This window comes from Hibiscus syriacus, unplaced genomic scaffold (genome assembly GCF_006381635.1).
Source record: "Hibiscus syriacus cultivar Baekdansim isolate YM2019G1 unplaced genomic scaffold, ASM638163v2 tig00111409_pilon, whole genome shotgun sequence".
Lineage (NCBI taxonomy): Eukaryota > Viridiplantae > Streptophyta > Magnoliopsida > Malvales > Malvaceae > Hibiscus > Hibiscus syriacus.
This window is the reverse complement of record NW_024063086.1, coordinates 1,315,924-1,388,012: the sequence shown is the minus strand read 5'-3', so window position 1 is coordinate 1,388,012 and position 72,089 is coordinate 1,315,924. Positions and strand designations below refer to the sequence as shown.

The 72,089-nt window shown below is 35.3% G+C and overlaps 2 protein-coding genes across 2 annotated transcripts; both read right to left on the bottom strand.

Moving 5' to 3' along the window:
• Positions 1–47,814: 47,814 nt before the first annotated feature.
• Positions 47,815–48,603, bottom strand: LOC120162837. The gene is made up of 3 exons (XM_039172909.1): positions 48,189–48,603; positions 48,037–48,133; positions 47,815–47,938 (listed from the first exon to the last, which is right to left on the bottom strand). Exons 1-3 carry the CDS (start codon positions 48,601–48,603, stop codon positions 47,815–47,817), a joined length of 636 nt encoding a protein of 211 aa, XP_039028840.1.
• Positions 48,604–52,938: 4,335 nt separating this feature from the next.
• LOC120162902 (ATP-dependent zinc metalloprotease FTSH 6, chloroplastic) lies at positions 52,939–55,414 on the bottom strand. The gene is made up of 4 exons (XM_039172964.1): positions 54,734–55,414; positions 53,775–54,629; positions 53,448–53,688; positions 52,939–53,343 (listed from the first exon to the last, which is right to left on the bottom strand). The coding sequence occupies exons 1-3, from the start codon at positions 55,312–55,314 to the stop codon at positions 53,658–53,660; spliced, it is 1,467 nt and encodes a 488-aa protein (XP_039028895.1). The 5' UTR covers positions 55,315–55,414; the 3' UTR covers positions 52,939–53,343; positions 53,448–53,657.
• Positions 55,415–72,089: the final 16,675 nt, after the last annotated feature.

The following is a 72,089-nucleotide window of genomic DNA, read 5'->3' as shown; positions in this document are numbered from 1 at the left end:
TAAGTGTGAGCAGTGAAAAGTTTAATCCTTTAGCAAATGTAATATCAGTGATGTCTGCCAAGAAATTATTGCTACAAGGATGTCAGGGTTTCCTTGCAAATGTGATTGATTCAAGAGCTCAAGAGAAAAGGTTAGAGGAAATTCCAAGAGTTCGAGAGTTCCCTGATGTTTTTCCTGCTGAATTGCCAGGATTACCTCCGGATAGAGAGGTAGAATTCCAAATTGAAATAATGCCGGGAATAGCTCCAATTGCAATGGCACCTTATCGAATGGCTCCGAAAGAATTGCAAGAGTTAAAGAATCAATTACAAGAATTGCTAGAGAAGGGATTTATCCAACCAAGTGTATCGCCTTGGGGAGCTCCGGTGTTATTTGTTAAAAAGAAGGATGGATCAATGCGCCTTTGCATTGACTATCGACAGCTCAATAAGGTGACCATCAAGAACAAGTATCCTCTTCCGCGCATTGATGATTTGTTTGATCAACTAAAAGGAGCTTCGGTATTTTTGAAGATCGATCTACGTTCGGGTTATCATCAATTGAAGATCCAGGAGAAAGATATTCCGAAGACAGCTTTCAGAACGAGATATGGTCATTATGAATTCATAGTAATGCCATTCGGAGTAACGAATGCACCTGCTGCTTTTATGGATCTCATGAACAGGATTTTTCAGCCCTATCTAGACCAGTTTGTTGTTGTCTTTATTGATGACATACTGGTGTACTTGAAATCCCATGAAGAGCATAGCACACATTTGAGGATCGTCTTGCAAATTTTAAGAGATAAAAAGTTGTATGCCAAATTGTCCAAATGTGAGTTCTGGTTAAAGGAAGTAATTTTCCTGGGGCATGTGATCTCGGCAGTTGGGATTAGAGTAGACCCTCAGAAAGTTAAAGCTATAATGGATTGGGAAGTTCCTAAGAATGTGTCTGAAGTTCGAAGTTTTCTTGGACTTGCCGGTTACTATCGAAGATTCGTTAAGAATTTTTCGATGATTGTGCTGCCTCTAACAAAGCTAATGAGAAAGAATGTACCATTTGTTTGGACTTCTGAATGTCAAGAAAGTTTCGAAGATTTAAAGAGAATTCTGACGGAAACTCCGATATTGGTTCAACCGGAATCTGGCAAGAATTTTGTAGTATACAGTGACGCATCCCATAACGGGTTGGGGTGTGTATTAATGCAAGAAGGAAAAGTGGTAGCGTACGCATCGAGACAGTTGAAACCACATGAAAGGAATTACCCCACTCATGATCTAGAAATGGTTGCTGTAGTATTCGCTCTCAGGATTTGGCGTCATTATCTTTATGGGGAGCGTTGTTACTTATATACTGATCATAAGAGCCTGAAGTACCTGATGACTCAAAAAGAATTAAATTTGAGGCAACGTAGATGGGTAGAGTTCTTAAAGGATTATGATGTGATAATTGACTATCATCCCGGAAAGGCTAATGTGGTAGCAGATGCTCTGAGTAGAAAGACGTTTGCAGCTTTACGAGCTATGGATGCAAGATTATCTTTAACGGGAGATGGTGGTCTTTGTGCAGAATTAACCCTTAGACCAGCATGGTTGGAACGAATAGGAGAATTGCAATGTAAAGATGAAGTGTGTTTGAAAAGAATTGAGCAAGTAAAGAACAAAGAGATTAAAGACTTTGAGATTAAGTCAGATGGAAATCTATATTGTAAAGGAAGAATTGTAATATCCGACAATGACGACTTGAAGAAGGAGATATTAACAGAGGCTCATTGCAGTCCGTTAACGATGCACCCGGGTGGAACCAAGATGTATATGGATTTGAAGGATCGATTTTGGTGGTCAGGGATGAAGCGAAGCATCACAGAATTTGTGTCTAAGTGTTTGATATGTCAACAAGTCAAAGCCGAGCATCAAGTTCCATCAGGATTATTGCAACCGCTTTTCATTCCTCAATGGAAGTGGGAAAATGTTACGATGGATTTTGTTTCGGGGTTACCCTTGACCCCGAACAAAAGAGAATCAATCTGGGTAATTGTTGATCGATTAACTAAGTCAGCGCATTTCCTCCCGGTTAGAACATATTTCTCTATGGAAAAGTATGCAGAGCTGTATATTAGAGAAGTTATTAGATTGCATGGAGTACCTGTTTCCATAGTCTCTGATCGGGACCCTCGATTCACTTCTAGATTCTGGAAATCTTTGCATGGAGCGTTGGGGACTCGTTTAAACTTTAGTACGGCTTTTCATCCTCAGACTGATGGGCAATCAGAGAGAACTATTCAGATATTGGAAGATATGCTGAGAGCATGCGTAATGGAATTTAAAGGATCATGGGAAAAGTATTTACCGCTGGCAGAGTTCGCTTACAACAATAGTTATCAGTCTAGTATAAAGATGGCCCCCTATGAAGCATTATATGGAAGAAAATGTCGTACTCCATTAAATTGGTATGAACTCAAAGACCGAAGTGTTCTTGGTCCGGATTTAATTCAAGATGTAGAACAGAAAGTTCGAGAAATTCAGTATAACCTCAAAGTGGCCTCTGATCGGCAAAAGTCCTATTCTGATCTTAAAAGGAAAGAAATTGAATTTCAAGTTGGAGATAAAGTGTTTTTAAAAGTGTCTCCATGGAAGAAGGTGTTGAGATTTGGTCGGAAAGGAAAATTGAGTCCTCGGTTTATTGGACCATATGAGATTGTAAAGAGAGTAGGACCTATAGCATATCAGCTAACTTTACCACCTGAGATGGAAAAGATACATGATGTTTTTCACGTTTCAATGCTTCGAAGATATAGATCTGACCCTTCTCATATCGTGACACCAGAAGAGATTGAGGTTCGTCCTGACTTGACTTATGAGGAAGAACCGATTCAAATTTTAGCACATGAAGTTAAGCAATTGAGGAACAAGATTATTCCTTTGGTCAAAGTATTGTGGAGAAATCACAAAGTAGAAGAAGCAACATGGGAGCGTGAAGAAGATATGCGACATCAATACCCACATTTGTTTGTGCAATGAAAATTCGAGGACGAATTTTCTTAAGGGGGAGAGATTTGTAACATCCTCCATGTCGGGTGAGTGATTAATTTGCAAAGTTTCAACATTTGGTGATTAAAGTAGAATAATTATATAGTTTAAAATGTATGGTTAGTAAATATGAGATGGAAGTAAGGACCAAATGGTCATTTGTAAGTAATTTTTAATTAAAAATAAAATGTTATGGGGTTATATGAGACCCACGTGTGACATTAGGTTCCAGAACCCTCCCATTTCTTCTCCCTTCTTCCTTATTTTCTTCTCTTCCTTCTCTCAACGTGGAGCTTGCAAGTAAAGGTAAGAATCTGAACCTTGGTAGTTTCTTTGATTTTTAAGATTGGAAATGAAAGCTTGGATGTTATATAAGCTAAAGGAAAGCTTATATGACATTAAAACAACAAGATAAGTGTTTTAGAGAATGATTTGGAAAATGAATTTTTAGATGAAATTTTGATAGGAATGAGTTTTTGAAGTTTGAATAAGATTTTTGACTTATCAAGAAGCTAACTAAGAAGTATGAGGTGTTAGAATTCAAATTAGAACATATTGGAATTTGGGTTGGATTCTTAAATTCTACATGGAGAATTAGATTTCTAAGTTTTAGAGGTATTTAATGGATAATAATTAGTTAAAGTAAGTGTATGAAAGCTAAGAGTAGTAAAGAGAGTGAAATATGTATGTTTGAGCTGAAATGGGATGATTTCCGAGCTCAAATTAGGATTTTCAGGCTAGGGGAATCGGTACCCATTCAAGGGGAACCGATACCCCTTCAACGAATATGATTTCCAGAATGCTAGAGGGGAATCGATACCCCCAGGGGGGAACCGATACCCCCTCATCGTATATGAAATTCCAGAATGCTTGAGGGGAATCGATACCCCCAGAGGGGGAACCGATTCCCCCATGAGAAAAAAGAAAGAAAGAAAAGAAAGCAAGACTAAGCTATAAATTCTTTAAATTAGTAAGCTATTAAAGCTTAATTTCAAGACATAGACATCTGATGATCATCTTGAAAATTATGTTTATGTAGATACCGAGCCTACTCGAGTTCGGGAACAATCTACAAGTAGAATCGATCGAGGAAAAGGCAAAGAAGTATAGGTGAGTGCATATGCATAGCATGAATATAGTATTATATTCAGTTCTAGACTTGTGATAAGTATAGATTCCATATTTTGACATATGATCACATTCCATATTATGATACATGACATGAATTTATATTAAATGTATTACATGACATGAATTCATATGATATGTATTGCATGACATGAATATGCAGAAAAGTTATATGAGCTATGTGATAAAGGTATGTAAATGATATGACTATGTGATAAAGGTATGGAAATAATATGACTACGTGATATGAACTACGGGAAATGTATAAGCCCATGTTATGCAGATGAGAACTATAGGTATAGTTGGCATGCCAAGGGTAGAGGGTATACTCGGTTCTTTAGGACATATGTATATCCTTTGGAACCTGTGTGAAGTCTTGAAAGACACATACTTGATCCATAGTATATGTATATGATTCTTAAGGAATTCTATGTGGTCCTTATGGACATCATTATATGGCACTACGGTGCAATTCTACGGGCACTTCGGTGCAATTCTACGGGCACTTCGGTGCAATTCTACGGGGCACTTCGGTGCATTTATACGAGCTGTGGTGACAGCATAGTGCACAACCTCACATTACTCAAATACCTTAGGTTCTCAATATGCTATCATGGGCCAATAAACTTATTAATACAGATTCATGAATGTTACAGTCATACGCTTACAGGTATGGGTATTGATGATGTATACTACATTGATTAAGTACATGTTTGCATTTCATCTCATATGATCATAACATTTTCATTATAATTGCCTTGTTATTATTATTGCCTCACTAAGTCAATGACTTAGCGTGTGAGTGTTTCACACGTAGGATCCGAGGAATTAGACGATACAGGTGAAGCAGCTTGACAGTATTACTCCTGCAACCATCAGATCAGAAGCAACTTAATCAGTAGGTCATTTTGTGATGTAAATAGCAGTTGGCATGTAATTAAAGGGTTAAGTTGTGTATGCTCTGAATATTTTGGTAAACTTATATTACAGTATGTATATTATTGTATTTTCTTCATACAAGTACAAATATTTTACTATTATTTATTAAGAGTTGCTTATTAAAGTTAATGTAGTATCTCTGACTCATATCCGGGTCGGGTATGGGTTGGGGGTGTTACAAAGCGGTAATCAGAGCATAGTTAGATTGACAACAAAAGTGTCATTGGCATGCAAAGCAAAAGAAAAAGACTCCTACATCAAAATTGGAAGTACAAAAACAAAGAAAAGACAAAAAAAAGAAGAAAATTCAGAAAAACAAAAGAAGAAAAGAAAAAGAAATTCAAAAAGAAAGCAAGCCAAGGAAAGTGCTCTACCATTGCAAAGTACATCAAAAAGGCCATCTACACTAAGAGAAGATAACCTTATTGTTTCTTGAGAAAGGTTGCAGTAAGTGTTGTTTCTTGAATTATAAGTCACCTCTTTCTTTTACATAATTTCATTTTCCTTGTCTTCAACCATTTCTTTCTTTTAATACCTTAAAACCTTTCTTCTACCTTTCCATTTCTTCTATTCTTCTACCCTAACCTATTTGCAGCCGGCGCACACAAGGAAGGAATTAACTTGTTATAATCTTGAGTAAGTTCCTCAAAGGACTTAGCAAGAGAAATTGAGTGGAAAAAGGCTATTGAGAGAGTGAGATCAGAAGGGGAATTATTAAAAAGACAAGATATATTCCCGAGAGTAAACACGAGTGTTGAGTGGAGTGATCTTACCATTTCTTTAGGAGTGAACTTGTGAGACTTTGTGAGTGTGCTGGTAAGGTTTTAATTTTATTTAATTTTTTTTACTAACAAATGTCTTGTGATTTTTCATCTTTCCAAACCTTAGAGGACGAACAGCAAAGAACAAATACATTTCACACTCGATGTCATGTAAATGGTAAAGTGTGTCTTGTAGCTATTGATGGAGGGAATTGTACAAACATTGCAAGCACATACATGGTGAACAAATTGGGGCTTATGACAATTAAACATTCCAGTCCATATGACTTGCAATGGTTGGACGACGAGGAAGAGTTAAGAGTCACTAAACAAGTACTTGTGCCATTCTCACTTGGAAGTTACAAAGATGAGATTCTATGTGACGTGGTGCCTATGAATACGAGTCATTTAATCTTAGGGAGGCCATGGCAATTTCACAAGCGGGTTATCCATGATGGATTCACAATTCAGTATTCATTCATCCACAATGAACGAAAAAGTCATATGGACTCCATTATCTCCTAGCCGAGTGAATGAAGATCAAAACACCTTGAGGAAAAACATTGAAGCAATGAAAGAGCAAATTAAAGACAAGCAACTTGAAGAAGACGTTGGAGTTCAAAATGAGAGGAGTGAAATTGGATCCAAAGAGGAGAGTAAAGAACATATTTTATCTAACATTACTTTTTCTCCTATTCTTCCCTTTGTTTTGCAGGACAATTCAAGAGACATATCTTTTCAAGGAGATGATTCAAGAATCATGTCTTTTGGAGGACTAAAAGATGTGACTTTTGAAGAACATATAGTTGCTACTTTTGATCCATAAAACATGTCTCTTGATGTTTCAAAGATGATGCCATTTGAAGTTCCAAAAGAAACATCATTTGAAGTGCCAAGAGTTGTGTTCGTTGACATTCCAAGTACATTGCCAATCGTTAAAAGAATTCAGCAACCAACTCCTATTAAACATCGACCTTGGTTTGATGTTTCCATTCATCTTGTAAATAATTTCTTATATTTTAACTTTGATTTACTTTGCAGGAATTTGAGTTATGTACATGGTATTATCCTACCAACCAATAATGGCAAGATCCTTTGTGGTTATAAGCTTGATTGGTGCATTGAACTCAAGTATTTCAAGAAGTTTCAAAGGTTAAGACTCTCCACAAACCATCATGATGATTCAAAGAGTGGAGTTGAAGATATACATATTCTTTTTAACGAATATGATGTGTCGGATCAAGGAGATATTCCAAATGATTCAATTTGTCAAATGGAGGAACCAAAAGGCGTGATCCTTGGAAGCTTAAGAGAATTATCTTCTCAAGTACTAGAAGATATGACTTTTCATTTAAAGGACGTGATCTTTGGGAAACCAAAGAATATGTCTTTTAGAGTGTGAAAAGAAGTGATCATTCAAAACAACATGTCTTGTGATTCAAATGACATAACTTTTGGCTATTTAAAACATGAGAATAGGGAGTACAATTTTCACTTGTTCATAATTAACAATTCTCTTACTTATGAAAGTTTCTTATCTTTTCAGGTCATGGACATTCAAGGAACCTATTCAAGGGATATGACTCTTGATAAGAATCCTTTCATAAAGATGATCTATGGAAGCAAACCTGTTGAGTTAATCGAATGACGAAATTGGCCAAGAGGGGGGTGAATTGGCAATAAAAATTTTGTGGAAGCTTTTGCAGAAAATTGAAAATAATTGCACAGCGATTTACAGTGGTTCGACTTTCTCAAACAAAGTCTACGTCCACTACCTTAGCTATCCGCACTAAGGATTTTCCAACAAATTCACTAATTTGTTCTTTCTTTTGAGGCCAAAGAGATAACCTTACAATTCCCTCAAGAGTATACCCCAACTCTTGAGAACACTCTTTTCTCAAAGAGAAGATTACAAATTTGCAAACTTACAAGAAAACCTCACAAGGTAAGATGTTTGCACAATTCTAGAACAAAGAAAAGAACACTCAAAGATGAATACAACTGAGCACAAAAAGTGTTCTTGAAAGCAAAATGAATATTGAATGAAAATGGGCTTGAAATGCTCAAACTTGAGGTTTGATGCTTTCTCTTTGATTCTCTCTTGATTCTAGTTGCTTGATATTTCTTGTTGTTGATCAATGGCTTCTAAGCTTGCTTAAATACACCTTGGATCACTTCTGAACGTTGGGGATAATTAGAGAAGATATTATAGCCGTTTTAGTGTGAAAACATTTAATAAAACAGCTTGGACAGTGGGGGGAATCGGTTCCCTCTCATAGGGAATCGGTTCCCTAAGTGTAAAATTCAAATATTTCGACCGTTGAACAGGGGGGAATCGGTACCCCCTTGGGGGGAATCAGTTCCCTCCGAGCATTCTGGAAATCTCGGAGCCAAACCATTCAGGGGGAATCGGTTCCTCCTATGGGGGGAATCGGTTCCCTCTGAGTAATCTGGAATTTTTGACTTTGAATTGGTTCGAAATACTTTATAAAATATTTTGAAATTGTTTTATGATTAAAACTTAATTTTACACTTAAGTAAGGATCAAAAATGATTTTTGAAATATTTGGAGTAATGTTTTGATATTCGAATAGTTATATCGAATATACTTAGAAAATCATTTGGAAAATCTTAAAATCCATTTAACTTAATTTGTTATATCGAAATATTAAAATGTTTCAACAATCTCCCCCTTTTTTATATAACAAAACATTTTAGTAATTTTAAGATTTTTGAAATCAAGTTTTGAAATTAGAAATTACTCCCCCTTACTTTAACACTTATTCTTCTCCCCCTTTTTGTTAAATCAAAAAGACATTGTAAAACAAGGTTTTGAAAATCATTTAGCCAATTGATTTATTAATTATAAGATTAAGCTGCTAAGATCACAATCAAAAGAGAGGTTAGCCATTAGTTTCATAAATCAATATTCATAAATAATGTGATATGGCAAAATTGGTCATATTGATAATGTAAATGATGCAAAAATAAATAAAACACTCCAAACATATAAGTTCACACCATTCATATATCCAAAATCCAACAATCCACAAAATCAAACAAATCAAAATGTTGAAACAATATTCATTTTGTTCAAAGTTTTAAAGCTAAACATAAAATCAAGCATCTGGATCGGTAGGAGGAAAACGGGCTCGCATAGCGGCCATCTCGTGTGTGAGTTCATTGATACGAGCGTTGGTTGATTCATTGTTTGCACGCATCTCCCGAAGAATCTCTAATTGTTGAGCTCCCATTGTGGATAAATGAGACTCTATAGAGGAAAAGCGCGAGTCCATGGTAGCGTATCGGAAATCGAATGTCTCCATAAAGGATTGAAAATATGGAGGCATTTGATGTGTTTGTTGTGCGTGCTCCTCGGGCTGCTCTTCGGGCTGATCAGGCTCATCTTCGGCTTCATCGATATCTTGCATTAATTGCTCGAGCTCGGGATCTTCGTCAGCTTCGGGTGGAGCTAGTGAAGAACTAGCTCCCGGAGTAGAAGATCGAACCCATTCACCGGTTTCTTTGTCCTTTACCCATCCCGCTCTCGTTAAGGAAAGAAGATTTATTTGTTTCTTAAGAGGAAAAACGGCATCTAGACCGACTCTAAGCCCAGCTTTGGAAAACAGATTACTCAAAAAGCAACCGTAAACTAGAGATGAACAGTGTTTCTTGTTAGGAACAAGATTTACGGTTTCAACAATTTCAGCAAAAATAATCTGAGGTAGGTTAATTTTAATACGGTTTTCGAAACAATGTAACCACCAAAGATCCAAAGCTCTAAGAGTAGAATAACGACCTCCGGATGGTCGAAACCACCAAGAAATCATTAGATGAAGAAAACGCTCATGTAGGTCTAAGACACTCGCACTATCTCTTCTTTTGTAACGAGAACCTAAAATTTGTTTTTCATTCGAGATACCATCATTATCTAATCCAAATGTATTGGCTATATATGCCGGGTCAATATATAAGAATTGTCCTAGGAGGTAGGAACGAATTCCTATGGTTTCGGTTTCAGCTTGGTTTTTAACACATACGGCATTAGAGTAGAATATACGAACAAGTTGATGGTAAACGATGGGTTCAAGATCAAATAGTTTATCAAATTTCCATTCTTGTAAAATGGGAAGATATTTAAAATCGATAGCTAACATAGCTTGACGAGAAGGAATACGTTCTTCCCGGATTTTGTAAGAATCGAATATTGATAATACCAATATCGGTGATTTCTAGACCCAGGATGATTGAAACACGAATTTTGGATAGTCAAGTTAGGATCAGTGGGATTGGGATTAGAAATTGGAATAGAATGAGGATTTGGAGGTGGATTTGGTTGACGACTAGAACGACTAGATGAAGACCTAGGACGTTTAGGATTTGACATGGTGAAGGAAATCGGAATAGATATAATAACCTGCAATTTTAAAACAAGTGTATGCAATTCAATTAATCCCAAAACTCAAATGAGTCCTCAATATTTCAAGATTCTCTAAATCAATCCTAATGGGCAAAGTTTTTGAAAAACTTTTGAAAAATATGGTTTTGAGAAACAATATATGTATAGTTTTTCATAACAACAATATAATTTGATCAAAACACAATAATTTGAAAAATAACATTTTTTTTTATATTATTTCGAAAATTTTAAAAAATTTGAAAAATTCTTGTGTTTTTGATGAAATTAGTTGTAACATCTAGTTTCTAATCACTAAATAATCAATGTCCGATTACTATTTCAACCTAGAACTAATTGAAACTAATCCTATGTTCAAAAAATAATGAAATAAAGAGTTTAGAAAAATTTACCTTGAAATATGAAGATTGAGGGGATTTAGATGTTGTTTGCACGATTTTAATGATTCCAACAGGTTTGGAAGATGATTTATGAAGCAAATTCCGATTAATATCGTTGATTTGAGGCAAAAATGGAGATTTGAGGGGTTTAGAGGGTGAGAACGGCGGAAGATATAATAAAATGAGGGTTTGGGATTTTGGGGTGTTCTGTTCGATTTTAACAGAACCCCAGGGGGGGTATCGATTCCCCTGTGGGGGGAATCGGTTCCCCTTCAAAGGGGGAATCGGTTCCCTCAGGGGGGGATCGATTCCCTCTGCACCAAAATGCTAAAATCCGAATTTTTAAGCACAAAATGCTAAATTAATCTTTTCTAGTGGTATTGGCAACTCATATATCAAACATTAATTATGTTCAAATAATTAAATTAATCTTTAATTGATTTTTGAACATAAAATTAATTTTCATTAAGAATCACAAACTCCCCCTAACTAATAGCAAGAATGCAATCAAAAATTATTATTATAAGCATTTTTCAAGCTTTATTAAAAGTGCTAAAATTATTTTAAACACTAAGTGAAGATAGGTTGGTCAAACCTAATTCTCTCCTAAGTGTCCAAAATCTTTCCTTGTCTAAGGGTTTTGTAAAGATATCCGCTAATTGGTGCAAAGTATCAACAAATTCTAGAACTACATCTTCCTTAGTGACATGGTCTCTAATGAAGTGATGTCTTATTTCAATGTGCTTAGTTCTAGAGTGTTGGATGGGATTTTTAGTGAGACAAATAGCACTAGTATTGTCACACTTGATAGGAATAGTACCTACTTCAATTCCATAATCAAAAAGTTGTTGTTTCATCCATAAAACTTGTGCACAGCAACTACCGGCTGAAATGTATTCAGCTTCAGTGGTAGATAATGCAACACAATTTTGTTTCTTTGAAAACCAAGAAATCAACATATTTTCAAGGAATTGGCAAGTACCGGAGGTGCTTTTCCTATCTAATTTGCATCCTCCATAATCCGCATCAGAAAAAGCATGCAAGCTAAAACTAGAGTCTCTAGGATACCAAAGTCCTAAACTAGGAGTGTCCTTAAGGTATCTAAAGATTCTCTTAACAGCTAGTAAATGTGATTCCTTAGGACATGATTGAAATCTAGCACATAAGCAAACACTAAACATAATGTCCGGTCTACTTGCAGTTAGATAAAGCAAAGATCCAATCATTGACCTATATAATTTAACATCTACACATTTACCTCCTTCATCTAAGTCAAGCTTTGTTGAAGAGCTCATTGGAGTGTTATGAGGTTTTCCATTTTCCAGTCCAAACTTCTTGAGCATATCTTTGACGTACTTAGCTTGATTAATGAAGATGCCATCTTTTCTTTGCTTGATTTGGAGTCCCAAGAAAAATGAGAGCTCCCCCATCATGCTCATCTCAAACTCACTTTGCATTAGCTTAGAAAATTCTTGGCAAAGAACATCATTAGTAGAACCAAATATTATATCATCAACATAAATTTGAACTACTAATAAATCTTTACCTTTTCTCTTTAAAAACAATGTAGTGTCAACCTTTCCTTTTAAAAAATCTTTTTCAATTAAAAAATTTGACAATCTTTCATACCAAGCTCTAGGAGCTTGTTTTAAACCATAAAGAGCTTTAGTCAATTTTAAAACATGATCCGGAAAATTTGAATCTTCAAAACCTGGAGGTTGTTCCACGTACACTTCTTCTTTTATAAAACCATTTAAAAATGCACTTTTAACATCCATTTGATATAATTTAAATTCATTGAAACATGCAAATGCTAATAACATTCTAATTGCTTCCATCCTAGCTACGGGATCGTATGTTTCATCATAGTCTATGCCTTCTTCTTGAGTATAGCCTTGAGTAACAAGTCTAGCCTTGTTCCTCACTATATTACCACTTTCATCAAGTTTATTTCTAAAAACCCATCTAGTACCTACAGTAGATTTATTACTAGGCCTTTCAACTAATGTCCATACTTTACTTCTCTCAAATTGATTTAATTCTTCTTGCATAGCCATAATCCAATGTTCATCTTTTAATGCTTCTTTGATGTTCTTAGGCTCTATGCATGAAATAGATGCAACATAATTACAGATATTTCTAAGAGAAGATCGAGTAGTTACCCCTTTTGATGGATCACCTATAATTTCACCATCTTTGACATAGTTGTACTCTCTTGGAAAAGATACTTCCCTTTCTTCAATGGTTGGATTCTCGAGGGGATCATGAGTTTCCTCATCTTTTGTTTCTTCCTTTGATGATGATTCTCCAACGTCATATCTAACGTCATTTGCTTATACAATACCTACATCATCATTAACAGAAGAATCCTTCCTCGGAAGGGGATTATCATCGAAAACAACATGTATAGACTCTTCTACAACTAAAGTTCTTTTATTAAATACACGATAAGCTTTAGAGTTTAAGGAATAACCCAGAAAAATTCCTTCATCACTTTTAGCATCAAATTTACCAAGATTTTCTTTACCGTTGTTTAAAACAAAACATTTACATCCAAAAGGATGAAAATAGCTAATGTTAGGCTTTTTATTTTTGAGAATTTCATATGGAGTTTTCTTTAAAATTGGCCTAATCATTACTCGATTTATAACATAACAAGCGGTATTTGTGGCTTCCGCCCAAAAATATTTTGGCAAATTATTTTCACAAAGCATGGTTCTAGTCATTTCTTCTAAAGTTCGATTTTTCCTCTCAACAACTCCATTTTGTTGAGGGGTTCTAGGTGCTGAAAAATTGTGGCTAATACCATTAGAATTACAAAACTCAATAAATCCAAGATTTTCAAATTCAGTTCCATGATCACTTCTAACACTAGTGATAGAGTATCCTTTTTCATTTTGGATTATTTTTGAAAATGTGATGAAATTTTCTAATGCTTCATCTTTAGTACTTAAGAATAGAACCCAAGTGTATCTAGAATAGTCATCTACCAAGACAAATGCATATTGTTTTCCTCCCAAGCTAGTAGTTCTAGTTGGCCCAAAATGATCTAAATGGATCAATTGTAATACTCTACTAGTTGATACATCATTAATAGATTTAAAAGAAACTCGTCTTTGTTTTCCTTTAGCACAAGCATCACAGATTTTATCATTATCAAATTTAAGCTTAGGCAACCCTCGAACTAAATCACCTTGAATTAGCCGTTGCAAAACACTCATACTAGCATGACCTAGTCTCCTATGCCATAACCAACTATCATGCTCATCCTTAGCAACTAGGCATAAATTAGTCATATCAATAGAATCTAAATGCACCATGTAAATGTTTCCTATTCTTTGACCAACAAGCATAATCCGATTAGATACAATGTCAATGACTTTACAACCATTAATTTCAAATAAGACATTGAATCCTTTATCGCATAATTGACTAATACTCAATAGATTATGCTTTAATCCATTCACATATAAAACATTCTTAATTTGTATGGAAGAGGTATTACCTATTGTACCAATACCTTCAATGTGACCTTTTGAATTGTCTCCAAAAGTCACTTCTCCTCCATTTTTGGCGTTAAGCTCAATGAACCGGCTTTTGTCTCCGGTCATATGTCTTGAGCATCCACTATCAAGGTACCATGAGTTTGAATTTGTTTCCCGTGCCTTGTAGCAATGCTCCTTTCCCTACAAACATAGATTAATTTTTGATTTTTGGTACCCAAATTCTTTTGGGTCCATATTCATTAGTTTCCAAAATCCTAGTCCCTTTAGGTATCCATTTGTGTAGGATATTTTTATCTTTAGTAGTAATGAGTTCTTTAGGAACCCACACACTTCTAATGATTTTTCCATTAGAGGTTCTTTGGGGACCTCTATGATTGTAGTTTCTAAAACTTTTTCTAACAAAGTTGGATTTTGAATTTTCACCTTTTTCAAAATGTTTTGTTCCAACTTTATCAAAAGAAGTTTTAAGATCATCAATTTTCTTTTGATGATCATCATTGATCTTTGAAAGTAAATTTTGCAAATCTAAATTTTTCTTTTCAAACTCTTCTAGTTTGATTTGCAAATTTTTGATTTTACTTTCAAGATCGTTGTTGGTTTTGGATATGAGTTTGTTTTCATTTTTCAATTTTGAAACATCATTTTTATATTTTAAAAACAATTTCTCATAATCCGAAGCCAACCCATTGTACTCCTCAAATAACTCATCATAAGATAAATCATCAAAATCGGATGAGTTAGAGGTTACCTTAGAATCTTCCCTGAATGCCATCAAGCACAAGTTTGCTACTTCTTGTTCCTCTTCATCGGAACCTTCTTCATCGCTCCATGTAGCCACATGAGCCTTGTGATTATTCTTTGATTGACCCTTTTTCTTCAATTGTGGGCAATCATATTTGACATGCCCCGACTTTTTGCATTCATAGCAAATGATTGGGTCCTTCTCTTTTGGTTCATTTTTGAGGCCTTCGTTTCGTTTGAATTTTCTTCCTTGGTAAGGTCTCATCATTTTTCTGAACCGTTTGGCAAACAAAGCCATTTCCTCGTCATCATCATCATTAGAATCACTCTCATCTTTTGTGGATTTGAGAGCAACTCCAATGTTTTTCTTCTTCTCCTTCTCCTTTGGCGTCTCTTCAACTTTATCAAGGTCCACCTCATCTTCAAGCATCATCTCATGAGTGAGGAGTGAACCGATAAGTTCTTCAAGAGTTAAGGACGATAGGTCCTTAGACTCGATGATTGCCGTCTTCTTTGATTGCCATGATTTTGGGAGGGAGTAGACTAACTTCCTCACAAGCTTTTCATTTGAGATGATCTCTCCATATGATTTGAGACCATTGACAATCGTTGAAAATCTATCCGTCATAGCTTTGATGTCTTCATTTGGTTTCATCCTGAAATTTTCATAGCTATGCGTTAGAATACTAATTTTTGATTTCTTTACCTCATCTGTACCTTCATGTGTGACTTGAAGTTTGTCCCATATTTCTTTGGCGGTTATACACGATGAAACTCTTCCGTATTCATCTGGTCCAAGAGCACAAAAAATAATATGGATGGCTTTGGAGTTGAGCTAGAACATTTTTGTCTCTCCTTCACTCCACAACCTTGGATGAGTGAGAGGTTTGATGTATCCTTCTTCTACAGCATTCCATGCTCCCATGTCACTTGCTTGAATGAAGTACATCATTCTATTCTTCCAATAGGCATAGTTAGCTCCATTGAAGAAAGGAGGCTTGTTGACGGGCATCGAATCGAGACCGGAATCGAAGTTTGAAGTGGAGGCCATTGATGACTTTGTAATCGATGTAACTCTTCCCGGATCGACTCAAGAGGCGATTAAACCTTCAAATGAGTTAGGCTCTGATGCCAATTGTTGAGTTAATCGAATGACGAAATTGGCCAAGAGGGGGTGAATTGGCAATAAAAATTTTGTGGAAGCTTTTGCAGAAAATTGAAAATAATTGCACAGCGATTTACAGTGGTTCGACTTTCTCAAACAAAGTCTACGTCCACTACCTTAGCTATCCACACTAAGGATTTTCCAACAAATTCACTAATTTGTTCTTTCTTTTGAGGCCAAAGAGATAACCTTACAATTCCCTCAAGAGTATACCCCAACTCTTGAGAACACTCTTTTCTCAAAGAGAAGATTACAAATTTGCAAACTTACAAGAAAACCTCACAAGGTAAGATGTTTGCACAATTCTAGAACAAAGAAAAGAACACTCAAAGATGAATACAACTGAGCACAAAAAGTGTTCTTGAAAGCAAAATGAATATTGAATGAAAATGGGCTTGAAATGCTCAAACTTGAGGTTTGATGCTTTCTCTTTGATTCTCTCTTGATTCTAGTTGCTTGATATTTCTTGTTGTTGATCAATGGCTTCTAAGCTTGCTTAAATACACCTTGGATCACTTCTGAACGTTGGGGATAATTAGAGAAGATATTATAGCCGTTTTAGTGTGAAAACATTTAATAAAACAGCTTGGACAGTGGGGGGAATCGGTTCCCTCTCATAGGGAATCGGTTCCCTAAGTGTAAAATTCAAATATTTCGACCGTTGAACAGGGGGGAATCGGTACCCCCTTGGGGGGAATCGGTTCCCTCCGAGCATTCTGGAAATCTCGGAGCCAAACCATTCAGGGGGGAATCGGTTCCTCCTATGGGGGGAATCGGTTCCCTCTGAGTAATCTGGAATTTTTGACTTTGAATTGGTTCGAAATACTTTATAAAATATTTTGAAATTGTTTTATGATTAAAACTTAATTTTACACTTAAGTAATGATCAAAAATGATTTTTGAAATATTTGGAGTAATGTTTTGATATTCGAATAGTTATATCGAATATACTTAGAAAATCATTTGGAAAATCTTAAAATCCATTTAACTTAATTTGTTATATCGAAATATTAAAATGTTTCAACAAAACCAGCTACGATTGAATGGGCGTACAATTTGGAGAAGTCATCTTTCGATTTGAGGACAAATCGCCCAAAAGAAGGGGAGGATGATGTGATCCTGTTTAGCACCAACTTTCTGCATGACATACTCATATCATTGAAGAACCATCAAACTAAATATAAGGGAGTTCTATCATACTTTATATTATATTTACTTATTTATGCACTATATATATTATTATGAGCATACATTTGCATATTAGACTATACTTGAATTATCATAGTATGTGCATTCATTCATTATATCCTATGGTTTGTATCATTGATTGATATCCATGTATATAATCTATAGTTATAATATTAATATTCATTCATTATCATATGATGCATGAGTTATTATTATAACATGTAGTTCACATCTTTATAATATGCACATCATTATATTATATGCATTATATAGTTTATATACTTAGTTTATTTCTTTATGTTATGCATATAGGAATATTCGGCCAACACTTGGGAGCTATATTTGAGCTTAACTAAGGATAAGGAGCTAGGAAAACTTACATAGGATGACTCGGGAGATCATGAAGAACAAATGGTGAAAAGTTATCAGCTGACCCCCGAGCTCATAGCTCACTTGAGCTGGACCTTTGAGCTAGCTAGAGACCTCATTTCAGCTGGAGAGTTGCACTATCATCACAACCACACAGATTACTTCAAATATGATTTAAGTCAATTTTTGTGGATTCGTACCTTTTCGCGAAGAGTTGCCATTCCAAGAGGTGCCTTTTCACAAGGAGCTGGCCAAAGACTCATCTTCATGTAATTCACCTATGACCAGCTCATTTTCAGCTCATACACATGGGAAGTAGCTCAAATGATGAAAGGTTACCTTCCACAAATGTGACCTTTCATGACAAGTTACTGCCCATTGAAGACCATGACACCTAGATGCATGTTGGAAGCCAAGTCACGCCAAGTTGCTGCCATCTTCATTCCATGGACTTCAAGACATTATCCTATGGTTGCAACCTCACCAAAGCCTTGCAAGAAGACCCATGTGCGTTCAAGTAGGCTGCCATGTGCATCATTCAAGCATGTGCACTCCATGTGACATCAAATAGGAGCCAAAACACCAAGGGATGCTTCCTATTCAGCCAAAGACTTATTCCTCTCCATTTTGGCGCCCAAATGACTTCCAAAAGCATTCAAAACATCCTTGGGCCGAACCAACACATAACCATTCGGCCAAGAGCATGTATCTTCATTAAAATCATGTATTTTCATCAAAAATCATGTATTTTCAAAGGGGTTTCAACCTTGGCCGAACCATCATGTGTCTATTCGGCCTAAACCCTTTGAAAAACTATAAATAGGCTAGTGCATTTCATTTGTAACCATCTCATCTCTTATATAAAACATACTCTTGTGAGTTAATTTCTCTTCAAAGTTCTTTGTGAACTTTATCGATTAAGAAAGTATAATTCATATACTTGTGGCGTCATTCCTTCCATTTTGATTCCAAAATTCCTAGATTGTTATCTAGTGGGTTGAAGACACTATCACCACCCCTCAAGCAAGTTTGTGAAGACCGGGATTGTGCTTCATAGCATAGTTTCCTCTTTGGCGTGTTTGATATACAACATCACCACCATTTTTAATTTCATCATCAACATCATCCATCGCTTCCATCAATTCCGCAGCCATCTCTATCTTTTCTTTATTTCATTTCATTCTTATTATTTCTTTTCATTACTTATATTATTATTCACTTATTAAGTCCATTATTAATCATATTTCATATCTTATTTTGCAGCACAAACTTATAAATTCAAGGACATCAGTACTTGTCAATCCTAGATCGGGACACAATAAGGCTATCTACTCTTTTCACCAAAGCGTGTAGATTCGCCTTACATCAAAGGTAGCATTAAAATCAAAGGTCATGGATCCTATGAGTAATGGGGCATTCCCGGGTGTACAAATGAGGTCTTTGTCCACCCATCTTGGGGTATAGTTGCACTTGCGTGAAAATATCTTGTTTTGTTTAAATTTGTTTTTCGCCTTCCTTTATTTTTCAGATTGTTTTAAAATTATTTAGTTGAATAAACATTATTTTTTCAGACTATGAGCAATTAAAAAAATCTTTTTGAAGCTCAATAAATAATAAAATGTTCTTATAGCTTTGACAATTGACAAGATTGAACCCATTATAAAAAATTAATCTTGATAATGCTTCAGAGGTTTCACCTGAATGGCACACCATTTTTCTTGCAAGATTGAAGATAACATTATCCTTCCACGACAAATAATACAAAGGTAAGACATTGAGGTATGTAAATGAGTAGACAAAATGAAGCAACTTTTGTGTATGAAGTTGCAAAACTAATTAGATCACACTACTATTGAGGAAGTTTAATGATGATCATAATCTTCACAAATGGAATGGTGGAGTAGATGAATTTAGTTTTCGTTAGTTGTTTGGAAATTGAATTCTAAAGATATAATTTTTTTAGTTTCAACGACACCCAAACTATAACATGTTCTTCTTGACAAGCTTAAGATATCTTGAAGCTGAATACTAAAAATATTAAGGTAAATTTAACATATTCTATACTCGAAGTATGAAAAAAATAGAAAAAATATGAAAAAAAAAAAGCAAACACATCAGAGTAAATGAAATAAAGGCATTAAAGTTTAAGGTTTAGGTTAAAATTGAGTTTAGGTGGAATATGGACTAAGAGAGTTGAGAAACACATGTTATAGTCAACTTAACACAAGCACTCAAGAGTTCTATCTTTAGACCGATATTTCTGCACTACCTCCGCTAAAGAGTCTATAAAGCTTGAACAAATGGAAGATTTCGGAGAGTCTAAATAGAAGTACTCTAAAACGTCTAGCAATTGATTATGCTATTTGCGTCATTTTATCTGCATCTAATTAAAATGCCAAGCGGAGATAGAGGGGCATGTGACATTATTTGTAAGGATTGAGAAATGAAGAACAATTCGATGATCGAAACCTTAGAAAAATAAGAAGCTAACCTAAAGTCAATCCATTTATCTCGAAATTTGTCAAAGAACTATATTTTTTTTTCAAAAAATGAAAAATGTTTGATTGATTTGATATATTTTGAATTGATGATTTGTTTCAATTGTGAGCCTGAAGTAAGGAGGCACCATTTTGTTTTACAAAATTTTTCGTTCTTTTGAATTCAAAAAAATAATAGAAATGAGAAAAACATTTTTAAATAGGACAACCTCTTGAGAATGAAGAAGATCCTTGAAGTTGGTGAGGCTTATTCTGCCTCAAATAAATAAGTGAGACAGAAAATAAGAGCCAAAGCAAGAACAATGAGTGATGCAAGGTAATGAAGACATTCCCCGATTTTTTAAACAATAAAGTCCGAAAGATCAAAAGATTCCAGAATATAATTCCTCACAATTCCTTGTGACACCATCAATAGTCGACCAAGAAGCAGACAACCACCTTAATAAGAAGAGGCATGGTTTGTTTTAAGATTTTCTGGTTGTCGTAACGGTCCCTAAGCTTGGAGCGAGTCTCGACTATTTGTAAAAAATGGTTTTTGTTAAAAAATGTTTTGGAGTCGCCATCAACCTTTTGAGTTAGGTAGATCGAATATTGAAGATCACCTTTTAAAAGAGGTTTTAAGAAAATATCTTTTTTAAAAGATAACACCAGTCTACATGTAACCAGAAACTCATTTTTGTAAAAAATAGGGTTCATGAGTCGGTTACGCTTGGGAAAGAGTGAGTACCCCTATAGCATCCAAAATTGGTACCTCATCGATTATATGTTGTCTCTAATAACAAAAGTATAAGAATTAAAATATAAATTTAAATTATGAACCTCTTGTTCCAAACACATTCACACAACTTCTTTAGCGAAAGATTCTAAGGAGAAAGAGAAGATATTTCATTATTTCCAATCTAAGAGAAAATAATCCCTAAAATACATTAAGATGAGTATTTCTCTTTCCAATTGAAATAAAAGGAATATAGTAATTCCTCCTAAGAACTCGATATCGAGCAATTGATCAAGCCAAAAATCAAATGAGAATTTAAGCCAATTAATCACAATCACCAATCCAATTAGAAGAGATGGAGAATGTTCAATTATTTAAAAAGATCAAGATCAGATCCTTAATATGAATTAAACGAATTGTCTCAATAAGTTTAAACAAAAGAATATTCTTTCTCTTTTATTATTGATTAATTTTAGGGTTAATTAATTTGTAGGTTTCACTAGTATGATTGTTTATTTATTTTAAAATATCGAAATATGACATCTAGTTACCTTAAGACAACATTTTCTCAATATTTTAAAATAAATAAATATTACCTTTTAATTCAATTATGGAGTTGGTCAAAGTTATGCTTATGAGGATTATATACTCACCTAATCTAATGTTGTCGTACATAAATCTACATGTACAAACAAACATATTTTACAAAATATTTAAAAGCACATTAAAGTATTTAATGGATAGTAATAATAATAAAAGTATTTAATGAACAAATATCACATATATACATATATACTATTTAAAAACGAGTATTTAATTTTAGAAAATAATAAATTTGGGCAAGTATTTGGGAGTCCCTCTGTTACATTCTCGGATTACGAAATCTTTGTATAGTTATATTGTTTCAAGAGTCCGTGACAAGCTCACAGGGTGGAAGAAAAAATCTTTGTCCTTGGCTGGGAGAAACACTTTGGCGAAAGTAGTACTTTCAACAATTCCTTCTTATTCAATGCAATCAACGATGCTTCCAAAAGGGATATGTGAAGAGATAGAATGGTTAATTCGGGGTTTTATTTGGGGTTATGCCGACAATAGAGGTGGAGTACCTCTTGTTCGTTAGGAAAACATTTGCAAACCAACAATTAATGGTGGTCTGGGTCTGCAGAAATTAAGCGTTCAGAATGAAGCTTTTCTCATGAAATTAGCTTAAAAATTGGTGGTTAATTCTGATAAATTATGGGCTAGAGTGTTACGCTCTAAATATAAATGGGTGGAATTGATCCCCAAATCCATTAGTTGCACGAGAAGCTCGCATGTTTGGAAGGGTATTTCTCAAGTATGGAATGAGGTGCGGCAAAGTTTTGTTTGGAATATTGGTAATGGTTGTAATGTAGATTTTTGGAGGGAGGAGTGGCTTAGCGACGTGGGACCTTTGGTGAGCTTTGTTGTTAATATAGTAGAGCGAGAAAATCTTCCACGACAGTCGGTTTCTTCTATGGTGGATCATAATGGTCAATGGCGTTGGGAATTCTTCATTGATAAACAACCGAACACCATTCTTCAACGTCTGGCATTAACAATTCCCCCACGACAAAGCTGTCGGATGGATGCACTGGGTTGGAAATAGAGTGTTGATCGGAATTTCTCTGTCAAATCAGCTTATGAGTTGAGGAGGGGAATTTTAAATGACGATACGCATAAAGTGTGGGAGGTGATACCAAAGTATCGTGGACTACAGCGGATCAAAATTTTCTTATGGTTGCTAGCGAATGATCGGCTTCTTACTAATTCAGAGCGAGTACGACGACATATGGCCACAACTAGCAACTGTGGAATTTGTGGACAAACGGGTAAAACACCAAACCATCTTTTTCACCAATATCACATGGCTATGGCTATTTGGTCATCATTAGTTAAAACTGAAAAGTTAGAGGATTTTTATACAATGGATATCAAAAGCTGGATGCAAATCAATATCGCTTTCCCGGGGTTTTATGCACGTGAGGAGAATGATTGGGACTTACGGTTTGGTTCAATCCTTTGGTTAATCTGGAAGCATCAGAATGGTAGAATCTTTGATCCGGATTACTTTGAGCATGAGTCCATATTAGAGAAGAGCATGCGCCTCACTCTTGAAGCTAACCGTGCAATGGAATCATCTTTACCAACGATTCAGCTTTCTCACCATCCATGTACTATCCATGATGCTTGGCAACCGCCTCATCACAGTTGGTGTAAGATTAACACTGATGAGTCCCGTAATATAGGAAGTAGATTTGCGTCATGTGGAGGTGTTTTTCGATCTTCAAATGGTGGTTGGATGTTTGGATTCTCAAAAGTGATCGGAATATGTTCTATAGTTGAAAAGGAGTTATGGGGTATCCATGAAGGTCTTTCTCATGCTTGGAATCTAGGAGAGCGGGTAATCACGGTGGAAACGGATAGTTTGGAGGTTGTCCAGATATTAAAGGTGAACAATAAGAGAGGCTCGATTTTTACTCTTATTGGCCGTGTGAATGAGTTGGTTAACAGAGATTGGAACGTTGTTTTAAAGCACATAAGCCAGAATGCAAACAAGGTGACGGATAGACTAGCTAAGATTGTTGCGACTAGAGGAGAAGTTCATATGGTTTTCTCCACCCCACCACTGGAAGTGATTGATCTTGTCCAACAGGAAGCTGAAGATTACACGTTGACAACAGGGGCTTAATCCTCTGTAATTTTATCCTTTTGTTCACCAAAAAAACATATATAATCAAGTACATCAAAATAATATATATATATCCTAAATTTATATATACAACCATATTTATAATATCTATAAGAGTATTAAAATATTTAATAGATATTAAATTTTGGCCCACATAAAAAATATGTACTAGGAAAACTACTTAACTTAGGTAAATATTTAATACAAATATAAAACATATATGTATATATACATTACCACACTTAATATTATATAATAATATAATAATGAGCATATGCACGTAATCATAAGAAAAAAAAATAATCCTTAGAAATAAATGAGCAGAGAATAAAGGGAATCAATATTTAATAAATAAATGTATAATAGAATAAGTTAATGCAAATGCATATTATGATGGAAAATAAATTTAAAGTAACTGCATGCAAAATAAAAGGAAAACTAAAATGAAGGTAAAGATTGAGTGACATTTTGAATATAGGAACTAAAAAATAGTAACTTTGACTAATTAATAAGGGAATAACTACTCGTAGTTAATAAGTAAACAAAAATAAAGATTAGAATCAAATTGCAAGAGATTAAAAGGCTGGAACAATAAATATTAAAAAAGTAAAGTGCTGTAATTAAATAAACCTGAATAAAGGGACTAAAATGTAAATTGTAGTAATTTAAAGAACATACATTTAAATGTTGAAAATTTAAATTGCATCAAATAAAAAGCAACTAAAATGTAAATAGATTAAAATTAAAGTGCTTTAATCAAAGGAACGAAAAGGATAAAATTGCAAGAAAGTAAAATGTTAGGGGTTAATATTAATATTTTATCCGGACCATAAATAATGCGATTCATACCCGGGGCGGTTCATCGTTTAGTCATACAATTAATTCGAACACAAAAATTAAAAGTCAGTTGTTAGTGGTTAGAAATTAGAAAAGTCACTTGTTAGCGGTTAATAAAATCCGAATCATAATAATGTGAGTCGTACCCCGGATCAAGTCACCACAAGATCGAATCGAGTGTTAATGCGAATATATTAAAAAGTTGGTGACTAAAATAAAAATTTTAAAAAACAATGTGTCAAATTTGAATCCATAAAAAAAAGGAACATGTGACTGAAACATAAATATGTGGGAAACCTAGGGGGACTAAGGGGTGATTTTACTTAAGATTCCATGTATATATTCTACACTTCAGCCATATTTGGCAAGTTTTTAACCTACACTATAGAAACGGCCGCCCCTCCCCTCTTTTGAGAAATCTCTCAAAGCTTCACCCTTTTCTTTCTCAAGTGAGAGCCCCAAGACCACACCGGCCACCGTACCTGGGTGCCTAATGATACCTCCGATAACCACCTATGACGACTGGGGAGGCCAAATGACACCTAAAACAGTCCTAAATGCTTCGTTTTCGCATCCAAACAAAGAAACCGAAGCCCTAAGACCCAAAATCAGTCCCTATCTCCTCTATTTTCCTTCGACCGGATCTCTCGAAGACTCAACGTCGCCGTAAATCGACGCTGTTACGAACCCCGACCACCTCATACGAACCCCGAATGGCCAAAGGGCCTCCGATCTCTCTACTCTCGATCGAAGATTACCTTCCCATGATCTTAACTCCGGTGATATCTACCCAACACTAAAGTAAATGGCTAACTTATCTCCTGTTTTGTCTCAAATAAAAGAAAAAAAAACGCTGTAGATTCAAAAAAGTGGAAATACCTTTGAGAAAGTTATTGTTTTTTTTGTATTGCTTTCTTTTTCTGATTCCAAAATGTTTTAATCCCCCCGGTTAAAATCATTACTTCGGGTTTTATATCCCATTTTTGAGGTTACAAGTAAAATGAAAGCAAAAAAAGCTTACTTTTTTGCATATTTTTTTCTTTCATGGCTGCTGATTTGGTGTTGATTTGGTGCTGTCATGGGACCGGCCGATCAGATGCCTGGTGTAAGAGCAGTATATGGCAGGTGGTAGCAGCATATAGTAAGGGATTATTTTCCTTTTTACTTTGTCTTTCTTTTTTTATTTTCTTGTGAAAAATTGGTGATTACATTGGTATTCCAAGTCATAACAAATATTCAAGGTATTCATGTTAAGGTATGTTAATCAATCTTCTGAATAGTCTTGAAAATAAGAAATCTTTTTCACAATTGAAGTTGACATTGATGTTCAAAAGCTTTGAAAGTAATCAAGGCAAGTGTTTATCTGCCTAATAGGATGTAATTTTTATTGAATGATAAAAGAGTGAGACCATTCAAAGCACTCAAATAAGAATGGGTCGTGAAAGTACCATTGAAGCATGACCAAAAACTTAAATCATCTTGAGATAACAAGATTCAGATCAAAAATGTGTTGAGAAAAAGTATATTCACTCAAAAAGCCATTGGCAAAATATGAAGATACGAAGAGCTTACCTTGTAAAGCAAATCATTCAAGCATCAATTGACCGTAGGGTGCTGAAAAAATAACTTTGTTAGAGCAATTGAGTCAGAGATAGAAATGGGCATCAAGATCATACATTTGGATGCAACAAGAATTTAAGAGAGAAAACACTATTATGATTTTAATGAATAAATAAAAACAGATGACAAAAAGGACATGACGACAAAAGATGATCAGATTGTTCTTTAAAAAAATGCAAGCTTGAAATGACAAGTTGTTATGCTGATATTAGAATAAACTCTAGACAAGAGTGATAAGTGAAAGAAAATCAAGTTCTCCATTTTGAAGTCAAAATAAAATTGAATCAACATTCTATACCTAGAGATGCACATAGCCGGATTTAAATCCGATTTGGATCGGATAAAAATCGATCCGGTTTTTTCACTAAGCCAAAAAATCGGTTTATAAAAAAATCGGCTCGGATCATAACCGGTTTGGAGGGCCGGATGATGTAACCGGTTTCGGTTTGAAAAAAAACCAGTTTTTTAAAAAAACCGGTTTTTAATCCGGTAAAAAATCCGGTCATCCAATTTTTTAAACCCCAGACCGGATTTTTTTTGGATAAAAAACCAGTTTTTTATCCGGGTTTTTTTCAAACCGGTTTTTAATTCGGTAAAAAATCCGGTCATCCAATTTTTTCTCAAACTGGTTATATTATCCGGTTTTAAAATATCCGATCCGGTTTTAAAAAAAACGATTTTCCCAAATCCGGTTTCGGATATTTTTTATACAAAATCGGATATTCGGATTTTTTGTGCACCTCTATCTGTACCCAGGAGAACATCATTTGTATAAGAAAATGCATTCCATTTAGATACATTTAAATGCATTCACATCTTCATAAATAGATACATAATTTTTACAGATCTTCTAAGGAAATAAGAAGATTTGTGATGTCAATATCTCGAGAAGAGAGAAATCAAAATTCAAACCTCAAATAAAGGAAATCATGTTTGGAGTGGTAGAACCTCAAGAATATATGAGCTCGATCCACAGAAGAATCATTACTTTGAAGTGTGGCATGTTATTCGACCACAAGATGTTTTCATATGATTTGTGAAAAAATGAGAAAGCGGTTTACAAAGTTTCTCATTTAAGTTTTCTAGAAAATAAAATTTTTTAAAAGTAAGAAAATGTTTTTCAAAGTTTCTAACCCAGTAAACTATTTCCAAAATTAGTAAGTCATTCGGGCAATTAGTTAGTCTTTCGAACATGATAATTAAATCCTTCGGGTCATCTGTAAGTCTTTCGAGCAAGATTATAAGTTCTTCGGGCCTTCTATAAGACCTCTGGGCATGATGCTTTCATATGATTTGAGAAAAAGAGAAAGTGGTTTTCAAAGTTTCACATTTAAGATTTTTAGAAAATAAAATTTTTGAAAAGTAAAAAAGCGTTTTCGAAATTTTTTTACATGGTAGACTATTTCCAAAATTAATAAGTCCTTCGAGCCATCAATAAGTCTTTCGAGCCATCAGTAATGTAACACCCCCAACCCGTACCCGACCCGGATACGAGTCCGAGATGTCACATTAACTTTTAAAACAAATTTTTTACAAAATAACATAACATTTGGACTTATATTAAGGAAATACGATAATATTCTGTTGAATTATTTTTCGTTATAAAAATTTTAAGATAAAAATATTTTATGAACAGTATTATACTGTATGAATAGTGCCATGAACAGTAATGAACAGTGTATCGATGCACTACTACAATGTAACGATGCACAAAAACTTCGAACATAAATTGTGTACCGATGCACTGCTACAGTGTACCGATACACTGCTATAGTGTACCGATGCACTGCTATAGTAATTTCAGTAAAACATATATAAAACTCATAAAAACTTAAATTTTCACCACTATAAAGTTACCGTTTACATAAATACATTTAAAACATTACAAAACTCGACAGAGCATACCTACTTAATTTACCGACTTTGTTTACATGCCAACCTATTTATAACATAACAAAACATATTGTATAATTTACTTCTGGTCTAATATTTGAGCGGAGATATGTTGTTCCTTTGAACTTAACTTTGATCTTCCTACTTCTCAGTACCTACGTATAAATCACTTACACGCTAAGTTATAGACTTAGTGAGGCATATAAATATAATAATGATGCATTCCTTATTAATATGAACATGCAATCTATCCATTCAATCATTTCACATGTAATTCAATGTAAACGATAATAACATGGTAACATATAATAATAATAATGCAATTACCCTTGATAACATTTTATAGGCTCATGTACATTACTGAGAACTCAAGGTATTCGAGTATATTGAGGTTGTGCACTATTGTTGTCACCACAACTCGTATAGGGTCCTACTAGGGGCATGTGAAATTTATCCCGAAGGACATCTGTACTTGTCTCGAAAGACCACGTAGAACTCTCGACTCTTGGCATGTCAACTATACATATAGCTTTCATATCATATAACATGGGCATTATTCTTATGTTTCATATGTTCATATACTCATGTCATTTCTATTGTAATCACATAGTTCATATCGCTTATATCATGTCATATTCTCATATCACATATTATATCACATGTGCATTTGAATCTATTCACATATATCGTTTATCAAATCATATGAACATATATATCTTATGTATGTATAATAATAATTGTCATGTATGCATATTCATAACCATTGTACTATACTTATAGTATGCACTCACCTTATCCTCACTTAATTATTAAATCCACCTCTATGGTTTTCTCTCTCTTTGAATCAATCCTAACTTTGCGATTGTTCCTAAACTTGCTTGTGCTTGATATCTATACAGTCATACATATAATATCAATATCAGTATTCCAATTATTATGATTCGATCCTTCATTTCTTAGACTAAAACAAGACTATTTTCATTTATTATTTAGGGTATGTATCGATACACTCCATAGTGTATCGGTACATTCCTTAACGTGTGTATCGATGCACTACCTATGCATCGATACACAAATTACATTTGATGTTTCTTCTTTTAGGAGTGCATTGGTACATATTAAATGTGTATCGATACACTTTGCCCAGAACTCACTTTTTGAGCCCGAAAATCCACTCAATTCAACTCAAATGCTTCATATTTCATCCCCTTTTCATATTCCTAACTTACATATACATGCTTAAACTCATTTATATCCATTTATCTCATTTTTAACCTTAATATCCTCTCCTCTTTATGAACTTCAAGAATCATACCCAATTTTTAACATGTTTTAAATCCAATTCTAATACTTCATATTCCTTAATTAGGTTGATGACAAGTCAAATCCAACTTTTAATTCTTATTATCAACTCTATCTCAAGATTTCACTCAAGAACTCCAAATCTTTAATCTTTCCTAACTCCTCTATCTTTTGATTTTAAGATAACTTAAGCTTTCCTTAAGTTTAGTTATCATCTAATAATCAAAACCCGACTTAAATTTTAACTAATAATTAACGAAAATGAAATCTTACCTTTGCGTTGAGCTTTCACGGGGGAGAGAAGAGAAAGAAGAAGGAAGAGATTTCTAGAGAAATCTCTCAAGTTTATCCCATATATATCCTTATCTTATCCATTTATAAGGCAAATAACCATTTTGCCTTTTAATTCCTTTGATAATTACTAACAACTTTCAGGAAATATTTTCATATAAATCATTGAACTATTCAATTATTCTACTTTAATCACCAAATTCTGAAGTTTTACAATTTAGTCACTAACCGTTGTTTAGGATGTTACAAATCTCTCCCTCTTAAGAAAATTCGTCCTCTAATTTTCATTGCACGAAAAGATGAAGATACTATCTACACATCTACTATTCATTTTCACATATTACCTCTTTAATAAATCTTTCGTATTATCACAAACTTCAATACTTTACTTCTTCCATTACCTTTTTCCCTTATGCTCTCACATTCCTTTCATATCACTTGTACTTATTTTTCTTTATAAATTTTTTTAAAACTTTTATATAAATCCTTTACTTACGTCAAACATACAAATCCTTTAACTTTAATACATTCACTGTCACATTACTTTGTTATTCAACTCATTTATTTCAATAAAAAACGTAAACCTTTAGCAAACCATACGTATATATCTTTTCCCTGTCACAATAACTCATCCTTCATTTTCTTAACTTATCAAACCTTCATTCTTATTTATCCATAATACAATTTCCTTAGTTTAAATTCAAACATTTCATTTTTCTTTGTCTTATAAATTGATCACTGATGTAAAAATTCTTAAACTCTTTTGAAATAATATTCTTCTTTCCTTGGTCTTTTAATATTCTCCTAATAACATCCATCTCTTCTATTTTATCTTGTCAGTGCAGCAAAGAAACTACTCTATTTCCGAACGATAGAGATCTTCTAACACTATAATTTCCAATCCATTTGAACTGGTTAACTTTACTCTTTTCAATTTACAATTGACATTTGTATGCTAGCTATATAACTAGTTCGGTCCCAATTATTACTTCAAATCCCTCGAATAGTAATTCCGTCAAATTAGCAGGGAATTCAATTCTCTGAATTCTAATAGAACACCCTCAACACTTCTTATTTACCCGAACACTGTGCTTTATCAGATTTGTCACTACCATATCGCTATAAATAATTTCTAATTGAATTCTCAATTCTCTCACCAATTTACTACTAATGTATGAATATGCAAACCCAGATCAAACAATTTCATTACGCATTTATTATACATTAGAAAGGTACCTGTTATTATCTTTGGATCATCAAAATCTTCATTGGTATTGATATTATACACTCGAGCAGTGGAGCGTATTTCCTGTTGAGTAGAGGATTTAGGTTGACTTCCGCCTCTTCCTCTACCCCTTACTCTCTGAGACATCGAAGCAGATCGCTTCGACTATACTAGTTCTCTTGTCCCCAATGGACAATATCTCATGAAATGTCCCACTTTACCACATCATAAACGCGCCAAAATAGCGTCCAACGTCCTGAGTAGAGGATGTAGGAGGCTGGAAACGCGTCAAAATAACGTCCTGAAGAAAACATCTTGATCTTGTACAGGCACTCCAGAGGGTGTCTGTTCTTCACCTTGCTTGGCCAGGGCAGGTGAATTACTACTCTCAGCGGGCCGATCATTTCCCGCTTCACTTCGAGAACTATCATGTTCGGACATCTAATAAGAGTAAACATATCATTTTATTAACAAAACAACATACTCCATACTACACCAGATCAGAAGTTTTCACATTTATGTTGGCATGTACATCTATAAAGACACTCTAGACTCTGGTTTATGCCTAGAATCGGCTAAACCGTAGCTCTGATACCACTAAATGTAACACCCCAACCCGTACCCGACCCGGATACGAGTCTGATATGTCACATTGACTTTTAAAACAATATTTTTACAAAATATCAGAACATTTAGACTTATATTAAGGAAATATGATATTATACTGTTGAATTATTTTTTGTTATAAAATTTTAAGATAAAAATATTTTATGAACAATATTATACTATATAAATAGTACCATGAACAGTAATGAACAGTGTATCGATGCGCTACTACAGTGTACTGATGCACAAAAACTTCGAACATAAATTGTGTATCAATGCACTGCTACAGTGTATCGATGCACTACTACAGTAATTTCGGTAAAACATATAAAACCCATAAAAACTTAAACTTTCACCACTATAAAGTTACCGTTTACATAAATACGTTTAAAACATTACAAAACTCGACAGAGCATACCTTCTTAATTTACCGACTTTGTTTACATGTCAACCTATTTATAACATAACAAAACATACTGTATAATTTACTTCTGATCTAATCTTTGAGCGGAGATATGTTGTTCCTTTGAACTTAACTTTGATCCTCTTACTTCTCAGTACCTACGTGTAAATCACTTACACGCTAAGTCATAGACTTAGTGAGGCATATAAATATAATAATGATGCATTCCTTATGAATATGAACATGCAATCTATCCATTCAATCATTTCACATGTAATTCAATGTAAACGATAATAACATGGTAACATATAACAATAATAATGCAATTACCTTAGATAACATTTTATAGGCCCATGTACATTACTAAGAATTCAAGGTATTCGAGTACATTGAGGTTGTGCACTATTGTTGTCACCACAACTCGTATGGGGTCCCACTAGGGGCATGTGAAATTTGTCCCGAAAGACCTCTATATTTGTCTCGAAGGACCACGTAAAACCCTCGACTCTTGGCATGTAAATTATACCTATAGCTCTAATATCATATACCATGGCCATTGTTCTTATGTTTCATATGTTCATGTACTCATGTCATTTCTCTTGTAATCACAGCTCATATCGCTTATCTCATGTCATATTCTCATATCACATATTATATCATATGTGCATTTGAATCTATTCACATATATCGTTTATCAAATCATATGAAATATATATCTTTAATCATGTATCATAATAATTATCATGTATGCATGTTCATAACTATTGTACTATGAAAATCAACATAGGAATTAGACTTATCACAAGTCTTATTCCATTGTACTATACTTATAGTATGCACTCACCTTAGTCTCACTTAATTACTAAATCCACCTCTATGGTTTTCTCTCTTTGAATCGATCCTAACTTTGCGGTTGTTCCTAAATTTTCTTGTGCTTGATATTTATACAATCATAAATATAATATCCATATCAGTATTTCAATTATTATGATTCGATCCTTCATTTTTTAGACTAAAAGAAGACTATTTTCATTTATATAGGGTATGTATCGATACACTCCATAGTGTATCGGTACATTCCTTAACGTGTGTATCGATGCACTACCTATGCATCGATACACAAATTACATTCGATGTTTCTTCTTTTAGGAGTGCATCGATACATATTGAATGTGTACCGATACACTTTGCCTAGAACTCACTTTTTGAGCCCCGAAAATCCACTCAATTCAACTCAAATGCTTCATATTTCATCCCCTTTTCATATTCTTAACTTACATATACATGTTTAAACTCATTTATATCCATTTATCTCATTTTTAACCTTAATATCCTCTCCTCTTTATGAACTTCAAGAATCATACCCAATTTTTAACATGTTTTAAATCCAATTCTAATACTTCATATTCCTTAATTAGGTTGATGACAAGTCAAATCCAACTTTTAATTCTTATTATCAACTTTATTGCAAGATTTCACTCAAGAACTCTAAATCTTTAATCTTTCATAACTCTTTTAACTTTTGATTTTAAGATAACTTAATCTTTCCTCAAGCTTAGTTATCATCTAATGATCAAAACTCAACTTAAATTTCAGCTAATAATCAACAACAAAGAAATCTTACATTTGCCTTGAGCTTTCACGGGGGAGAGAAGAGAAAGAAGAAAGAAGAGATTTCTGGAGAAATCTCTCAACCTTATCCCATATATATCCTTATCTTATCCATTTATAAGGCAAATGTCCATTTTGCCCTTTAATTCCTTTGATAATTACTAACAACTTTCAGGAAATATTTCCACATAAATCATTGAACTATCCAATTATTCTACTTTAATCTCCAAATTCTGAAGTTTTACAATTTAGTTTCTAACCCGTAGTTTGGGATGTTACAAATAAGTCTTTCGAGCGTGATGATTAAATCCTTCGGGTCATTAGTAAGTCTTTCGAGCAAGATGATAAGTCCTTCGGGCATTTTATAAGTCCACCGGGCAAGATGCTTTCAAGTGACTTGTGAAAAAACTGAGAAAGAGATTTTCAAAGTTTCTCGTTTTATCTTTTCTGAAAATGAAATTTTTGAAAAAAGAGGTGGATCAACTTTCCTTTTTTTTCTAGTTTCCATCACATAAGGAGTTGGATCAACATCACACTTTTACTCAATTCTATCACAGAAAGAGGTAGATCAACATCAAATTTTTTTTTGATTCCATCACAGAAAGAGGTGAATCAACATTGTCATTTTGCTTGATTCCATCACAGAATGAGTTGGATCAGCACCGTTGCCACTTTACTTGATTCCATCACAAAATGAGGTGGATTAACATTCTCATAGGAAGAAGAAGTTCATATAAGAGAGCTTGTTCGACCTTAACATGGCCTTTAAGGAAGAATAAGGAGCTTATATAGGAGAGCTCACTTAATCTTTTCAGAGAGGAGAAAACGATCATGAAATAAGAATGAGTTTATATATGAGAACTCGTTCTAAATTTAAATTTACCTTTTATGAAAGAATGTGCAGTTAATATAGGAAAACTCGCATAATCTCGAGAAGAGAAATGAAACCTTTTGAATTCCTCATAAAGAGGAATCAATCACCAGAGATTATTTTTTAGTTGATAAAAATGATGAAAAAATGAAAGAGAGAGAAGATAGAAAAATAGAAATAAAATAAAATAAAATATGAAGAAAAATTAGGAGAAAAGAAAAAATGAAAAATAAATAAATGAAAGAAACAAATTTTCAAATGTTCTAATTAATGATGATTGTCTTTTGCAGGTTCATCACTTTTGAGATTGGGGCAAACCAAATGAGAAGATTTTAGATTCAAAGGGGCATATCATTCGATTGCAAGTGGAGGTACATATAGAAGATCGAAGAAGGGGAAATGGTGCGAGAAGGTAGAGTAGTCATGTGTCCAGACAAAAATCACGCCATTATTTGTCTTTACTACATTCTTATATTCACAACGAGTAAAGAGGGACAGCTGTAATACTATAATTTTGCCCGAACACCTCAAATTGAATTGTAGGGCGATCAAGGACCAATTTGAATTTGTCTACATCAACGAAAAATCAATAGAAGTGATAATTGATCGTTTGCATTCGATTAGCGAAACCATGGAGAAAAGCTGGCAATAAATGACGGGATTCTAATTTTTGCTTAAATGGGTTGCAATCATACATATTTATCTTGGGGATTTAAGGTCCAAATTAAAAAAAATTGGGACACTAAAATATCCAAATCCATTTAGAAATTCAAACCCTTCATCAAATGTCCATTTACATTTTTCTTAAAACCATAGCCCAATCCTAATTACATCAAACTCTTATAACCCATTATAAACCCATTTATACAATTAAATCCAACATATCAGCCCACCAACCAAATCCCAACAACACCATCACATTTTTGGTCGAAACCCTAGGATCCCTAAAACCCAACGTCGCCGCCAACTGTTGTCTTCTCACCTTCCACGTCAGTTGTGGCCTTCTATATTCCAACAGTGATCTCGTGGTCCCCCATCCACGATGAAGCCATAACAGCCTCCCAGCAGCTCCTTTCTTCCACGATGGCAAGCAAATATCACCCAACAGTGGTCCCAAGTCCCTTCCACGCCGCTGCCACCTCTTCATCTCTTCGTCAGCTTCCATTCACACGTGACCAGTGGTCCCAAGAGCCCCAACAGCCCCATACATCTCCAAGGTCCACGCGAGCTGAACACAAACGTCCATGACAGCCCCACGAACGCAAGCAAGCTTCCACAGTGATCCCCGAAATGCCTCATCAGCAGTGTTTTGAAAACCGGACCGGCCGGTTCAACCGGGAACTGTTGCCTGGTCTGGTTCATTTTATACCGGTTAAACCGCTACTAGTGAACCGGAAAGAACCGATGAACCAATTGTGAACCGTTCGAACCGGACCGAACCGTGAACCGGTTGAAATTTTTTTTTTTCTAAAAAAAAAATTAAATCAAACGACGTCGTTTGTTAAACGAGCCGAGTCGAACTCGAGTATTGCTGAGCTCGACTCGAACTCGAAAACTTTAAAAGTAAGCTCAACTCGACTCAAAAACTCACGAGCTAAAAATTATCAAGTTCAACTCGAACTCGAAATATAATATTGAAATTTGAACTCGAAAAGGCTCGAACTCAAAAAAAAATTTAGAAACTCGATTAAAGCCTCAAATTCGAGCTCGATTGAAGCGAAAGAATAGTTCGCTCTGTGCTCACCAAAAGGCTCAAATTATCTCTATTATTTATAGAAGTCAGTTAGGATGCTCTTCTATGTTTCTTAGCCATGTGAGATTGTTTTGTTTTCATATTTTTACTCTTTAGACTTTTGTGATGCTCTTCTATGTTTCTTAGCCATGTGAGATTTTTTTTTTAAATATTAAACCAAACGACATCGTTTGTTATGATTTTTTAGCCCCAAATTTATTTTTTGATTATAGTTATATAATTATATTTATTATTTAATATGTTTTACCTTAAATATTATGTTGTAGTTGATTTGAATCATTTTGTTTCACTTGATTTTATGGTTTTTAACTTATATATGTTTTGAATCTGACATGTGATATAAAAAACTGTTTTTATTAAATGTTTTTGGTATTTTTGTTTAATTTTTTAAATAATTAATTAATTATGATGTCGTTCGGTTCTTCTGATCGGTCTGACCGGTTCAACCGGTTGAACCACTGAACCGGTAACACAGCCGATTCACTGACCGGTCCGATTCTGAAAATCATGCTCCTCAGCAAGTCACATGTAAAGAAACAAAATGAAAATGAATGTTTTTTTCTTTTTTGTAAACGGGTTCATATAAACCCAAGAAAAAACATTTAGTTAAGGAGGGGCTTTTCCATATTTGAAACAAAGAGAAGCAACGTTAAAAAGGCGGCTCTCATTTTTTTTCTTGTCTTAAAAGAAAAGTGTAACAGTGGGGGTTCCCCATCCATCTTTCATATTGTCGAAAACACAGAAAATCAATACAAAAGGATTTTCATTTCTTTCTTTTCAGAAAACAATACAACAAAGTGTTTGAAGGTATTTTTGCCTTCATTTTCGTATTTCTTTTTTCTTTTAGAAGAGTAAAGAGTAAAAAAGGAAGAGAGGAGGTTAGAGTTTTACCTTAGTGATTTGAGCTTCCCATCGGAGCAAAGATATTCGCCGGAGTAGAGATTCGCGGGTAGAGAGTTGAACAGTCGGTTCTTTTTAGTGAGTGGGGGTCTTGCATGTTGGTTTTAGCCTCGTTTTAGGGTTAGACTAGGAAAGAAAAGGCTTGGGTTTAGTCTAGATCTAGGTTTTGGTTCAACCGACCACCATTGGTGGTGATCGGAGAGGTGAAGGACGTCGATTTATGGTGGGTTCATCTTTTAGGGGTTTGATCAAAGAGGAGAGAAAGGCTAGAGGAGAAGTTTTAGGTCGTTTTGGTCGTCTTTTGGGTTCCTCGGTCATAGTCCATTGATGGTCGGAGTAGGAAGCTATGTCGACGAATGGCGTGTGATTGTTGGCTTGGGGCTTTTGGTAGGCTGACTGCACGGGTGAGAGAGGGAGAGGTGAGTTGAGAGCATTTGGCTAAAAAATATTTATTTTAGGGTGCGTTTGGTTTACAGAATGTAAGATTACTAGTGAGAGTAAAAGATTACCGGGGAATAGTATTACTAGGAATGTTGTATTTTGTGTTTGGTTCAGTTTCCTTTCGTCTTTAGATTATCTTTCTAGTATTCACAAGATATTCGACTTTCACAAGATATTCGTCTATACATTTTACCGAATCTCTGTTTACCTTGCAACCAAAGACTTAGATCCGCTCGGATTTCGTTGTCCAGGTTGCCATTTCTACTCTTTTTATTTCTTTAATCTTCCGTTTCTGTTCAGAGATTTCGCTTTTCTGTTTGGCCGAAATTCCTGCAGATCTGTTCTGTTTCATGGTTGTTTTCGAGTTTTAAGGCTTAGCACACTCGACTTTGAAATATTTTTGAAGATCTGAGATCTAAATATGAACCATATAATAAAATTTTAAAACATAAATATTCATTTTGTTTTGGAGTTACACTTTGAGTTGAACATAGAAGCAATTCTCTTTCTACTGGTGTTTTCTGAGTGTTCACGCCAACTTTGGGTTACTTCATTGTTTTAAAGTTGTTAACTTTCTTGTATTCTGTTTGGTCTCTGAGAAACCTAAGAGAACGAGAGAGGAACTTGTTCGAAAGCAAAGAAAAAAGACAACCCTCTATCCAGCTTATTACTTTATTGCTCCCCTTTTTGCTCTCTTGTTCTTTTAGTTGTTTAAGGAAATAAAATACTCAGAAACAAGAAAAAAGGAAAAGAAAAGTGCGATTCATTTGAAAAAAAAACTTCCTGTCCTTCAAAGCACACGGTTGTTGGCTTCATCAGAGCAAGAGGAAACCATCATTGGGACCGGCAAAACCTGTGGCGTAACGAGGGTAAGCCTTCGCCTTTCTCGTTCAGAGTTTAGATCTGATTATTTGGGATCAAAATAGGGAAAAGCTAGATCTAGGTTTTAACAGTTCTACAGATCTGGGTTTCGATTATTGTTTGAGGATAGATATTTTGAATTTGACGTTGGTTTGGTTGATATATCCGTTGATCATCAACTCTGCAAATTCTTTTGTAGTGGGATTTGTTTTTTCATATAGATTTGGTAAAATCTGTTTTTAAGACCCTAATTGATTACTTGATTTCACTACTGGGATCAAAGAATTAGAAAATATCTTTTACGATCTGTCAGAAATCGGAAAGTTTTAGGTTTCATCATAGTTTGAGGACATGTTTTAATATTTTATTTTCCCTAAAGTTAAGTAAGATTAGTGTTAATTTGACTTAAAATCCTATTTAGTAACCAACTAGGTTCTTAGTACCCCTCATTTTTCCAGAGCTTTATTGGTGCATATTTTGTCTTCTTTTATTTCCTTTTTTATAGTTCCTCATAGCGTCGGCTCTAGATGATCACTTGAGGTCATGTCCTTCTTTTAGACTCCATAGGGCTATAGGGGGAGGGCTCGACAGAGTGGTGTTAAGGAGACTAGACTTAGAGTTTGTTCGTTGAATGTAGGCACATTAAATGCTAGGCTGCTGGAGCTGACCGATGTACTTAGTAATAGGAAAATAGATTTGGCATGTATTCAGGAGACTAGGTGGAAAGGGGCTCGCGCCAGAGAGTGTAATTGGTACAAGTTGTGGTATTCAGGCGTAGATAACTCTAGAAATGGGGTGGGTATCTTGGTATCCTCTAGGCTCAAGGAAAATGTAGTTGAAGTTTGTAGATATCGGGATAGGATTATGATGATTAAGGTTATTATAGAAGCGGAAGTGGTGAATGTCCTTTCAGTGTATGCCCCACTAGTTGGCCTGGGGGAGGGGGAGAAACGTTGCTTCTGGGATCAGTTAGATGATGTACTTAGGAGCATTCCGGAGGACCAAAGAGTTTTCATAGGGGGAGACTTCAATGGCCATGTAGGCAGGGCAACCGACGAGTATGACGGTGTTCATGGGGGTTTCGAGTTTGGTAGTAGGAACGAGGAGGGGCGTACGTTGCTTGATTTTGCAACTGCACACGATATGGTGGTCACAAACTCCTTCTTTAACAAGAGAGATGTGAACTTGATTACGTTCCATAGCGGTGGACATTGTACTCAAATCGACTATATCCTGGTTCGAAATCGGGATCGATGGGCTTGCACTGACTGTAAGGTGTTCCCTGAAGAGGCATGTGCATCACAACACAGATTGTTGGTTTTGGTGTTCTGCGTACGTCACGGTCAGAGAACGCATAGGAGGGCTAAGCTTGGTAAACCTAGGATCCTTTGGAAGAACTTACATGGAGTGACAACTGATGACTTTAGGAGTAAGGTTTTGTCTAATACAGGTTTTGGAACTTCAAACTCAAAAAATACAGATATGTTATGGAAAAATATGGCAGATTCCATCAGAGAGGTAGGCAAAAACACCCTTGGGTTGTCGACATGGAAGGGCAAGGAACATAAAGAATCGTGGTGGTGGAACGACGAAGTCCAAACTAAGTTAAAGACAAAGCAAACTTGCTTCAAGGAGTTGTTACAATGCACTGGCGACGAAGAAATATCGAAAGCTAAACAAAGATACAAGGAGGCAAAGTGAGAAGCCAAGAAAACGGTGGCTAAAGCAAAGGATAAGGCTTACGAGGAAATGTACAAGAAATTAGACACTAAGGAATGACAAAACGGCATCTTCAGGCTTGCAAAATCCAGGGAGAATAGGAAAAAGGATCTAGCTAGCATTAGGTTTATTAAGGACAACAATGGTGTCCTCTTAGTGAAAGATCATGATATTAAGAGGGTGTGGGGTAGTTACTTCATTGGCTTATTTAATGACGGTGCCTCCCCCTGTAGAGATAGTATCGTTGATGGGTCAGCCTACCATCATACAACGGTCATTGACTGCCCTACAAGTAAGATTGGGTTTGAGGAAGTCAAAATGGCTCCTAGAAAGATGGGAAGGGACAAAGCTGTCGGTCCAGATCAAATTCCTATCACTGTGTGGTTGGCCCTAGCAGAAGAGAGAGTTAAGTGGTTGACTAGCATCTTTAATATTATTCTAGAGACTGCCAAGATGCCAGAGGAGTGGAGAGAGTTTACGGTGATACCAATCTATAAGAATAAAGGAGATCCTCAACGTTGTGGCAACTACATAGGTATTAAACTACTCAGCCATACCATGAAGCTATGGGAACGGGTGATAGAGGCTAGGTTGAGACGGGTTACTAGGGTTTCGAAAAACCAATTTGGCTTTATGCCAGGCAGGTCTACTACGGAGGCGATTCATCTACTTCGAAGGCTTATGGAGAAATATAGGGAAAAAAATAGAGATCTTCATATGGCGTTCATTGACCTTGAGAAGGCGTATGATAGCGTTCCCCGCGATACGATCTAGAAGACATTGGAAACGAGACGGATCCCTACTGCTTATATCCGTGCGATTCGTGATATGTACTGTCGATCTACTATATACGTCAGGATTACAGTTGGCGACACCGAGGCATTCCCGGTGGAAATCGGACTCCACCAAGGGTCAGCTCTTAGCCCTTACATCTTCGCTTTGATTATGGACGACATCTATTGTGCGACACCAGACAGTGTTCCATGGTGTATGCTTTTCGCTGACGACATTGTCTTAGTGGCTGAAACAAAAACAGAGCTAAATAGTAGACTGTCTACCTGGAAAATAGCTTTGGAAGAAAAAGGTCTAAGGATCAATATTGAAAAGACAGAATATTTATGTTCAAACTTCAGTGGGAACCAAAACGATGAAGATGTAGAAATATGCATAGAAGGACAAGTTCTCCCCTCAAAGGATTGTTTCAAGTACCTAGGGTCTATGATACGTAAAGATGGGGGTGTAGATGAAGACGTTTCACACCGTAAAGGCGGGATGGCTAAAGTGGAGGGCTGCTACTGGAGTTTTGTGTGACAAGAAGGTACCTCTAAAACTTAAGGGAAAATTTTTATAGAATGGCAATAAGACCAGCGCTGTTGTATGGATCAGAATGTTGGGCTATCAAGAAGGATCACGTAAGGAAGATGGAGGCCGCAGAAATGAGAATGCTTCGATGGGTATGTGGTAGGACTTTATGGGACATGATACCAAACTATGCTATTAGGATATCCTTGGGGGTGGTGCATGTATCCGAAAAATTGATGAAGGGAAGACTACGATGGTTTGGGCATGTCCAAAGACGACAACCATCGGATGCGGTTAGGAGGGTAGAGTCGATTTCAGTCGACGGTACCAGAAGGAGAGGTCGACCAAGGCGGAAATGGGAAGACTGCTTGAGATCTGATTTGAATGATTTAGCCCTTACTGAGGACATGATCTCTGATAGGAAATTATGGCGACTTAAGACCAGGGTAGCCGAGTAGGGCGAGTCACATCAATTGGATGTATCATCTTTGTCTTCTTTTAATGCCTTTGTAGTAATTTCATCACTTATACTTTTTATACGTTTCTATCATTGGAATTAATGAAGGACTAGAACTAAGGTAGCGGAGTAGTGTTGCCTTAGTTTTAGGTTTTAACCCATTTGACTTTATCCCTTCTCGAAGCCTGCTATCGTTGAATTCTGTGTATACTGCTCTTCATGTTTCCTCTTTATAATTTTGGTCGGGTCTTACGTTTCTGTCTATATGCAGATATTTTTACGCAGGGGTTTATTTGTAGGGATTACTTCCCATTACAGACATGCATATGAGGACTGCATATGAAGATTGTTCACATACGTATTTTATTTATTTATTTAAACATGCATTGTATTTTATCTTTATTTTTAATTTTTTTTACTGCCGGAGGTCTTCCACGGAAGCTGCTCTCAACCTGGCGTTGGGGGACAGCCTACTACCCTACCTCCCCCTTACCCCATTGCATATGGGAATAGGGTTTTGTTGTTGTTGTTGTTGTTGTAAGATTAAAGTGTTTGGTTAAAAGAATAAAAGATTATTAGAATGTATATTTTACCAAATTGTTCTTATTATATATTTATTTTTTTTAACAAGTTGAATTGTACTATAATATTCATAGTTTTCAGAACCAGACCAGTCAGCTAACCGACCGTGCTACCGGTTCACTGGTTCAACCGGTCGAACCGGTCAAACCGGTCGGAAGAACCGGACGATGTCATAATTAATTAATTATTTAAAAAATTAAATAAAAATACCAAAAATATTTAATAAAAAATAGTTTTTTATATCACAAGTCATATTCAAAACAAGTCATAACATATATAAGTTAAAAACCATAAAATCAAGTGAAACAAAATTATTCAAATCAACTATAACATAATATTTAAGGTAAAACATATTAAATAATAAATATAATTATATAACTATAATCGAAAAAATAAATTTGGGGCTAAAAAAATCATAACAAACAATGTTGTTTGGTTTAATTTTTTTTAAAAAAAAATCTCACATGGCTAAGAAACATAGAAGAGCATTACAAAAGTATAAAGAGTAAAAATATGAAAACAAAACAATCCCACATGGCTAAGAAACATAGAAGAGCATCCCAACTAACTTCTATAAATAATAGAGGTAATTTGGCATTCAAAATCATGGAGCCTTTTGGTGAGCACAGAGCAAACTATTCTTTCGCTTCAATCGAGTTTCTAAATTTTTTTTAAGTTCGAGCCTTTTTGAGTTCAAGTTTCAATATTATATTTCGAGTTCGAGTTGAACTTGATAATTTTTAGCTCGTGAGTTTTTGAGTCAAGTTGAGCTTACTTTTAAAGTTTTCGAGTTCGAGTTCGAGTCGAGCTCAGCAATACTTGAGTTTGACTCGGCTCGTTTAACAAACAACGTCGTTTGATTTAAAATTTTTTTAGAAAAAAACAGAATACTGGTTTTCAACGGTCCGGTCCGATTCAAACGGTTCACAGCCGGTTCAGCAGTTCCTTCCGGTTCACTAGTAGCGGTTTAACCAGTGTAGAATGAATCGGACCAGGCAGCGGTTCCCGGTTGAACCGACCGGTCCGATTTTCAAAACACTGATAATATTACTATAATTAATTTAAACATTTTCTTTAAAAAATTTAAATTCATAAAATTTATATAATTTTTTTTTACAAAATTGAAAAGATAAATAGGTTTAATAAAAGGGTAAAATTTTATTTTAACCCCTGAACTTCATATAAAATTTTAATTATTGATTTTTTTGTAAATCTAAAATAGTTTAAGGATAAATTTGTAATTTAACATTCGTAGAAATTTTATTATTCAACTACATAAGAAGAATATTTTTGAAAAAAAATTAAGGGCATTTTAGTCCAAAACGTCGGTAATCCAACAATACATAAGGGAATGGGGTAATCACATTCACGGTAATATACTCCAAAAAATTCACTGTCGGTAATAAAAGATTACCGCGGCTGAGAATGTTAGCCAACCAAACGGGGGAATAAGGATTCCATTCTCCTGGTAATAAAATATATCTTGAACCAAACAGCCCCTTAGGATTAAAGAAATTACCTGAACTGGAAAAAATGGGGTAAATATCTAGGCTTTAGGGGGCTAATCACGTCTGTCCCCTAAGACTCGCGCGTTTTTATAGTTTGGTCACTAATCCTTTTTTATTTTGAATTTACACTATTGATTCCATTTTATTTAATTTTGGTTACTTTCTTTTCTGCCATTTTATTTTAAAATTAACATTACTTTCTATTTTATTGCATTTTGGTTACTATTTTATTTTATTTCTTAATAAACGTTTAATACGACCTTGTAGTAACTCTCCTTGAGTTATGATTCACATTATTATAGTCCAGGTAAAATTCTAACTTTTAACCACTAACTTTCTAATTTCTAACCACTAACCTTTTTTATTATTCGAATCAATTTTAAGACCTTGGTCCAGGTAAAAATTAAAAAAACTGACCACTAACATTTAATTTTGTTCGATTGTTTACCTTTTTTATTTACATTTCAACCCTTTAATTTTATGTACTTTTAATTTCAACCTTTAAATTTCAACATTTATATTTCAGTACTTTAAATTCCAGCTTTTAATTTTCTGCATTGTATTAATTTAATCTTTATATTTTTATTTCTTTCATTTTAGTATTTTTACTTATTGCTTTCATTCTAGCTTTGTTTTTTTTAATTATTTTAATTTAGCCCTTTTATGTAGTTTAATTACCTTTAATTTTTTCTTGGTAATTTTGATTCCTTTTAATTTAGTCCTTGATATCTTATTTAGGTTTTAGATTACACCCTGAGTTTTAGATTTATGATATTTTAGTTCTAATCTAAATTACTTTCTCTTTAATTTAGGAGAACTTTTAATTTGGTCTTTGCTTTTGCTCGAGGTTCCATTTTAATTATTAAATTCAATAAATTGGTTAAAATTGAATAGGTTAATAATTAGAGCCTCCACTTAGGCTTAATTTCATACTTAGTCCTTTAATTTAGGAGAACTTTTTATTTGGTCCTCGCTTTTGCTCGAGGATTCATTTTAATTGTTCGATTCAATATTTGGTTAAAAGTAACTAGGTTAATAATTAGAGCCTCCATTCTAGGCTTAATTTCATATCTAGTCCCCTAATTTATGTAAATTTTGATTTGGTCCTTGCTTTTATGCTCGAGGTTCTATTTTGATTTTTCGACTCAATAATTTATTAAAAATTATTTGAATTAATATTAGAGCCTACATTTTTTTAGGTTTAATCTTTTAGGTTCTTTAAATTTCATAATTTGACACTTTAACTTATAGAGAATCCTTAATTGATTCATTTAACATAATTTGACACTTTACGTTAGAGGGAAGCCTTAATTAATTAATTTAGTATAATTAATATTAGAGCTTACATATTTTTAGGTTTAATCTTGTAGGTTCTTTAAATTTCATAATTTAGCACTTTAAGTTAGAGGGAAGCATTGATTAATTCATTTAGTATAATTAGGTTCAATAATTGATTTTTTATTGCATTTTGTTTTCAAAATAAGACAATATTCATTTATTAGAGATCGATTCCCGAAATAAATCAACATCCTTTTCAAAATTCCACATCATAATTTTAAAATCGACAAGGCAATGTTAATTTATTGAGATTAATAACAAAGCTTCCGCTTTTTCTTGGGGTGGTCGTTATTGGTCTTGGTAAACCGACATCCTTTTTAAAATATGCATATATAGTGGTTTTTAAATTAAATAAAATTTTGAACTCAAAATTTCCAATTTGAAAATATAAGGTTATCGACTATGTATCAATTTTTAGGGGCTGTAGGGATGTGCTAATCATTCTCCAAACGTAAAAGACTCCTGAACCCGATTTCCGATTTCGTAGACCAAAGCTTGGATTTTTTCAGTAAAAACAAATGTTTTATTAAAATTAAAAGATTTTAGTTGTTACAATCTCACTTTAAAAATGATTGGTGACAATTCTCATATTTTCATCAAAACACCATTTTATTTTCCAAAACGTTTGATCGGTCTTTTTCAAAAATCGGTCACAACACACATTCACAAGCTCATTTATAGAAGTGCATAATCACGAACGAGTTCTTATGCAATAACATTCCTCTATTAAGCTTAGTGTCAGTGTCTTGTTAACAACCTTATTTTCAGGGATGGATTGAGAAAGGCGGATGGGGTATTCGTTCCTCAAAATTTTAAAATTACTATATATTTTATATTTTTTATGTATTTTTTTAATTAAAATTCTATTTCTATTCCTCTTGAAATTTTATAAATCCGCCATCTCTTAAATTTTTAGAAGTTCGCCCCCAACATAAAATTTTACATTTATCCCTATTTATTTTAATCCATCAAATATGTTTTGAAACACATACCTTTCCAAATAAAGTTGTAATCAAGTAGAATCTATTAAGTGGTCTCAATACTTAAAAGAAGTGTTATTTTTTCTTAGATGTCATGGGTTTAAGCAGCTACATCTATGAGTGTGTGCATTATCGATGATTAAATTTTTTTGAACGATACTATCTTGTAATCATCCTAAACTATTAAAAAAAGGTTTGTAATAAAACAGGCAGTACATCATACTCATTTAATCATGTATTTTCGGCCCTCAAGCTTAGCTAGCATCCATTACAAGCTTATGACCACTCAAGCAATCAACTAAGGTAATTAAGTCATTTTATTAACAAAAAAAAACCAAGAGTTTTGAAATGTTTCCCAAAGTTTTGAAACTTCAAAAGATACTGGAATCAAAGGTTCAAACACTAAGAAAATTCAATTCTAAAACTTGCTTCTTAGACCAAAATAAGGCCACAAACGCCCTTAATGACATCAAACACATTCATACAACATTTCCAGTATATTAAGGCACGTCAAACACATTAAGGTATGCTATTTAACATAAAAGAAAATCATAGATTCATCATATTTGGAACTCATGTATACAGATTACACAAACAACCCATTCAATAAGAATTTATCAAACCTATATGAAATTTCAAAATTTGGTGTGTACAAACCTTTAAACACCTTCTAGCTCACAATCTCCAACCTTCTTTATCACATCCCAAATTATGGATATCTAAGTAAATTCTAAAATTTTAGGAATATGTAATTAATTGCAAAATTTGGAGTAAACTGAAGAAATTGAGATTTTAGGAGTGAAAATGTGAAATTGTAGAAATTTATGGGCTTTTTAGTATAAACTTAGAAAGTTTAGGGGCCAAGTTATTGATTTAACCCTTTTAGGTTGGACCCCTCTCCTGATGATGCTAAGAGTAAGTGGGTTTATCTCTTCAGTCCTGCTTTGGGCTTGAACCTGTGGATCTTTAGATTGGGTTTGGATCAGTGGCGGGTGCACGCCCATTTTAGGATCGACATGTGAGAATTCTAAAATTTGAATTTTCTTTAATTAGTGATTTATTTTATTGATTGTACTCAATTTAAAGTTTTTTTTTGGATAATTAAGATATTATTACCCAAAATAGCAGTAAACTGCTAGACAACAGTACAATCAATGGACAGACAGGGTATTACTTACAACAAAAGCTAGATTATACCCCAATGAGTACAAAGATTTAAATTTGTGCTATATGTTCTATCAATTTCCCTATTACTTAGAAGAAATCTAACAATATCCTTAACAATCTTGACAATTTCTTCTTCAGTTCTGCATCTTCCTCTAAAAATTCTACGATTCCTTTCCTCCCAAATGGTGTAATTAAAAGCGCACCATGAGAGCTTTAGAATACAAGAAATCAAAGATTTACCTTTCCATGAAGCGATCGCCCACTCCAGCGGATTGTTCTATGTTGAGAAGTTCATGTTCAAACCGGACAATTGAAGGATTGATCTCCAAGTGGATGAAGTCTTCACGCACTCAACAAATAGATGATTTCGAGTTTCCTTTGCATTTGAGCAGAAAATACAGAGATCACTGGTAACAAGCCCAAATCTTTGCAGTCTGTCCCTAGTGGGGAGACAATCCAAAATAACCATCCAGGAAATTACGCTGTACTTTGGGACATGGAGAGGGTACCAGATCAATTTATGCCAAGAGACTTTAGTGTCTTTAGGACGGATCTCTTCCCAAATTTCTTTTGTATTTTTTGTTGCTGTGATCGGAACTGATTAAGCAAAACTTCTGATTTTCTACATCCGCCTGAAGCACCAGCTAGCATTCGGATATTCATCCATCGTCCAGAAATCTTGTTGCTTAATTATGTAATTATGGATCCACTCTACCCATAGAGAGCCTTCCCCTGCGAGAACCTTCCTGGTAAGGTGAATTAGGCATGCCTTATTCCAATTCTTGATGTCCTTTAGACCGAGGCCGCCTTCGAATTTAGGCTTACAGATTTTCCCCCAACTCACCCATGCACCAGTTGCAGGAGTGTCCGAGCCTTTCCAGAAAAATCTGGAACATAATTGTTCAATCTTCTTGATAATGGTCTGAGGTAAGATAAGCTACCTGCACCAAAAATTTGCAACACTGTAGAGGACTGATTTAATAAGCTCAAATCTACCTGCATAGCTCATCTTCTTCCGAGACCATTGATGCAGTCTGCTCTTGATGTTGTCGAGAAGTGCTCGACAATCTTTGTCAGTTAGCTTTCTTGTGACAAGAGGAACTCCCAGGTAGCGAACAGGTAGTCTACCATGTTTAAAACCAGAATAATTGTTGATGGAATCAAGGTTATGAGCAGAGATACCAGCAGTGAAAATCTCGCATTTGCTTGCATTAAGCTTCAAACCTGAATACTCATAGAAACAATCCAATGCAGTAATGACACCCATAACAGACTCATGATTTCCTTTGCAAAAAATTAATAAATCATCAGCAATTGACAAGTGAGTGAGTCCAATTTTGTGGCATTTAGGATGAAAGGAAAAAATCCCTCTGGTAGCAGCATTATTGAGAATATTAGAGAGGACATTCATTACCAGAACAAACAACATAGGAGAAAGAGGGTCTCCTTATCTAATTCCCTTGGCTCCCTTAAAATATCCAACCAAGCTTTCATTAAGAGCAATGGAGTATCTGGCGTCCGAATAGCAAGAAACAATCCATTCAATGACTAAAGGAGGTAAATCCAAAGCTTTAAGAACAACATGAGTGAAGTCCCAATTAATGGAGTCGAATGCCTTTTGAAGATCAATTTTAATTGCACACCTCGGCGAAATGATCCTCCTCCCATATCCTTTAACAATTTCCTGAGCGAGAAGCGTATTGTCGACTATACTCATGTGTTTGACAAAGGCAGATTGATTAGGAGCAATAATCCTTGGCAGCAGATTCGTTATTATGTTGACAAGAATTTTTTTGATTGTCTTGTAAATAACAGAACAACATGAAATTGGATGGAAGTCAGATACTTTACTAGGATTCTGCTTTTTTGGAATCAAAGTAATAACCGTTGCATTAAAGCATGGATAGATGTAAGATTCTTGGAAGAAGTACTTAATAGCCTTAATAACATCATTGCCAACCACTGACCAAGCTTTCTTGAAAAAGAGAGAAGTAAATCCATCGGGACCGGGGGCCTTGTCATTACCTTGACTAAAAATAACATCTTTGATCTCATCACTAGTAACTTCCTTGACTAGGTTTTCGGAATCTTCGAATGAAGAGATAGGTTGCATTAGATCTTTAAGAAGTGTAGGAGGGCATTCTTTAACATTAGGATCCTTGGAGCCTAAAATATTCTTAAAATACTCTATTATTTCCGAGGACATTTTATCAAAAGATTCTAGCTTTTCCCCCCAATTGTTGACAAGGGCCCTTATAGTTTGTCTCTTGTTCTTAGTGGCAATGATTGAGTGAAAGAACTTTGTACATTTGTCACCCTCCTTAAGCCAATGCAGTTTAGCCTTTTGTTTTAAGAACATAAACTCGGCCTCTTGTAAAGAGTTGAGCTCTCTCTGTAGTTCAAGTTATTTTTCAATGGAATCAACACCTCTTAACGAAAGAATTTGTTGTCTTTCGAGTTCTTCTCTTTTTTGTCGTACTCGAGCCGTGATGTCACTGAAGTAGTCTTTATTGAGCTGTTTAAGATTGACTTTGAGGCGTTTAAGCTTTAAGAATAAAGACTTCATAGGATTACCTTGTGCTGCCATACTCCATGAATGGTTAACAATATTAAGAAACTCGGGATGAAGAGTCCAACAGTTGAAAATTTTGAAGGGTTTGGGTTTATTCAAATGAGCCTCTTTGTGAAGATCAACCACTGCCATACAATGATCTGAAGGACTAGGTGCTAAAAATTCCACTGAAGAGTGAGGAAAAGATTCGAACCAAATGGAATTTATGAGAACTCTGTCAAGCTTTCGAGCAAGGTAATTGTCACTTTGTTTGTTACTCCCAGAGTATGTTGGACCAAAGTAAGGGTGATCTTGTAACTGTAAGTCATGAGTGATTTCTTGAAATTCTGACATATCAGAAGAGGTGAACATACCCGTGATCTCTTGGTCAGTGCTTTCATAATTATTCAAGATGACATTAAAGTCCCCTCCCAATAGCCAAGGGATGTCACTAAAATTTGAATCAAGATGTCGGAGTTCTTGCCAAAGCTGTCTTCTAGTCAAAGTTGTCTTCTAGTAATACTGTTATTACTTCCATAAATTGTGGTGATAATGAAATGAACATTTTTAAATAGACCTTTGACAGTGATGCTCTGATCTGTTGTATTACATAGGGATAAATCTAAACCATTCCTCCACAAAACCCATATTCTGCCATTCAATGCAAATTCATAGTTGGTGAGGACATTCCAATTCTCGAAAGTAGTTGCTAAAATATTAGCAGATTTTTCTGCTTTCACTCGAGTTTCCATTAAGCAGAGAATATCTACATTATTCTGGGCTGCCCTTCGAAGGACTTGGCCCTGTTTAAGAGGATTATTCAATCCTCTTACGTTCCAGAATGAAACGATCATTTTCCTTGGGATGAGGAGCCTGAGTCCCCTCCTTTGCTTCCTCCTGATGAACCCTTAGATTTGTCAAGATGTCCCTTCTTTTTAATTCTGAGATCTTTTATCAATTCTGCAACACCCGAAGCTGCTGCTCTAACTTTTTTACCTTGATTATCTGCAGAAGGATGTTCCTCATCAATTGTGTTGAGAAGTTCAAATATGTTACTTGACCCTGTTAATGCACTGTGATCTTTAGCAAGCCTTCCTCTACCTTTTTTATTTAGTATTGTAGGAGCAGGAATACAATCACCAGAACTGCCTAGGTGATCAGGAAATTTCAGATTTTCTTCAACATTAAGATCAGAAACAGTATCAGTGAAGACTGGTTTAATGGGGTCACCCGAGACATGAGGGTCATCTTTTTGCGCCTCTAAGCTGATTTGATTCCCTGTGTCGTTATCCTCTAAAGATTGGTTCGAATAAGATTTGGAACCAACAGCCTTTAAAAATTGATTTCCATCAGGACAAACAGCTTCAGGAACCTGGGAGGATGGAGTGACAGTATCTTTTTTCCTCCAGACCATTGTTGATGCTTGAGAATTCGGGTTATGCTTGCATCCTTTAACACTATGACCAAAAACATTACAAATATTGCAGCAAGGAGGCATCCACGGTACTTCAACAACAATCGAAGTTGTTTGGCCGTTATGAAGAATGACATCAATAGACTTAGGAATAACATCTGACGCCCCAATTTCAATACACACTTTGGCAAATTCTAATCTAGTTTTCGTGGCAGTGATAGAATCCATTGAGAGTGGGAAACCTATGGCACTAGAAATATAGCTGAGGCCTTCGCAAGAAAACAGTTCTAACGGAACGTTAAATAGGTGTACCCATATTGGAATTCTAGATAAATCGAGGTGTAGTTTTTCCATGTTTGGAACCCATTTCCTAAGAATTAATGGTTTGTTGAAGATGTGCCAAGGGCCATTCTCCAATACCCAATCCCGTGCTTGTTCCGAACTAAAGGAAAATAAGTAAAGATTGTTACCTGCATAGCTGATCTGCAATTTTGCTCCTTGTAAGGGTTTTCTCCACAGGGAATCGAGAATCTGTTGCAGAGAAACAAGTTTAGGAGCCGCTCCTAAGAATTGCCCAACAAGCGAGAATCTCCATTCAGCAATTCCACCCCATGCAAAACTTTTATATAGTTAATATATGTGTGTCTATCCTAAAATATATTTCTAAATTTGTCACTAATTTTTGCCCAACTCTTTTCCCTTTTCTAGATGATTTTCATTGTCAACCCCTAATTTCTCCTTATTAACACTAGTTTCATATGACGAATCTTTTTTCTTCTCCATCCATGACAATACTCCCCTTCAAACAATCCTTGTCCCAAAAAATAAAATGAAAAAAATCGAGCTTTTGACACAGTATAGTCTTTCCAAGTCAGGTCTTAGATTCGTCCACTACACCACCAATTGAATAACTGTTTAGTTGATTCGCTTCACCATACATTTTTCTAACACCATTGATTGATGATTCTCAATTGTCCATCCATTCTTACTTTTGGGGAATCCAACGAGATTGGCACTTTATAAACAATTTTCTTCTTCAATAAACTCACATGAAATATGAGGTTTATTTTAGATGATTCAATTAGATGTAATTTATATGCCATTAAAAATTGTTAGTCAAGGAATCGATCATTTGAGGGGAGAGATCGATCTTTTATGTCTTTACTAGAAATGGATTAATCTTTTCATGTATTGGATTGATCCAATGACTACTAATCGAGCCTTATGAAGAAATATTCGATTCTTCTATAGAAGGAATTGATCATTTTAGCCAAAAATTATGAGAAACTTAATTTTTAAGTGCAAAAACGATTGTAAAATAAATATGAAAAATCCAACATAGTTGAAAAACATTTAAAACATAATTTTAAGTTTATTTACACTTAGAATTATTTTTACTATTTTTTTTATAAATTTGATTAAATTTAAAATCATTTTTTACCAATATTTGTTATATTAAAATATAAATTCAACCCATTTTATATTAAGAAAAACTTTCCATATGATATTTTCACTTGCTAAATTGGATTACACGACATTGATATAGATCATGAACAAAATTCAGGTCTCAATAGGGTAAACAAAACATTTGCAATCCAACTTTATTTGAATTGATTTTTGTAAAAATAAATAAATTTAAGTAGTTAAGGGATTATTGTTATCTCTTGATATTTCGGGTTTCTATAGATGTATATAAACGTTCATTGTCAAATGATTGAATCTCCCGATCACAAACTTCTAAAGGTATTGTCATTATTGATTTGCAAATGAAAATAATAATATGTAAGAAATATATGTATTATATATAGAATAATGCCTAAATTATGTACGTTTTATACAGTGACTCAAGAATTGATGATCTCACGAACGGGAGTTCTGTCTATTTTAATTACAGGTTCATCAACAAATTCCGACAGGATTGCTCTGAACTCATCTCCTGTAAGAGTCTCTTTCTCCAGCAAAACTTCTACTAGCTTGTCAACGGCCTCACGGTTGTTCCTTATATGGTTCTTTGCAATCTCATATGCAGTTTCAGTTATTTTCTTAACCGATGAATCAATGTCTTCGGCGAGCTTTTCCGACATGGAATTCCTTGCAAGCATCCTTAACACAACGTCGCTACTCTGTACCGAAGGATCAATTAACGTCCATGGTCCGATTTCTGACATGCCGAACCTTGTTACCATCTGTTGAAATTTGAAAGAATAACTTGTTAGCTAAACTGGGTGTACAATATTCATGGATCCTTGGTAGATCAAAGCTTGAAAATTCAGGTTTTCTAGATCCAAACCTGTCTGGCTATTTGGGTTGTTTGTTGCAGGTCCCCTGCTGCACCAGTAGTGATCTCTGGTTCACCAAAGATGACCTCTTCGGCTGCTCGACCGCCAAGCCCCCCAACGATTCTAGCAAAGAGTTGTTGTTTCGAAATAAGATCTGAATCTTCAACTGGTATGAACCATGTTAGCCCTCGAGCTTGGCCTCTGGGGATCAGAGTCACCTTCTAAACTGGATCATGACCCGGTGTCAATGTCCTGCAATCATCACAAGGCTATCAATGTCGAATTCCAGTGGTTATTACATGTTTGCAACATTATCGATTTTATTGATGGGAACTTATGCGCATAGAGCATGGCCAACTTCATGGTACGCCACGAGGATCTTGCTTTTCCCATCTGTCATCTGTGTTCCTTCCATTCCCGCGACGATTCGATCGATCGAATCGTCAATCTCTTTCATCGTGATCTTGTCTTTGCTTCTTCTACCAGCAAGAATGGCGGCTTCGTTCATGAGGTTTGCCAAATCAGCACCACTGAATCCCGGCGTTCTCATGGCGATTACATCGAGTGAAACATCGTTATCCAGTCTCTTGTTGTTGCTGTGTACCTTGAGTATCTCCTCCCTTCCTCGTATATCCGGTAATCCAACACTTACCTGCCTATCAAATCTTCCAGGCCTAAGCAAAGCAGAATCCAGAATTTCAGGCCGATTAGTTGCAGCAAGGACAATAACGCCGGTATTAGCAGTAAAACCATCCATTTCAGTCAACAACTGGTTCAAAGTTTGCTCTCTTTCATCATTTCCTCCACCAATCCCAGTCCCTCTTTGTCTCCCAACAGCATCAATCTCATCGATGAACACCAAACATGGCGAGTTAGCCTTTGCCTTGTTGAACAGATCCCTAACTCTCGAAGCTCCAACACCCACAAACATCTCGATGAACTCTGAACCAGAAAGTGAGAAGAAAGGAACCCCAGCTTCACCTGCAATGGCCTTAGCCAGCAATGTCTTGCCAGTCCCCGGAGGTCCAATTAAAAGCACTCCTTTGGGAATTTTGGCACCCACTGCAGCAAATTTTTCTGGGGTTTTTAAGAACTCCACTACCTCTTCAAAGTCTTGCTTGGCTTCATCAATGCCGGCAACATCGTTAAACGTTACTCCTGTGTTGGGTTCCATCTGAAATTTGGCTTTGCTCCTACACAGTGGAAAAGGACGAACATGATCTAGTAGTAGTAGTAGTACAAGAATTTATCTTATGTATGTATGATGAATAAAGAAGGATATAACTATATAAGTTACCTTCCAAGCCCAAAAGGCAAGTTTGGACCTCCTGCAGGAGTGTTACCAGATGAGCTTCTTAGCAACAAACTGCCAAGCAATATCAATGGAAAAGCCAAATTCCCCAACAAGTCAAGTAAAGCAGCCGACCAGTTCGTCTCCATAGGATGAGCAGAGAAATCCACGTTTTTGCCCTTCATTTTCCTCACCAATTCTTCCGGCAATCCAGGTAACTGAACTCTTACCCTCTGGATTTTCTCAGTTGCAGGGTTATATATCTCGGCAATGCCCACTGTCCCATTCTCGAACAAGTCCACCTTTTTCACCGCACCTTCTTCCAAGTAGTGCAAAAACCTCGAATACGATAGCCTGTTTGATGTGATGTCGGCTGGGGCCTCCGGTTCAGCTTTAGCTAGACCTGTTCCGATGAGACCCGAAGCCATTGAACTCAACAGGTTCCTTTTGGTTAACTTGATGTCTGGGGATGTTTTCGATGATGGGTTGTCTTTGTTAGTTCCTTTGGGGAGATGGGTGTTCTTTGAAAAGCCGTGAGATTTGCAGACTGGAAGATGGGAGGCAGAAAGAGAGAGTGTTGCAGCCATTTCTTTGTAGTTTTTTCTGGCTGTTATTAGGACAAAGCTAGGTTCGAGTGCTTGTCTGAACAATTTGTGATTGCATGTGATTTGGAGGGAATGGCTTGGACATTGGAGTTTCCATAAATACAAATACTAGGATGAAAGGAGGATGGTTCTAGTCATTAAATTTGGATTTGGATTGTTTGGGATATTTTGTTTCTCAAATTTTTCATTTCTTGAAGGGTCTGGAAGTTGTTACGTCAACTTACTTGGATGAAAAAAAAATATTTTGTTCACTTGGTAAACTGTTTAATATAGTTTAAGTAAAATTTTATGTTTAAATCATTGTATACATAGAAAGCTTCTAGCGGGAGACTCAAATCAGATATACAACGTGAATTAATCTAAACTAATCAAGACCAAACTTCAAAATCCGGAGGAAAAAAATGTTTTGTTCTCAGCCATACGTTACTTTGCTGTGCTGTTTTTTTTTATTAAATCTACTAACCATACACTTGGAATCAAAAAAGCTGGTTGCTTTTATGGACTAATTGTATATTCTAAAAGAGAAAATCGCCTCAGTGACCAAAAATGCCTTATAATATACGATTTTAACCAACTTTTTTGGATTTGCCAAAATAACAACAAAATCGCAACGCGAAATAAAAATCGCAACGCGATCCCCAGAATCGCAACGCGATTCTTGAAAATCGCAATGCGATAGTACAAATTCGCATTGCGATTTTCCAAAATCGCAACGCGAATATGAAAATAACGCGAACACATAAATCGCAACGCGTATCCGTAAATCGCAACGTGTATCCGTAAATCGCAACGCGTATGGGTAAATCGCAATGCGTATCCGTATATCGCAACGCGTATCCGTAAATCGCAACGATAATAAATAAAATCGCAACGCGTATCCGTAAATCGTTACGCGATATTTAAAGCGCCATTATAATCGCTACGCGTATTTTATTTTCAAATTACAAAAACGAATATTAAGACAAAATCCCGTAATCGCAACTCATAACCTAAAACCTAAAATCACAACTCAGTCCCATCTCCATCTCTCACTCTCTACGGCGAAGAAATCCGTCCCCATCTCCGAAGATTTCCGTCCCCATCTCCGGCGAAATCCCTCACAACCATTCACGGTCAGAAATCCCTCACAATATTCAGAAATGGAAAATCAACCTCCGAGGGTTAGTTTTTTTAATTATTTTTATTTTGAAATGTTTGCATTATTGTAGGTTTTTCATATTGAAACTGATGATAAGTTTACTGGTCATTTCAATAATAGATTAACCATTTCACTTAGATTTCATTTCGCGTTACGATTCTGTCGTTGCGATTTTCATTTCGCGTTGCTATTCTCTCGTTGCGATTTTCAAGTTAGTATTTGTCTTTGTCTTTGTTCTGTCTTTTGGTTGAAGTAATGCAATCCATTCAAGTTTCAATTTGCAGAAGAGTCGCAACGAGATAAATGAAAATCGCAACGAGAGAATGACTGTCGCAACGAGAGAAATGAAAATCGCAACGAGAGAATCGCAACGCGAAATGAAAATCGCAACGAGAGAATCGCAACGCGAAACCAAAATCGCATTGCGATTTTCATTTCGCGTTGCGATTCTCTCGTTGCGATTTTCATTTCGCGTTGCGATTCTCTCGTTGCGATTTTCATTTATCTCGTTGCGACAGTCATTCTCTCGTTGCGATTTTCATTTCAACCAAAAGACAAAACAGTGTTGCAAATTTTAGTTTCAAGAATAAACTACTACTTTTTATGTTTATTGTTTTTGGTATATCTTCACAGTGTAGTTTTTGGTATATCTAACTTGGTATGTTTATTGTTTTTGTAGAAATTTTTTTCGGCTCAATTGACCTTGAGAAATAAAGTCAGCCTGGCCACTACAATTGCTTCGAAGCTTTCACCTGCTCAAAGATAATTGTTTGAGGAAACCTGCTTCGGGCCATGGCTGAGAGTACAGCATCCGGGTGGAGATGCTAATTTGACCCATTTGTGGCTTCAGACCATGACATCAAATCTACCCGACAGTATACAACGTGGTGAGGAAGAGATATGGTTTCATTTTCCACCAGCGTATACTTGTTTTGGGCGGAAGGAGTTCTGCTTAATCACTGGTCTACGATTCGGACACGATGATGTAGGCCGGTACACTCGTCATATTGCCCGCCCATCATGGTTATCCCGGGTTTTTCCGGATGAGTCAATGGAGAAGCCGAACCTACATGTCGACGACCTGAAGAAATTGTTTAATAAGAAAGCTGGTTTCACTCGGATGGATGACGTCGATGTTGTCTGAGTATGCCTTCTACTACTTGTGTATGCCGACTTTTTAGGCAGAGAGGCCAGACAACCTATTCATCAGGAGCTAATAATATTGGTAGAGGACCTGAATGCATGGAATCTGTTTCCGTGGGGTTCGTATATATGGAAAGCTACCTGGACTAAGTTGTCGTCTGCCTTTGATGACCGCAAAAGTTTGCGGGGCGATGGGTCCAAATACACTTTGTCAGGCTTTGTTTGGGCCTTTAAGGTAAGAATTTCTATATAATGTTTCTAAAATTATAATTAATTATTTAACAATTACTAATTTTGTTATTATATTGTTTGTAGATTTGGATATTCGAGGCTTTCCCCAGCATGCGTACATATGCAATAAAAACGTCAAATGATATTCCCAGGGCTATTTCCTGGAAGAGGAAAACTCTGTTGGATTGGGAAGACTTAATACCATATGCGACAATAAATAATGTAAGTTAACACAAATACTTTCATAAAATATATAAACAAGTTATTAATAGTAGACGTTTAACTTTGTTTGAGTTTTTATATTTTAGGAGGCCAACATTCCATTACAAAGACTGACACCCACGGAGGAAGAGCTTGCCACTGATTGGTGGCAAGCTAGTCAGAGTTTTTTTGATGGCACGGATGATGAGCAGCATCCACTTCCTCCAATTCGAGAGCCATCACCTCACCTAGAGCCATCACCCGATCGACCCGACTATACACCTCTAGAACGAGAGCCATCACCTATCCCGTCACATCATCGAGCCTCTTCTCCACCATCACCTCATGATAGGCGACCGACAAAGATGCCACGACTCCTATCTCCCTGTTCTCCACCTCCACCTCCACGGGATGAGTCAAGGGAGTTACGTGATGAGGTCAATGCCTTGCGTGAGGAGATCGGTACTCTACGCGATAACGATGGTGCATGGCGTGTGGAGGTGTCAACTTTACGTGGTGAGGTTGCCGCTCTACGTGAGATGATAGTATCGTTGCAGAATGAGGTTCATACTCTACGCAACGAGGTAAGTTTAAGATTTTCCATATTTAACTTAATGATAAATTTACTCGTAATTTCACTTAGATTAGCCATTTCACTTAGATTGCTTAGTAAATTTATTCGGTTGCTGCCAATTCTGCTAAACTGTGTATTCTTTAACACTGTGAAATAGTATTTGTCTTTGTTTTGTCTTTTGGTTGAAAGTAAATTTGTTCGGTTGCTGCCAATTCTGCTAAACTGTGTATTCTTTAACACTGTGAAATAGTATTTGTCTTTGTTTTGTCTTTTGGTTGAAAGTAAATTTGTTTGGTTGCTGCCAATTCTGCTAAACTGTGTATTCTTTAACACTGTGAAATAGTATTTGTCTTTGTTTTGTCTTTTGGTTGAAAGTAAATTTGTTCGGTTGCTGCCAATTCTGCTAAACTGTGTATTCTTTAACACTGTGAAATAGTATTTGTCTTTGTTTTGTCTTTTGGTTGAAGTAATGCAATCCATTCAAGTTTCAATTTGCAGAAGAAGAAATAGTTTACTTTCGCAACACGAAACTTAAAATCGCAACGCGAAACCAAAATCGCAACGCGAAACCAAAATCGCAACGCGAAATGAAAATCGCAACGACAGAATCGCAACGCGAAACCAAAATCGCAACGACAAGATCGCAACGCGAAACCAAAATCGCATTGCGATTTTCATTTCGCGTTGCGATTCTTTCGTTGCGATTTTCATTTCGCATTGCGATTCTGTCGTTGCGATTTTCATTTCGCGTTGCGATTTTGGTTTCGCGTTGCGATTTTAAGTTTCGTGTTGCGAAAGTAAACTATTTCTTCTTCTGCAAATTGAAACTTGAATGGATTGCATTACTTCAACCAATAGACAAAACAAAGACAAATACTAACTTCAGGGTATTAGTTTGAAACATATTTTTCTTTGTTATCTGATGCATTTTGTGAACTATGATAGAATAATGACTTGGGTGAATACAATGCAAGTTTGAAACATATTTGTCTTTGTTTTCACTGTTTAAATATCATGTCTGTTTATTTACTGATTTTTGTATTTAATTATTTAGCGGCCCGATAGAGTGGATGCTTTACGTCGGGTTATGCTTGCACGACGGAGTTCACGCATCAGACAGCGTGCACGTGCTATTAAGTCTCCGTACACCCCAATAGTGCGAAGACACCGTAAGAAGAAGCCCGACTCGCCTGTCATCCCTCAAGAGTCCACTCCTATCGTTGAAGAGGCCCCCCCTATCATTCCTCGAGAGTCCCCTCCCACCGTTCAAGAGGCCACTGTCATCATTGAAGAGGTCCCTCCCACCATTCAAGAGCCCGATTCACATGGCGTCATATGTAGGCTTCTTGAGAAACCCTATGACGTGCCGGACATGATGGATTCAAGTTGGCTCTCGTATGAGTTACCGGCCAGTACCATACCGGTATCTGAAGAGGAGAGGGAACAACTACCGGACACAATTCTGGATAACACCCTTTGGGCTAAGACCGCTGTTGATTTTTATCTACATGAGCGGAGCCAGGGGTGTTTCACTGACATATGCAAGCTCACCGATGATATCTATTTGTTGCTTGATCGGTCTTGGTGGGGCGTATTATTAGGGGTCGAAGACAATGGCTATTTCGATGGGGGGGTAAGTCTTATATTTTTCTTATATTTCAATTTGATTAATTTTTTTTTTAAATTTATGTAAGTCACTAATATATGTCTTTTTTTTAAAACAGCATATCGATGCGTGGGTGACACGTCTTCTAATAATAAGAAAACTTAAGAAAAATAAAAATATACGATATACAATTATGCCGACGTCTTTTCACGCCGTTCACTTGAAGAATGCACGAGATGAATCATTTGATTTGGGCAATGGACAAGCTAAACTTTATCCTGCATGGTGGGAGGTCGATAAGGTTAGTATTTATTTTAGATTGAGTTTAAAGGTTTTATGAAATAAGTGCGCAAATGAATGAATTATTACTTATGATTGCAGGTGTTTATCCCTGTTTTGGAACGTAAACATTGGATTCTCGTCGAGCTTCAGCTCCCATCCCTTAAGACAATAGTGTATGACAGCATGATAAATTACATATCATTGGCTGATTTAAGAGATGTTATTAAGGGATGGAGCTCTCATTTGGCTAAATTCTTGGATGCGATCAATTATTGGACTCGTTCTGGAAACAAGAAGCCAAAGAAGCTCAATATTACAGTTATTAGAGACGAGACCGCGCCACAACAAACGAGCGGAGCCAGAGGAGATTGTGGTCCTCTCGTATGCTTGGCGTTGGAGCGTTTGACGACGGGAAGCATCAAGTATCTACCTCCCACCGATAGAGATAGAGCTGCAGTAGGCTTGTGGTTTCGGCATTATATGGCTAAATCGATATATACGAGACGCTGCCTACCTGCATCCGCGTTATAAAAATGTCCATAAACAATTGGTAAGTTTATATACTTTTGGTTTGAAAATGTTTGGTTAAGTACCTAGAATTCAATAATTTGCTGTTTGTAGGTTTTAGATGTGTAGAAAGTGTTGTTTGAGCAAATGTTTGGTTTCTGCAGGTTAATCTCAGAAGTGAACTGCGTGAAAATGATGTATGGCTGCAAAAGTTGATTCAATAGTTTAATTGATTGTTTTTTGATTGTTTAATTGATTTGTAAAAGTTGATTCAATAGTAGATGATCGGAAATAAGAATTATTGCTTATTTTTTGATTGTTTAATTGATTTGTAAAAGATGATTTGTAAAAGTTGATTTGTGTAATTGATACGAACATAATTCTTATTTGTGCTTGTTTAATTGATTGAAATGTAATGGTTGATTTTGTTGATTTCAATCTGTATTATGTTGAAGGCAAAAATGACTATCGCAATGCGAAATGAAAATCGCAATGCGAAATGAAAATCACAACGAGAGAATCGCAATGCCAAATGAAAATCGCAATGCGGAAATGAAAATCGCAACGAGAGAATCGCAATGCGTTTATAATTTCGCATTGCGATTCTCTCGTTGCGATTTTCATTTCGCATTGCGATTTTCATTTCGCATTGCGATTCTCTCGTTGCGATTTTCATTTCGCATTGCGATTCTCTCGTTGCGATTTTCATTTCCGCATTGCGATTTTCATGTTGGGATTTTCATTTCGCATTGCGATTCTCTCGTTGCGATTGTAATTTCCGTGTTGCGATAGTCAAATGCATGCCTAATAGTGATAACAACTGAATAACAAGAGTTGGTTAAGTCAAAATGGTTGGCCTGAGTCATTAATTCAACTGAAAATGTTAAAAGTTCACACATAAAATCCACATAATACAACGTTTGCATTTAAAAATCACCTAAGTTAACAGTCCCAAAAGGTGAAGCCAATTGTGATTGGGATTTTAAAGATGATTGCCTTTTGCTTGACACCATATGAGCTTTGGATTTTGATGAGGATCCATATTTTGGTAGAGGAAAAGATGATTTTGATGGCACTGGTGATCCACATGTCAACCTTGTATGACCATTTTCCTTGCACCGACTACATGTCGATCTCTTCTTCTCTTCACCCTTAGACGGTATACGATCGTGACTTTTTGGTCGGCCAGGTAGCCTTCTGTCCATGGCTGGTGGCAAAACTGTTTGTAAGTCATCTGGTATGTCCCACTCAGAAGGATGTGGAATAGGGTAGACAATCTCGGCATAAGTCTGTCGATAAACTTCTGTAGTGTAGCAATCCATAGCGTATGCGCTTGAATCATCTTGGTTTAAATGAAGAGCAACTTTTATAACATGGCCACACGGATAACCAGATGTTTGCCATTTCATACAACTACACGTCTTTGCATTTAGATCGACTAGCCCATTTAAGTTATTATCCAGTACTTGAAACAAAGTGTTTGAACATGGTTCAACTCTCCATGACGTTGACTTCACAACACGTTTCGTTATCTTTTTTTCAGTCCATGGTGTAACACGATGTTCCAATGTTCCTGTAAATTTAAATAAACAATACTTAGTAAAATATATAAATATGATAAGTTACGAATTCAAAGAAATAATACCTGCATGGTTTCTTTTCTTGTAGTACCACTGTTGAATAGAGGCTCGAAAAAACTCCATTAACATAGTAATGGGTAATTTCCGGGAATGACGACTTAGAGCGTTGATTGATTCTGCACTATTAGACGTCATGAAACCATATCTTGCTCCAAGTTGATGTACTCTTGACCATCTTTCAAACCCGACATCTTCTAGTGTTTGAGCACACTGAGGCAAAACACGTCTTAAACAATTTATATGCTTATTGAAATCCACTTCCCGATAAGCTTTTACAGCCTTCCAGTATGTCCATTTGTGCTTTTTTATACCAGCAGACCTTGATTTTAGATTTCTATACAAATGAACACCACAAAGTCCATGAAAAGCATCTGGGAAACACCTTCTAACAGCGTTGTCAATTGAGTTTGCCCTATCGGATATGATTGTCAGATTGCTAATAGGACCTATGCAATCCCTAAGATGCCCCATAAACCATGTCCATGAATCAGAGGTTTCAGATTTGCCAACCCCGTAAGCTATTGGCAATATCCCATTGTTAGCATCCATGGCTACTGCTAATAAGTTTACTCCAAGGTATCGACCTTTCAAATGTGCTCCGTCAACTATAATAACTGGGCGCATGCAAGTAATAAACGAACGAATCTACAAAATAATATACACAAGAAATATAATCATTTAAATGTGAAATGCATGTAACTAACAAAATGAGTCAACAAAATTATATTGATTTACTAACCGTAGCACCAATGGCGATAAACAGCAACTCAAAGCATCCATCTCTATCTGTTTTGATATGAGTTACCGACCCAGGATTTTTCAGCTTTAAATTGTGACAATAAGCCGGCAGTTGGGCAAACGATGCTTCTGGCGACCCCCTCAACAATTCCAAGGCATAACATTTGGCTCTCCAAGCTTGAGAATATGATATACTAATCTTGAACCGAGCATTCATGTCAGTCATAATTTCATGTCCCCGATATACCCTGCCATTCAAAAACATTAACTCAGCCAGAAAACCACCCAACACCTTTTTGTTTGCCTGTCTATGGTGAGGAAAAACTTGGGTTCTTGAACATGTATGTTTATCAATAAAAGTCCTAACTTGAAACATTTTGCAATCTTTTATTCTCTTTGCAATCATACGCCACGTACAGTTTTTGTCAATCATACACCTTGTTTCGAAACGATCTTTGCTTGATTTGTTAACTTTTAGTTGATAGCCATCTTCCACACATTTCGTATATAAAGCTATCTTCAAGTCTTCCTTTGTATCAAAACAATCATCTTTCTTGATACGAATAACTTTTGTGTAACAATCAACTGCTTTCTTTATCAACTCTTCTTCCGGTATCTGAAGTAATTCTGGCATATTCCAGTTATACGCCCGTGGCATTTTCTTTTCTTCGGGGACTTTTTCTTCTTATTTTTCTTCTTCAGGATTATATGAATTACAGAATGGATGTTCAACATGTTCATTCACAGTCGTAACTTCCTCCTCATTATCATCAACAAAACATTCTTCGGCAACGGCTGTTTCATCATCAAAATTCGGGTATTGACCAATATCAATATCATTACACGCATGGTCTGTTTCTTCTTCTGAAACATCATCAAAATCCGTGTATTGACCAATATCAAAGTCCGGATATTGACCAAGACCAAATTTCGAATACTGACTAGTACTCACAATTTTTTCTGTTGGCTCATCATCGTCTAACTGGTCAATACGAAAACCGGAATTTGGTGCTGAAAGTTGATTGGGATTTGGATTAGAGAAAGGTTGTGGGTTTTGAGAAAAACTTAGTTGATTACTACCCGCTACTGACCCAACAATACTACTTCTAGGTTCAACAACATACAATGTAACATCATCTTGTGAAACACTAATGTAAGCAATGAATCGTTCAACATCTTCATTGTCGGTTAACAAATAAACTTTACCATTTCTCTGATAAGATAGCCTAAATCCACTTAGGGGCTCTAAATTCAATTTATTTGAAACACGTAGCATTAGAGTTTCATAAGTTAACTTTTGTAAAGACAATTTTAGTTGAAGATTCATGGGTAAAGGCATATATTGTAAAACACCATGAACATTATCCCATGACCCTCCAAAACACAAATCTATCCAAACATGATCAACATTAGATGATTTCATGGTTGTAAATTAATTTACTAAACAGACGAGCTGCGAAACTAAAACCTGTTGCCGGATTGGGAAGGATGTCGTTGGATATAGGAACGGATGTCGCCGGAGAGAGTGATAGATGGAGATGGAATGAGTTGCGATTTAGGGATTTAGTTTATGATTTCAGTGTTATATACCCAAAATTTCAGTGTTGTGATTTACAGATTCTCGTTGCGATTTACGGATTATCGTTGCGATTTACAGATTCTCGTTGCGATTTACGGATTATCGTTGCGATTTACGGATACGCGTTGCGATATACGGATACGCATTGCGATTTACCCATACGCGTTGCGATTTACGGATACACGTTGCGATTTACGGATACGCGTTGCGATTTATGTGTTCGCGTTGCGATTTTCATATTCGCGTTGCGATTTTGGAAAATCGCAATGCGAATTTGTACTATCGCATTGCGATTTTCAAGAATCGCGTTGCGATTTTGGAAACTGATTTGCGATTCTGGGGATCGCGTTGCGATTTTTATTTCGCGTTGCGATTTTGTTGGTCATTTTGACAAATCCAAAAAAAGTTGGTTAAAATCGTATATTATAACTTTTTTTTGGTCACTGAGGCGATTTTCTCATTCTAAAATGATGCCACGTTATATTTTAATGTGTGGTACAACAAAAGTAACCACATGGGATAAAAGAAACAAACAAGTCACTCAGAATGTTCAATATGGGATTTATACCCCCATCAAATACAACAAATTGAACTTTCGAATGGATAATTTATTGAAGTTTTATTACAAGCAAAAAATAAATTCAACATTAAAAAGTTACCATTATAATAATTTGAACTTTTAGATTTATCTAACTGATTAAGTAGCTTAAATAGTGAAAGATAATATTGTGATAGAAATAAATTATAAAAAATAATTATGATTTAATAATGTCAAATTATCAAGAATAAAATACTAGATGTAGGAAGTGTACATGAATTATGACAGGTTGAAATCTTTGAGTCTTTCTTTGGTTGTGATCTTCTTAGAAGATATGTTTTCTCTTCTCGTAAAAACTTTCTGGCGTGGATAAAAGTAATACAAGTTGACATATTTATTGGGGACCACTACCTCTTTATTTTCAATGAATATTAGGTCAATTTTTAAGTATTTATAATTTTATCCTTCACCGAATTATAGATACAACTTATGGTATCTAAACTTTAATTACATGATACTTTAATACCTATGACACATGTAACATAATTGGTCATTTAATTTTGTATCATACTTCATGATAACATTGTACATTATACATATGTTCACAGAATTATTGATTTTAATTCACAACCTTCCATTAGAGCAACATATATTTTATGATAAATGTATAACCCAATGAGCTCAAAATTTGAGGGATTTTTTTTTAATTTTAGAAAATTTAAGATTTTTAAAAATATAATAATATTTTTAAGTTTTTTTAAATAAAATTTTTAAAATTATATAAATGTGACACATCTCACTTAATTAGATTATTTAACGGTCGTTATAACATAGACACCTAAAGTGATAACGTTTATAACGTTAGACATATGAACTGATAAAAAAAAGTTTAAACATTACTTTAAAAAAAAGATATAATTAAAACACTTATTTTTATATTAAGCCTATAATAAATAATCTAATTACTAAAGAATGCTATCAGTTCATAATGATTTCATATTAGTCATCGAATCACTACTTTTTCTAATTTTTTTTTCTGTATTTCCTTTTTAACGAATAAGTAACAATTATATATATATTATTAATAGTAGTTTGATCCATATATCGTCTTAGTCATCAAAATCCACTGAACTTACATTTATGGATAATAGCAAATAAAACCTTATCATTTTGAAAATATTATAATTTAGTCCTTCAACTTGATTTTACTTTAGTCATTTCTTTAAAATCTTTATAATTTATATTTAATGTGTTTTAGTCCTTTATCAATTTCACCATTTATTATTATCACATTTATTCCTTTAATGAAAATCTCAAATAGATTATTAAAATAAACAAATTTCACAGTGATTTGGGGGGGGGGGTTTATCAGTTTGGATTAAAAATTTTAGGATCGTAATTGATGGAGTTACAATTCTTCCTCTTTAAAAAAATTATCCTCAAAATTTCACAAATTAGGCATTTTGGTTTGGAAACCAATTGAGTACCTTAGAAACCAATCATTTGGATGTCGAAACTATGAGTTCAATTCCAATATTAAAACCAAACTTTTGGGTTTCAAAATATAATATCCTCAATTTAAAATTTGAGTTTTATATAATCTAAGGGAATTGATTCCTCAAACAACTAGAACGATTCAGACACTTATATTATGAGATTGAGGTTACGAATGAAAAAACTTATGGAAGGTTCCAAAAAATGCTACTGAAGTTTGAATTTTTCTAAGACTCATGGTTTGTTATCGAATATTTGTTAAAATTTTCTCCATGATTGCTTTTCCCCTTACCAAGTTGCATCAAAATGATACTCCTTTTGTTTGAAGTGATAAATGTCAAGAAATTTTGATAATTAAAAAGGGTTCTTACTGAAGCTTTTATACTTGTACAATCTGAGTCTGAGTAAGAACACACTCTTTTAGTGTCATGTCTCATGATAAATTAAGATGTTTTTTTATGCAAGAAGGTAAAGTTGTGTCTTATGCTTCTCGAAAACTCAAACCCTTTGAAAAGAATCTTCTGATACTACCTTAAATTAGTTGCAGTGATATTTGTTTTAATGATTTGACGTCAGAATCTTTATAGAGAAAGATGTGATATTTACATTAATCATAAACCTTTGAAATTTTTGTTGACGCAAAAAGAGCTTAATATACGACAAATGAGATTGAAATTCTTAAGGATTGTGACTAGAACATTTATTATCACACTAGTAAGGCAAACGTAGTAGTAGATGCTCTTAGTCAATCTCGAAAACATTAAATTTTCACGTGAGGATGATTGAAAATGTTGTAATGTTAGCTAAATTAAAAATTAAAGAAACTTTGGTTGATAGAATTCAAAATTTACAGCTTCAAGATTATAAGTTGATGGATATAAAGGACCAATTGTGTAATTATGAAACCAATGATTTTGAGATTAAGTTTGATGGGTATTTGTATTTCAAGGGAAATTATATCTCTACCAAGTGATGATGAAATAAAAAGAGATACTTTAAGAAGCACATTGTTGTCTACTTGCTATGCACCCCAAAGGTAACAAAATGTACCAGGACTTGAAAGCTTACTATTGGTAACTAGTATGAAAAATGAAACATTTGAGTTCATCTCTAATTGTTTGACTTGTCAACAAGTGAAAGATCACATGCCCTCGGAACTTTTGTAATTGATTTCCATTCCTATTTGGAAGTGGGAGAAAATTACTATAGATTTTATATCATGACTACTTCTGGCATTAAACAAAAATGATTTTATTTAGGTGATGGTGGATCGTTTGCCAAATTCAAAGTTAATTATAAAATGTAAAAGTGTGTAGAGTTATACATTAAGGAGATTGTATGTTTGTAAGGGGTATTAGCCTCAATCATTTTTTTTGAAAGGAGTGTTTTGTACGTTATTATAATCGGTTGAACATATAATACAATAACAATGCATGATGTCATGTTAAAAAACCTCCCTACACCTAATTGGAGGAAAAAGAATGCCTTAAGCGAAGTCGAACAATGCAATTACAATGTGACCAAAGCCAAAAACGAATTTAAACAACACTCCAACTGCTACACCTCCAACATGGAAATTACTCTAGCCATACTAGATAGCCAACTTTAAACCGCATACACCATCTACACAACACTAGACTCTGCCCTCATATCCGCAGCAAGACACATGGCTTTTACATACATAACAGCTTACAACTAGTGTAGCTAAGGAAATATACGAGACCACCGCTGCAACCAGCACAAACACATCATAACCCATCATCGACTGGCACTTCACGATGGATGAGGCTGAACCAGAAATTGAGCGCAACATACCAAACTACCATAATACAACAAACAAAAAGATGCTTACACCATTAGGAATATGAGACACCAGCTCTGCTGAAAACTTCACACTACCCAGCTCAACATAAAACCATATTACTACTTCACAGTAATTATATCATTCACACATCTAAAGAAATCCGAGAGAGAAGGGCATGAACCAGGCCATTTACGCTTACTCCAAAATCCGATCCTTACCACAGCCGAATCAAAAATTTGATCCACACCACACGTTTTCTTATTGAACAACACCTCATTCCTGTGCAACCATACAGACCAAATGAAACCAAAAAACACAATATTCCAGAATTGCTTACCTGAATTATAAAACGGAAACCCGCTCCAAGATAAAAGCAGAGATTTAATATCGCCTGAGCACACAAAATGTAAGTTCCACCTTGAAAATCATTTTTGCCAAACGCTTCACACCACCTCGCAATGACAAAAGAGGTGGTTAATCGACTCTATCTCTTTCTTACACAGAACACACAGATTCAATTATTTTAGATCGTGGTTTGAGATTTACATCAAGATTCTAGGAGTTCTTGCATAATGCTCTCAAAATTCAATTAAATTTTAGTATAATCTTTCATTGTCAAGCTTATTGTTAATCCGAAAAAGTGATTCAAATCCTGGAGGAAATGTTACGGACATGTGTAATTGAGTTTCAAGGGTTGTGGGAGAAATAGTATTTGGATGGCTCTTTATGAGACATTATTATTAAGAAACACCAATTTAGATATACTCGATTGGAAATCCTATCTGGCCATGCTCATTATCAATTATGCGTTTAAAAATCCTCCCAGTCATACTCACTACCTATAATGCTTTTACCACTGCTATACTCGCTACCCATATGTTTTATATTTATTGTAAAAAAAACTAACATCATTCTAACTATTCATATGCTTTATTATTAAAGAAAAATAATCATTTAACACGCTTCAGCAAAACATACCACATGCTTTATTGGGGGGAATATATAACAAGCTTGATTATAAGTACTGGACAAATAAAAAGGGTCATGTGCATTTGTGTACTTATATCGTTATCCATTAATTGTAGATGTTTAACATGACTCTAACAAGACTAGATTCATATGGTTCACTATATGTAGTTCAATTCTAAAATGGGTACTCAAAACGACCTCATTGTCGCTTACTAAGACTAGTAAAGCCCTCGATCTTTGCTCATTATAGGTTCATATGGATTGATTTTGAATACGGAGGATACATTTCCCTATACTTGTACGGAGGCTTAACTTACGAATACATAAGGCATATACATCCCGGAAGTAAACTACTATCACGTACGGAAGTTAACCTCACGAAGGCATAACGTGCTGCTCTCACTTAATCGGGATAGAGCTTGGGTAAAATGCTTGATGTAATGTGTGAACATGCACAAATGTTTATGACTCAAGAATCAACCACGGTAAAACAAAATTTGTAACCATGATTATGAAAACCTTTTACTTTTAGGCCCGATTCGTTAATCATAACCCTTTTTTCGAGATAATACTTCCTTCAATTGTGGACTGACTCTCTTCTATCCCCAGTTGAGTCACCAAGATGTTAAAGTTAAGAGTGAGCAAAACTCGACTAAAAAATAAATTTTTCAACTCTAGAAATATATTAAATTATAAAAATTAAAAATAAATAAGAATTAATTTTAGATTAAATAAATATTTTAAGGATTAAATTGAAAAACTTAAAATTTAAAATGACTAACATATTATTTAACCTTTTTATTAAAATTATTACATGACCACCTTGATTGATCAAATTTTTTTAAGGGTACAATACATAAATGCTCACTAATGCTAGAGTAAGTTTTTGTTTTCCCAATTGAAATTTCAAAAGTAACAAATTGATCATTGACATTATCGATTTATAACAAATGGGTCACTCGTAGTTAGCAACCATTATTTGTAGTAACAAAATGCTAATATGGCACGTTAAACTAACTGACATAGCACGTTTAATAATTGACTGACCTTCTTCTTCTACTGTAATACAACCCCAGCTAGAAGAAAATGACTCAATGGATAGAGCTACAAAAGTTATTTGATCCATTTAAAACAGCTAAGATCTTAGAGACAATCTCAAACATCGGTGAAAACGCCATTGTGGTCTTCGTCTCCAAAATGAGTCTGGGTGCAAATCAGGGATTTAAATAGCATTCGCGATCACATTTTCGGTCGCATCGATTTTATCACGGTTGCAGACATAACGGATGTCATTGCAGTCATTGCGGGTATCACGGTTGGAATAACGCTTATAGCGTCCCGTGATCGGCGCAATCCACCGTTACACGTTAAATTGCGGGCGCGACATACCGCTATTGGTGTGAATTCGTTACCCACCGCAAAAATCATGAAAATATATTTCGGACGGCGGTGCTACCGCAATATCACGACCGCTATCACATCTTCGGTCCACAATTTGAAACCCTGGTGCAAATAACTCCACTATGTGAATAGAACTAACTTACAGCCAATTTTCATACTCATTAGTCATTACTAACTCATGTCCTAATTTGCTTTTGTTTCTTGTCTTTTTGAACTCCACTCCCTCCATGTAAGTTAGAAACGAAAAAAAGCAATGGAGCTTAACATATGAAAATTCAAAAGAAACAAAAGAGAAAGCACCCACAAGCTCCATTTGCTTTTATCAAAACACAAAGACCACTTTAACAGCCATCGAGGAATCATCCATGCAGCTAATCCTCCCCTGTTTTGTTCCATTTCTTACGCGTAACATATAACATATTAATCTTTCTTTTCAAATTTGTCATTCGGCCGGCCATCACCACCATAAACATTTTTTTCACCTTCTATCCATTTTGCACTACAAATACCTTCAATTTTCCATGACATACCAAGAAAATTCGATAGATAAAATACCAAAAGAAAGTAAACACAAGCCACCAAAACAAAGCCATGGAGGAGGCCGAGGCCGCTCTTGTGGCTTATGCCTTCTCGTTTTCCTCCTCTTACTAGGTGTCACAGGCTCACAGCACTTACCCTATGGCTCATCTACGGTCCCCACAAGCCTCGTTTCATCATCGTAAGCGCCGCCACTACCAACTCAATGCAACCTCCCAACCATAGCTTTAAATTACGGCCGCAACTAAGTGTAACGACTGCATCTTAACGTTTTCAAGGTCATCGTGACACCGCAAGCCACATCCGCAACATAAAACGTAATTATTTTTAGGGAAAAATCACGTCGTATCGTGCATAACAGCCACAACCGCGACA

Excerpts from the sequence above, each read along its gene's own strand:
- LOC120162837 (XM_039172909.1), bottom strand. The coding sequence starts at position 48,603 with ATGAATGTCCTCTCTAATATTCTCAATAATGCTGCTACCAGAGGGATT. Across the intron at positions 48,134-48,188 it reads GAAGAAGATGAGCTATGCAG|GTAGCTTATCTTACCTCAGA; the intron begins GTAGATTTGAGC and ends TTTTTGGTGCAG. Across the intron at positions 47,939-48,036 it reads CTCCTGCAACTGGTGCATGG|GAAGGTTCTCGCAGGGGAAG; the intron begins GTGAGTTGGGGG and ends TCACCTTACCAG.
- LOC120162902 (XM_039172964.1), bottom strand. The coding sequence starts at position 55,314 with ATGGCTGCAACACTCTCTCTTTCTGCCTCCCATCTTCCAGTCTGCAAA. Across the intron at positions 54,630-54,733 it reads TTGCCTTTTGGGCTTGGAAG|GAGCAAAGCCAAATTTCAGA; the intron begins GTAACTTATATA and ends TCCACTGTGTAG. Across the intron at positions 53,689-53,774 it reads GTTGGCCATGCTCTATGCGC|GACATTGACACCGGGTCATG; the intron begins ATAAGTTCCCAT and ends TGATGATTGCAG.